The following is a 72,089-nucleotide window of genomic DNA, read 5'->3' on the forward strand; positions in this document are numbered from 1 at the left end:
ACTGTAAGAAGATGTGCAATGGGAATTGCCTGTCTGTTCTGAGGGCAGGGGTAAAGCATGGGATATGGAGAAAGGTCAGGTAGAAAATAAAGTCCAGAAATACAGGCTTGGCCTTTCCTCTTCCTAACCCTCAGCAGAGAAACCTGTGTGGAACACAGGCACAACACCTTCAGACATATTTGCACTATGCATCACACTAAAACCTTTGCTGGATTTGGAAATAAACCTGTTGCTGGATTGGGTGGGGAGTGGTCACTGGTCCTTGATTCAGGCTGCCTGGTACTGGATTTTTTCCCTCCACTCCTTGCCATGACCTGAACACATTTTGGAAAGATGTCTGCTTCAAAACAGTGACGATCATCATACTTGATGAGAGCCAATTGAAAGGTGGAGGCAGCTAACAGATGGGTGGAACACAAGGGAACCATGGAATGGTCAAGGTTAGCAAAAGGAGCATCAGCCTCAGCAGATCCCACCTGCCCAAGCAATTGCCAGGCAGGAGCAGGTTTATATTTTTCTATTAAATGCTACAGGGACTTCCCATGGGAGTGGGGTGACGAATATGCTGCTCATGGACTCAAACCAGTCAATTCACACCCCAGTGTTTTCGCACCTGCAATTATGCAGGAAGATGGAGATGACTCATGAGATGTTGCAGGACTCAATATAACAGATGTCCTGGCTGAGAGTGCTGCATGGAGATGCAACTATTAGCAAAAGCCGGGCAGGAGATTGCAGTATGACCTGGCTTTGAAAGGAGGAAGGTGTAGTTTCAGCTGGAGGGGCTGCGGATCTCACAGCTGGGCACAGGAGGAAAGGAAAAGCTTGATGTGGGCTTCAGGGTCTGCTGAAGGAGGATGTCTGGTCATGCCAGCTGCCTCCTGGGCTGCTACAGCTGTGGTGTCTGGTCAAATGTGAATGTGGGAATGTGCACAGGCCAGGGGAAGTGGCTCTGTCACCTCAGCATGGACCAGTCTCACACTAAAGGGCTGGGGGAGGCTGTGGATGGAAATGCAAGCTGTCACGTTGGACTCACAAATGTTTTACAGGTAGCCATGGGGCCCATCAGGAGACATGATGAGTTCACACCTTGCATAAAGAGACCAGCCTTGCAAAAAACATACCTGTAAACTGATGGCTAAACTCTGTGGAGAAAACCCATAAAAATGTTGTGGGTGGTCCTGAATTTCTTTAGAGAGAAACAGAAAACCAGAGCAGATGGGGCAGGATGGAGACCGGATGTGTTCAGGGCAGGTGGAGAGAAAATCAGTGACAGTGATGGTGGGGAGTGGAGCTGCCTGTTAAAAGCTGTTTTTACACAGACACTATCAGTCTTTCAAGCAAGTCCATTGCAGCACTGGGAGGAAAGCAGAACAGAGATGCTCACATCTATTTTAACAACCTCCTTTCCCTTTTGGTTGAAGACTGAAGCTCACAAGACACAACAAAGGTCTCTCTGCAACAGGATACCCACGCAAGCGACATGGAGAGATCTTGCTCCTCTTCTTCAACAGGCTATTCTCCTTCCTTGGTGTTTTATTCCCTCAGTGGCACGTGGGAAAAGGATTTCAGAAGGGCCAGAGATGCAGGAGTGCTGGTACATGTCACCATGGAAGGCTTCCACAGTCCTCTGCCATAAAAAGGTCCAGAACCTCTTTCCACGAGGAAGAAACGCTACACCAAGTCCTGTTCAATGACTCTCTGCTCAGGAGGTCTGTGGCCTTCAGGAGATCTGTGGACTTCAGGATGCCTGGAAACACAGGCTGCTATCTGCCTGAGGCTTCCTAGCTGGGAGGCAGCTTCAGTGGCTTCACACATTATCCGGTAGCATCTGTTTCCACAACCTTTCCTTCACAGATGGTGCTGCCACAGAAATCCCAGAGTTCAAACTTCCAGCCAGCTGCTGGATGTGCCTATGCAAGGCCAGGGCAGCCACAGCCAGGCAAAACAGAGTCAGACCTCCTTTATTACAGTATATAAAAGCAAGGGATGTGTTTATGGAGGTCAGCAAGGCCTGGCTCAGAGCTTGAGATATTCTTCAAGGGGAAAAGAGCCAGCTGCTACGCAAAGTGACCTCCATCTTGGTCCCAGTTGCATGTCAAATGTAAGAGCAACCACTAAACAACAGTTGATAATGCTCATAGCACTAATAGCCTTGAGACATCATACAAATGGTCATTCAAATAAGTATTTGCAGTAAAATCTGCCTGAGGAGCTTTTTTTTTTTTTGCCAAGCAGATGATATTTGGTCTATGTTGAAATTTTTCTTCGCTGTTTTAGGGGCTACTTCTTCCCTTTTTGGCAGGTCATCACAAGATTTCTAGGTGGGGGGGAGAGGGACACTTTACAGAGATATTCATTTTTAGGTCCAAAGTGATTATTGACATTGCCAAACACCTGAAACTCCCCATAGTTTCCATTTTTACCTGAGTCTAGGACAACCATAGCACAGCTTCAAGCTTCTGCCTGAAGTCAGGATTTAAAGGTCGAAAAGAACCTTTGCAATAATCGTGAGAGTAAGCCTATGCAACACTGGATTTCACATTAAAATTTCCCTTATTTGCTTCATACACAAATCATCTTTATATTCCTTGTAAGAGTGTAGCACATTCAGAAAGCCCTCCAAGATCCAGAGAACAAAGTGGAAGTACCGTTAGCAGTGAGCAAAGAGCAGAGCTCTATATGTAGACATCATGCTGAGCAGGAGGTTTTAAATAGTTTCCTCTGAAACAACTTCAGCTCCGTCTGTTACACAGTTTTATTCCAGTGTTCAACAAATTATCTCATGAAGGAAGAAAATATTGCAAGGACAATATACCTCGTATGTCTTGCAGGGGTTGAAAACCGCAGCATGGAAAGAGCAGCCTCAGCTCCCTAAACAAGTTAAACAGAAAGGAAAGGCACAGAGAGGGAAATCCTCTCTGACTTTGTTATGGAAATGTGATACAGTTTGACATTTTAATTGTGATTCTCCCCTTATTATCTGGCACACGTTCACAGTGCCCAAGACGTTGTTTAGTGAATCCAGCTGCCTCCTCCGCTCCGTTTGAAGTCCGGTGACTCCGCGTGATAGGGGAGTGTGAGAGTCAATGTGATTTGTGTATGAGGAAACATAAATATGTCACAGGAGTTTAGTCTTATAGGTCTGCAGAGTTTATACTCGCAAAATCTGTTGTGCCCTTGTTTACACACCCAGATCCAAAGGCCTGACACGCCCTCGCTCTAGCTCAAAACTTTCATCATTTCTCCCTTCTTTCTAATGAGGCCATTGCAAAGCATGTGGATGATGTTTGACCACAGTTTAATGCATCCAGGAAAATGTGCTCTCAAACGTTAAGAAGAGCTTTAATCAAAGTTGATTCTTTGTCATTAGCTGAGACAAGCACACACGAGGTTCTGCTGCCACATGTACAAACTCCTAGGCACGGGCCTCTCCATGTGCCAAAAGCTTATCCATTAAAACTGAACAAAACAAAAAAAAGATGACTTGCAGATATATGAATGTTTGCACATCCCTGAGCATAGACACCTGAGTACAGACACCTGAGTACAGAGATGCAGCTGTGCTTAAGTGCCAAACAACGTGCCTGCCCTTTGCATAGCTGACTTATGCCAGCCAGAATTGTTGAGATAGATAAACTCTTCTCTTTGGTGCTGTTCATCACCTGAACCTCACCACTGCTGCCAGCCACAGGGGAAGACTCAGCATAAAATGCTCATGTGCTTTTATGTAGCAGGGGAATGGAAAGTTTTACCTTGGGGCATATTTAAAAACAAACCATAGGAAGCACAGGGATCTAACTTAAGGGAAGACACTTATGGGAACATGGTATTAGAAGCAGGTGTCCTAGGCTCTGAGAGCCTCCTTCAAATCCCAGGTTGCAAAATCTGTGCACCTGAAAATGAGAGATGGTAATAGCCTCCCTTGGGGTAGGAGGTTCTTTGAGAGAAGCAACTGTGTAAATAAAAAGATTCAGCCTAACTCACTTTTGGAGTTCAACTGTCCCTCTAAGGCACTAAGCTTGCACAATGTCCCTCTTGGAGACAGAAAAAAAATTATTTTTAATTAATTTTACTTGAATAAATGACCCAGCTAAGGCTATCACAAAAAGGCTTGGTGGCCTTCCTAACCCCAGGTGCAGGCCTTTTTTCTCCAGCACTGGGATACCAGGGAAGAACGTTGGAAAATCACACTTCAAAAATCTGGCTAGAGTTGAGACCTCTCTTAGTGGAGCTTTACACAGAGGAATCAACCAGGGAACATCCGGTTCTGCATCATCTTACTCGAAATTGAGGGCTGAGCCTTTAAAGCTCTCATGCTTCTAACCTTTACTGCTATAGCCCTGATGAGTGAGATGGGGTGATAAGAATCCATAAGTGAGTCACAGTTTGAGGAACGTGAGTCAAAGTAACATTCTGTTCTGGATGCTCAGATAGAAACCTTTACAAGTAGCAAGACAATCACTACATGGATGTGTCAGCTGATTGTGGGATCAAATTACCAGACCTTTGCTTTCTCTGTGATACAAAAGATAGCTCTTGGCTACTTAACATGCCAAAATGACTTTTAAACTGTATCCAATTATTGAAGAGCAGATTTAGAAAAAGCACAAAAAGAGGACTTACATGCACAGCTCATGATTTCCAGGGGATCTGAACTCATGGTTTCATGTAGTGGTCTTTCCTGCTCCATTTCACAAGAAATTAGCATTTGTCTCAGGAGGAACCTAGGTATAATGAATCTTGGGTATAGTATCTAACAACAGCATATGATGATGTGGTTAGCATGGGGACTAGCTACAAGGGCAGATTGCTCTTCTTACTTCTTTAGCTTTCAATCACCATTTAACTGCAAACTGGCATGACCTCCAGTTACACAAATACAGGCTTACGATTGCACAATAATTGCAGATTAACGCAACAGAAACTGTGTGCTTTGTGCTAGCAGCCACCAAGTCCTAGTCACCAGTATATGGCATCGCACTTCCGCACCCAGCAACTAGCTGAGCTAGGGAAATGGCCATGGCAGGTCATGGAGAATAAGCAGGTGTGGGTAAACTAACCCTTAGGGAGCATTTCAGAGGGGCTCACAAGGTTTCATCCCATCTGTGGTGGCTTAGTGGGACATAGTAACCTCATTGCCTAGCTCTTAAACATTATTTCTCACTTAAGTCCAGCATCTTGGCACAGGTAGCCATTCAGTAGCCAATGCTAGGCTGAAGCTGGGGATTTAGTGATAAGGGAATATGGAACTTAAGCCAATACTTATTTTTGTCTCTCAAGCATGCACCTGACCCTGTAGCAGAGTTCTTACTTGTCCTCACACTGAATGCCCAAATCATGTGAAAGTGAGAGGCCATTCGGGAACTCTGCAGAGCAGAAGCTCTTCAGGAGGGCTTCCCTCTCCCCCCAACCTTTCCCCCTTTTGTTTGAAGAAAGCTGCTGCCTGACGTGCCCAGAGCATGAACGCAGTTGGCACTGCAGCCAGTTAGAAGCCAGGAGGCTTATGAACCTCTCCTTTCCCAGCAGATACTGCCAGGATATTGCTCTTGTCCCAGGAGCAGACTCAGGGAACTACATGCAAAGCTGTGAATTCGAAGCTGATCTGGGTGGGAAGACACTCCATGCCTTAGACGGCCTCATAGCCGTTTCCACCAACAGAAATATTGCCTCCCCAGCCACTGAATCAGTGAGCTTGGGATTAAAAATGGAGCAGTGTCCACCTGATTAAGACAATTTGCTTTTTCCATTCTGTCACTTGCTCTTTTGCATTAATTGTGAGGCTCAGAAGTACAACTGATTGTAATGGCTTCATGAGCTGCAAGAAACTGAGGGAGGTACAGGCCCTAGCCATGCCCAGGCTCCTCAAAGGCAGCAGCTGAGGAGTTAAATGCATTGGGTGACAGAGGTGAAACCTGCACCCTTCACCTCGTATTTGTGAGGTGCGCACGCACAGAATCCATTCCTCTGGCCCAGCTGACACATGGCAGTCTCCAATGACAGACCATTTGTCTGAGCCTCCAGAGCTTATTTAGGCTGTTTCAGTGACTGATTTGTTCAGGGCAGAAGCAAACATCCTTTTGCGGTCCTAAAATGGAGCCAGCAAAGATACTGTCCACCCCAGCTGCCAGTCACTGCCTGCTGGCTGATGGTTAGTCTGTGCAAGCTCTCCTTCATCTTTTTCAGTGCAAAGTTTTTAGTGCAAACTAGTTTTAGCAGCAGGTTAAGCTAAGCCAGATGACTTTGTCCTGCCTCAGTTGAGGAACACTGAACCAGCAGAGCTGTGGGGTGTCATGCAAACTCCAGCAGAAGCACAGTTGCAAGTAGGTGTTGAGTGCAAATATCCTAAAACTTTTCCCAGGCACTTGCAAAGTGAGTGTGTGTCTTTGCTCTCAGTGGCAGAGATAATTTAGTCCACGGCATTGGTTGGGTCATTTACCTAAACCGCAGGCTATTCAATATAAAAGGCAGACATACTCTGTATGCATTGGGAGCTGGCTTATGAAGCTGTGTTGGGAACGCTGCAAGAGAAGAGGGTTTCTGCAGCCAGCTTCTGAGGTTGAATAGCTCTGCTCCTTTTTGGAGCCCACTAGTGAGACCCTTTAACCATCCCTTCCCACTTATTCACTGCCTAACACTACTGGCTTTGCTGATTCTCCCTCTCCTCCTGCCCCCATCTCTCCTTATCTGATCACCTAACCTCTCTAAAATTAGCAGTGCTATGTTTATCCTGTTCTGGCACTCTGGGCACTCCTATGGATGCTGGGTCGGTCTCACAGAGAGCTTTCAAATTTCCACTGCTATTGGAGAGAGGAGTGTTTTCAAAACTGCTGACACCAGATCCCAGCGAGCAAACTAAACCAAGAGGCCGGTGCCTGTGAAATGTTCTTAATATAGCCAGGGCAAATAGCTCCCATCTTGTGTTACTGAAGCCCCGCAGTCATGTGTCCTGGCAGCTCCGTATGCCTGTCAAGCAAGAAGGCAAGAGCGTGAGGTCATTTCCAACAGCTCTGCTTCCTTGACGTCATCATGGGAAGGCCGAGCAACTACTTGTTTTAGGCATGGGAAGTCAGAGGAAAGGGCAGGCACAGGATTTAAGCTTTCCTTTCTGCTTCCATGTGAGCCAAACATAGTTTTGGGGGTTACAGGAGGGAGTCATTTTCCTCTCTTCTCCTCTTTCTTGGAAGCCACCGTAGACGTATCATTGGCAGCTTTTCAGGCATGCTGGACTGAGGCAGCTTGGCTCCAGCCTTACCAGAGTATGAAAGAGCCATCTACAGGTGATGGGAGATAAGGCGGCACAGCCCTACCTTCTTCCTCGATCAGCAGGAGGGCGAGATGCTAACCAGAGCTTGTGGCCTTCTCCCCTGCACTACACCTCCTTCCCGGGGTCACAGCCACCCCTCTTGCAGGGTACACCTGCATTATGTTAATGTCTCCAACCTCTTCCAGTCCACGATTGTAAACCTCAAGACAGGGAACCATCAGCAGAGGTACCTGGGGAGGCTGGCAGTGCCTGGGATGATAAACATCAGGAGGGCAAAAGGGAACATGCTGCTGGCAAGCCACCATGGCTGTGAGGTCCACTTGGAGGCACTTCTTCAGCAGCCTTTCATGTCCTTCCAGCGAGGCAACATGAAACCCAACCTCTGTGGCCAGGAGACTGGATTTGGCAGAGTGAGAAAGAGATCATCATGTCTCAGTCACTAGCCTTCAGCTCCAGCTGGACTTGAGCCATGCTCCAGAGAGCTTTGCTGGTTGCTTCCATGGGCCTGCCTACAGCAACCTGGGCGACCATCGTGCCAACACACCAGAGGGAGTTGGGGGGCCTCTGGAGAAAGCACGGTGGTCATGCACAGGCTGCTAAGGAGAGCCAACCTTGCATTGGAAAGAGGGGGCTCCAGATGGAGACCAGTGATTGGAAAATGTTTGAAAAAAAGATGGGAACTTGCCCTAGTCAGAAAAGCTGCTATGAGTCGCTGCATCAGGCAGGAGAAGATCTAGACTGCAAGGCCAGTTCCACTTAGTTGTCCTTGAGAGATTTCTCCATGAACAATAAACACGACACTTCTTTCTTTCTCCCACTTGGGCATACCTACATAGACCAATGCTCACAAGAGACAGAAGGAGAACTCTGCACTTACTCAGTGACTAAAATATACTGATCCCAAGAAAGGCATCAGCTGTTTCTTTACAACAGATATTTGCCTACATCATTTTTTTTTTTGCTTTCCTTTCATTCACTTGCCTCCAGGATCTCCTCTTTCTCTTTTTTTCCATCCAGAACCTTTCCCTGCTGCCCCCGCTGCTCCCACTGCCCCTTTGTCCTCTTCCATTTGTTTCCTGCACATTACTCTGACTGGACCCAGCTCTGGCTTGTGATTGCCATAGACCCCATGGGCTCTGTCTGACTGACACATGACATATCTTAAACAGTGTGGACTTAGCCCTGGTGAGGTGAAAGAGCAGTAGTCAGCATGTACGAGCTGTGCAGTATAATAGAAAATAGAGCTTTTAATTAAAACTGGTATTTCAGGACCTCTGCTGGTGGCAGCCCTGCTGAAATATGAGATCGCTGAAGCCCCGCAGATTGCAGTGTGACCCCCATCTCCAGGAGTGGCAGCTCTCAATGTCAGCACCAGCACTTGGAGTGATGGGAATCGCTCTGTGCAATGGCTAAATACCCAGCCTGGGCTGAGAGCACTCTCATAGAGGGACGGTGACTGCTTTGTACCCTGGACTGACGAACCTGTGTGGCAAAGTGCAGGTGACAGCCATGGGAATGCTTTGCACATTGTTTCCAAGAACATCCATTTAAAATTATGTGCAATTCAACTGCCATGGGATTGTGTCCCTGTTGTCACCTACATAAGTGGGACTAGACCCCAGGCAGCCGTGAGCAAGGACTTCTGACACCTACCCCATTTATTTGACATAGGGCAGCACCTGTTCTTACATCTTGCTCTGCCAATATTTCATCTCATTTATTCATTTCATTTATTGCACCTGCTGCTGCTGCCTTTCCAAAGTGCTATCCATGATGGCTACTCTGTGATTATCCCAGCAAGTCAGAGCACCCTTGTTGTCCATTCACTCTGCAGCCCCTTGAAGGTTCCACACAGCTGCAGAGAGGGAGGACTAGGGATTACAGCCCCTGCCCCAGGCACAGGAAAGCCTCTGTTATCACCTTGTTACCCTGCTGCCCCTCCACTATGCCTGGGGTGAGTCACTTGGGCCTTGATCTGCAAAGGCAACTTCCTTGGTCTTGGTGTCTGTAAACCCAGTTAGCAGCACTGCCTTATTTCACAAGGTGCCACAGTGGAAGCAGACATGCCCCATGGACAACTCTTAGGAGCAGAATGGCATCTCAGAAAGAGAAAGCTGCAGCAGACTGGGCTCATCATGAATAATTCTCTTAAAATGGAAGCAGTGCTGCCCACCTGTCCCTGGATACCTTACCTCCCTGGCACAAGCAGAAAGGGCACAGGCAACCTCAGCTAGCCCAATTTGGTTCCTGCACACTCAGTGCCCTCATGCAAGGAAATACTCAAGCTGTCAGAAAGCTGTACCAACTTGACACAGCACATCTCATTTGCCCCATCCCACTTCCATCAGACCATGACCTATGTCCAAGGCATGACTCAACTGGGTATCTCACAACCTGAAGACACAATGTTACCTTTTCCTAAATTTTCAAGTAAAATAGTATCTGCTCCATGGGTGAGCTATGAGGTCAAAGAAGGTATTTCCCAACAAATGAGAAGTGAATTGAAACTCCGCCTCCTAGGGTGCATCTGCCAGAGGCAAATAATTGCATTAGCATTCATAGGAATGCATAGACTTCATAGGAAATCAGAGGGAGAAGAAAAACTAGGGTTCAGGATAGAAGAAAAAATAGTTTATTTGGCACACCTTAGGGTTGGTCCCCAGAGCCATGGTTCATTTTATAAATAGTAATATTTTTGAAGTTTATAATATTAGGGTAGGTTATGGGGAACAGCCCCATAATTTGCATCCAGTAACACCTCTACCTACCAGCAGAGGAAACAAACAGCAGAGAAGAGCTGCCACCAATCCTCCTGACCCTCCCTGTGGCTCCTCGGTGCCAGGCCCTGGGGTGGGAGCATGGCCCTCCAGGTGGGAAGAGGAGACAGCAGTGAGCAAAGGCACCCATTCTCCCTCTCTAGGGTGCCTTGAAGGAGCACAAACAAGCCCTTAGGTTCCTGCTGGCTACTGACTCAACATGGGACTGAGGTTTCAAGGTAGGAACTGAAGGTCTTATTTGGATTTGCTGGGGAATGAAGTTTTCTACAGCTCTGGAGGTGGAGGAATTAATGAACCTTGTGGGCACACACTGGAGGGAAGACCAGGGGACTGTCATTTAGCCCCAGAAGACTTCTTGAGTGGAGATCCTTGAGAGCTTCCCTGGCCTGCATAAGGAGTAGAACTGCAGGTCATGGGGTAATGATCGTATTCTCACTCTTGCCCTTACTGAGGCCTATTTGAGGAGGACCATCCCCAGAGAAGGAAGAAGAGCTGTGCCTGATGTTGTCCCTCAACACCTGTCCTGCACAGGGGTACCTGGGCTCTCAGCACAGCTCAGCAAGAAAGCAGGGATGAACTCACCCAGAGGAATCCCTGTCCTTTTTATTTACAGGTCTAGGCCTTTTACACACCAGCAAGCGTGGAGTTAAGACTGCAGCTCAGGCGAAATCCAAACATTTGCAAGTGTGGGAATTCCCAAGGAGAGCAACCAAACTACCTTCAGTCTGCCCTGGCAGCAGTGCTTTTACACAGCTCACAGCCGAGGCTGCCTCAGCCAGCTGCAACAAAGAGTTTAATCTTATCAGTGACCATAAAAACTCAAATTCCTCTTAGCAGAATTGCTGATGGGGACGGTAGTGCCAAGCCTGGCTGCATCGCAGTCTTGCACAGTCAACAGGGGAGAAAAATGCTATATCACAAATTCCTGAATCACAAATTCCTATATCACCTCCCACTCCCGGCATGGGGAACAAGCCAGTTGGCAGCTTGGCACCTTGCAGGGTGGAGCAGGATTCAAAACCATTTTTCCCTCTACCACTTAGGGGTAGGATTTTTATGTTACTGAAGTTACTGAAGTATTGGACAGGTACAATGCTTCCTGTAGGCTCATCTAAAGTACTGAAGAGGCACTCTGCCCCTGCATGTAGGTCCCACATCTCCTCCACGGCTTCGCTGGAAGGGCAAGGAAGGACCGGATCCCTGCAGACAGGAGCTCCTAGAAAAGCTGTGCTTCTCCCTGCAAGGCGCATACAGCCCAATGAGGGTGGTGTACACCCATGGAAATAAGATTTTGGTGCTGAAAAAGCAATGCCTCAAGCACTCCTCTCCCATCTGGGCTGTCTTCCACACATGTGTGCAGGTGCTGGAGCTGAGGAGCAATGAGTGGGCTTAGCTCTCAGACATGGGGCTGGGACCTGGATTATGCCTCAGTGGCTCATTTTGGTGGTATTGTTGAGCAAAAAGGTGCAGGTAAGTTTTGTCTCCCACGATCTGTCACTTGGAGCAGTGAGGCCTGTCCTGCAGATGCCCAGACTTCACACAGCAGGTGGTGGGGACCACTACCTCCACTGGTACCATACTAACCATGACTGGTTCTTCTCCTGCCTCCCCATTCCTTCCTTTGGCCCTTTCTACCACCAAACCTCCCACATGCTGGACCTTGCAAAGGCAAGATCAGCTTTCCTGGGCTGCACTCAGCTGTCTCATACACCTGCCACCACCATCACCACCCTTTCTGCTGTCCCAGGTTCATCCCATCACTTCCCTATTTGTCCTCTCTTGAGGCATTTATCTACCTATCCCCTGCCATGACCCCATAAGCTATGCCCAGCCCTCCATGCTCTCAGAAGACACAACCATCTTTGTGTTTCCCTTGCCTCTCCCATGTAGTGCATCTATTTTCTCCTCTCAGCGCATTCACCCACACATTTCCCTCTCTATGCACACAGGTGGTCTTTACATGTACACTTCTTATGCAGGGCTGTAAGACAAAGTCTGAGCTCTACTCAGTCTGGTCTCTAGTAGAGAATCCTCATCCAAGAGTGGAGGCTTTCTCTCTGCTCTGGAGCAGACAGCTCCTCTTGCAGCCCCCAGACAAGAACTCCAGGACAGCCAAGGACAAAGCACCCACAAGTCAAAGACCTGTAGTGACTGTGTAATGCAGACACACTTGGATGCCCTCTGGGAACTGGTCTGCAAGCATTGCTCCCAGCTCTCCAAGGTCTCACTCCTGATGCTGATAGGAAGTCACCCTGCTTATACCGGGTAGGCTGGTGGAAATACTTGGCATGCACTTCAGCTGCTGATAAGGCTGGACAATCTGCCAATACACATTGTGCCTCTCCCTCTGTCTGACTTGGAGTGGTCTACAGTTCTCATCACCATCATATGTCAACACCTGTACCTTGTGGCTCCTTCCTCTTGCCTCACCCTTCATACGTCTTGGATTAGAGCTGCTCAGCACAGCGGTTGGTCAAGACCCCAGTGCCCAGGTCCCACTATATCTGGCTGATTCGGGACCTGAATGGTAGAGAATATCACAGAGACCCACAGTACTGCTGGCAACTGCATTCAGGCATGTGGCTTCACTTGCAGAAATATACAACTGACCCTTGTGCTGGGCAGAGGGAGATAATGGGTGTCCTTCCTCCCACAACTGCAGACTTGGTGGTGACAGAGAGACATCCTAATTAGGGGCTACAGAAATGACGCTTCTATGGAGAACAAGTTTTATTTATGAGCCAGATTAGGAGGCATTAATTGCTTTCTCTCCTGGTTTCTGCTCAGAAAGGTACAGTAATCACAGGAACATTTTTGACATTGTTGACATAGCTTCCCAGCCCTCCTGCTGAGAAACAGGGACTCTTGCATACTTCAAAAGGGCTTAAAGGCTCGGGTTGTGCCACCACAGTAGTAGTGCCGATCTAGGACTGGGGTGGGGGGAATTTGCATTAGAAGGATTAAATACCAGGGCTATTGTGGAATTTTAAACTGATGTTTTCCGGCTGACCACAGACCCAGAGCTTGTGTGTGGCATGTTTGAGCCTCAAAAGTGCTCTTGATCCTCTGATCTTTTATTTCATAACATTTCTCCCCACTCCCTCCCCTTCGATGTATTTTGCTTTTCTTTTGGCTGCTGAGCAGACACTCATTAGCAACAGGAACATGTTGGGCTGACAGTACTAAAAGCAGTCTGAAGCTCAGGAAAGCTTTCTTTGCGTGTATTTGAAACATTGAATATCTGGATTACTCTTGTAGTAGTGCTGGGCCCCAGAATAACAACAAAATTATAACATGCTCCATCCTGACCCAAGTGCCCTATGAAACTTTGCCAGAGTCCTGCACAAACACCATGGGATGTTCTTACACCACATTACCTTCTGAGATGTGTGTCTTGATTGTAGTTCATGTAAAACACTCCTGGCTTTCATAGCGTGATGCTAAATGAGACGTTTCTTGCAGCTACATCAACATAATGGGGTCTCCGCTGAGACAATCTCTTTCCAAAACATCAGTCCATGCTATTCCTGGCACTTCTCAAATACCTTGCTCTGCAGGAAGAGATTGATCCTGTGAGGATGCTCAGCCTCTCACAACTGGATCACTCGTGTCCCTGTGCTAACCTGCCATCCAGCTGCCATTATACACAGGCTCAGGCTACACATGGATGTCCTGCTGTGGTAGCAAATGGCTTCTTATTAGGTCCTGCTGGTGACTCTGGGTTAACTTTCAGAGTAGCCACCCCCCTACACGGCATCGTGTAAGAGAAACACGGTTCTTGGCAGAGAAAGATGTCTGGGGCTGGAGTTTTGTGGGTTGCTTTTTTGCTCTGCACAGAGGTGAACATCCAGCCGTACAACATCAGGCTTGCCACATGCAGCATCCCAAAGTCATATGAGACTTGCCTTGGCTTGTCTTTGAGGCAGACATTGGAAGCTGGAAAGGGCCAGTCATGGCATTTGGCATGCAGCATTGTGGTTCAGTGTCTGGGAGGGAGGCACATGGCCCTGCAGACTGGGAGCACTGGGAGAGTCCTACTGATGCTCCCCCCACATCACAATCATCAAGCACCCCCGTGACAGCTCCATGAAAACAGGGCCACACAGCTTACTCTCTCAAATGTGGCTGCCTCCCCAGAGCACAGCCCTGCGGTCTACAGGGCACAGGCACCCTCTGTAAGCAGAACCAGTCTCCATCCACTGTGACGTGGCCGTTTATAGCCAAAGACCATGATCGGTGCCAACTAAAATTGCTGAGGACCCAATACACAAATATATCTGTTCCTGTTCTTTCTAAAATCACTCTTGCTGGTGTTTCTAGTAGTTATTATAATTCAGCGAGGATCTGGCAACACATCAAAGCTAGCATTTTCCCTTAGTCTGATGCAGCAAAGTAATAAAGCAAAACCACTGAAGATCTTGGACCAGTTACACAGCGAGGCAGCAAGGGTAGTTCAGCCTTTTCCTCGCAACCGTGACTCAGCTTTACAGCCCATCCCCTGCAGGGCAGTTTCCCCAGAGCGATGGTGGTACCACAGCCAGCTATTCCTCTACCACACCTCCTCACACATCCCAGGATGACTCCTCCATGGGAAGCTGAGCGCTGTCATGGAAGCAGCAGTAGCTAGAGGCTTCAAGAGCAGGTGTGCTCTCATCTGCATTTGACAGATGCTTGTTAATTATTTATACAGTATGAGAGGTGTACCTGACACTAGACAAACAGCAAGCAAGATGGGCCTCTTTCCACAAGGAGGTTTCCATGAAGATTATGCAGATACCAACAGGCAAGACAGGATCAGGCATGACAGAGGGAGCCAGCCATGCCATGGAGGAGGATGGTGATGAAAGAAGAGACAAAAGGTGCAAGCCATTTAGAGGAATTGGAAGGACATTATTTGATGAAGGGAAGAGAAATTGTTTTCGATTCAGGGGAAAACAAAACAGAAAGAGGCAGCAGAGATGATAGAAACACCAGACTAATGAGTAGACATACCAGCTTGGGGCTTAAAACCAGCACAATTCCTGCCCTGGCCACCATATCTTGCTTGTGCAATAAGGCTGTATGAAGCCGGGAGTAAGCAGTCCTAGAGAGGGAGTTGAAGAGGTTGCCATGAATTGGCCTTTTGCAATATGCACTGATGTGCAATATGTTCTGGACGTGCAGCATGAAAGGATAAGCTGGAGCTGGGGACGTAGAGGTGTGGCAAGATCTATGCTGGGCTGCCTGTAGAGAGCTATACAGTCCTGTATACTTGGAACCACTTTGTCTCACAGTAATGTTCATCAGACCACTGTGTCATCCCTCCACCCAGGAAGGGGGGCAGGAAAGTACCATTGATACTGCAAGGGGGGCATAAAGTCACCACTATCTCCTGACAGGACACACAGTCCAGCCACTCTTGTGGCTGCAAATCATAAGGAGAAGAGCTGCTGACAAAAAGAGGTCCTTTAAATCAATAGGCAACCCAATGATTTTTGATTGACACTGCCCTGATTCAATACCCCGCTACAAGGATAAGCCTCCATTTGATGGTGTATTTAGTTGGACAACTTTTTAGAATCCTGCACTGACTACTCTAGACCATACAATTTCTCTCCCCTTTGCCAGGATGCACTTATGCGTTGGCTGTTTTAATAGTTGAGTTGGCATTTTTATACTATTTGAAGCATTTCTTTTCATTGGCTTCAGCAACTGTCTGAAACCATTTGGAGTTGTTGGTTTTTTTTTCCCCTGGGCTGAAATTTTTCACACTCATGCTCAGCCCCAGGTGATGAAAGTTTGACGATAATCTGCTGTTGCCAGTGTCTTGACTCAACAAAGTGGTGATTTTGGCCTGGAACAACTGAAACTCCCTGATACACTGATTGGAGGAGACATGGAACAAATTGTGCCTCCTCACTTACTCCACACACTCTAATTCGCAGATTCCTGGGTGTCACTTCACCGCCACCTCAGCTCCCAGGCAGTGCCAGGAGTCTAGAACAACCTCCCTGCTTCAGTCCATGCTACCCGCTGATCCCACCTCATGCTGTACAGCTTACCCATACAAGTCACTTCATTTAAGAGACATCAGCAAAGTGCTTGATATTATTAATCAAAAGCAAAATCAAACAAGAACCTGCGGGCTTAGCAAGCCAAATCACTGCAGGGTCACATTAACTTTTCATTAACTTTTTTTTCCTTTAGCACAAAACTTGCTAATGTGTAGCCCCTGATTTTGCAGAGTTCCCATCCCTTTCCCAGTGTTCCCCCAACCCCACAACTTCTAACACACAGTACACAGAGCTTTGCTCTCAAATCCCGTGGGACAAATGAGCCTGTTCACAGGACTAAGTGCTCCCCAGTGTTCTTTCCAGAGCTAGCTTCACTGCAGCCCAGGATTTGGGGCTCTTGTTCTCAGCTGACCTCTCCTGGGTGTGGGGAAGTGAGCCACCTCTGTGTATGTTCTTATGGCTCTCCTGCTCTCCTTCGTTCCCTTTTTTGTAGGATTCCTTTGCCTCACCTTTTCTAATCCCCTACACATGCTAGTGCCAGGAGACTCCTTCAACACCACTTTTGCCTCCCTGCAGCTAAGACCTTGGCAACATGATCCCAGCTGGGTACTTCATCTCTGTCCCCTGCTGGTAGCTCAAGATCAGCCAAGGGTGACATCTGAGCCCACATCCTACCTTACACGGCCCCTGTGTGCCCTGCAACTGTTGGAAAGGGCCTGGCCGGAGAGCTCCGTGAAAGGCAACACCGGGCAGCGGCAGAGGACTTCTCATCTTGTTTCACCCCGCGAAGAGCCCAGCTGAGCAGATACCTCAAGCTGAATATCTGTGAAGGGAGGCAGGGAGGAGGAGATTAAAAGCCTTGAACCCCTTGAAACTCATTAAATAGTCTGAAAGCAAAAGCATCTGATGTTGGATGAATGCTAAAGGGGGATGGCAGGCAAAAGTATCCAAAACCAGGCTAAAGTTAGAAGAAGGCCAGAACACATCTGCGTTCTCCTTACCCCATCTTGGCACCCTCCACTGCCTGGAGCACTCATTGTGTGGCCTGCTGGGAAGCCAGCAGGTTTTGCAAAGGGCAGGCTATTAACTTTGGATCAAAAGGAGCATTCAGGCGGCCAGCAGGTCTGTCGGGAGTGAGGGTTGGGGGCAGCACAGTGTCCCATCCTCCGTGATTGGAGGCCAGCTGGTTCAGCTGGGGAAGGGGGGAATAAAATGTCTCTTTCCCTTTATAAATATATATAAATATGAAATGTGGCTTTCCCTTTATAGCAGCCCCGACAACTGAGTGAGAGACCGTACAGGGAGAGCTGAGTTAGAGGGGTGAGGGGGGCCAAACACCAACCTACAAAGTCAATAGCAATTTAACATCCTGCTGACATTTTTGGTTGACAATGGGATAGATACTTAAATCATAGCCTTCTCTTTCCTATACCCTTCCTCGTCACCAAAAATAAATAAATAAACCCAGCAGCTCCTGTTTTGGCCTGCCAAGAACTCAGAGCATTTGCTGTGTGCCTCCTGAGCCTCACATTGGGCACCGTCAGCTGAGTCTTCCCTTGACATCACGGATGCTCGCCACTCTCCAGCTTTTGGAGAGGCACCGAGGACCAGGTGTTGGCAGGGCTGGCCCCGGCAGCTGGCTGGGACCCGAGCCTGTGTCCCTGGGTTGCTGTGCAACCAGAGGCACGAGAGACAGCGCAGGGGGGTGACTACGTGCTGTTTGGCCCATGCGAAAGGCAGCTCATACCAGCTTCTCTGACCCCTGGCACAGCACGCACGGGCCCCAGCTGGGCTGGTTGCCTGTCAGCGGGGAGCAGGAGGAGTTTGGGAAGAAAGTGGGGAAGACGGGGAGGGAGAGAAAAAAGAAAAAAATACGGCTTTGAGTCTCAAGCAGTGCTCTTAAAGAACAGACAGGATTGGAAAGCAAAGCCTTTTCCACTTGAAACTGATGCCTGAAAACAGGGACTAGTCCTACAGCCTGCCTGCTCTCTGCAGGTTATAGAGCCATTGCCCCTCAGACCCCTCAAGCCTGCGATCTTCTTTTAATTAACTTGTTCGGACTCTGGAAGAAATAGACCTAATTGCAGAGCCACTTCCTGCCCAATGGCAATTGCCCCAGATTCCCCAGATCTCACGTTCTGTACTCCTACCTCACTGCAGAGGACAGAGGATCAGTTCCAGCATCTCCCCTTCCCCTTTCTCTTGAAGGAATGCCTCCTCCTCACACATGGTAGTGCAAAACGGCGCTTTCCCCAAGGGGGCTCTCTGTCAGAATTTATAGCGCTGGTTTCTGTTTGCACCATCCATCTATAGTCCTAATCCATGAGGCAATGAATTCAGTGGAGAAACACCCCTCAGCTTCAAGGGCCATTGAATATGCCCAATATCAGTTAGGATCTAATTTGTCTAGTCTTATTATTCACACGAGTCCTGAGATTGGAGTCCTGGCAGTAAATGGGAAAAGTTTCTCCCTCCCTGCACCTGTTTTTCAGTGGTTTTGATCAAACTAAGCAGCCTAGCTTGCACTTCCATGGCTGCAGCCCCCACCTGCTGCCACTGGGCTGGATGTAGTAGCAAAAACCGCTATCTTTGGGAAGAGGAAAGCAAGAGGGGGAGCTAACTTGGAAGAGCACAGGAGAGTTATGAATTTTCAGTGGAGATTTAACCTTAGAGACTTTCCAGTGGGATAACCTTCAAGTGAGCAGCAGGAAAAGCGTGCCAACAGAGTCATCAGCAAGGAACCTTTGCTAATATCCGTGGAAAGGTCTGTGTGCTTTCACCGAGCTGGCAGGGACTGAGATGCCCCTGCTTTCCCCTGGAGTGTGCAGGCCATTTGTCTGAAAAGATGAGAAGATTAAAAAGGGAGGTGCATGCAAAGAACTAAGTAATATGTAATATAACTATGGGCTCAGCTCCCCTCAGTCTCTGTTGCATGTTGGCATGGCTGATGGGGAGCTCAGGGCAGGACTGCAAGCCCACGAACCTTTAAATTAAGGCCATAGTCCAAAAAATGCCTGAAGATCAACCTGCTGCCAAATGCAGGTGCTGACTATGAATACCAGGGCTAAAGCTGCTGCTTTTCAGTAGAGCTGGATTTTGTCCTATTCCCTCCCTTCTAGTGCAGCAGCAGTAAACTGTGCAGTGCAGCCTAGCCTTTCAAATGTTGGTGCTTGAATGTAGGTTCCAAAATACGTGTGGAGCAGCCCTTTTTGAGAAGCTCAGTGCATGTGGATGAATAGCATCAGATGTCCTCAGAGTTATTGAAAATGCATTCCAGTGTCTAACTCTGGGGTTTGGAGCAAATTTGAGGTGAGTAGGATGGAAAAGTTTGGTTTCACTTGCTAGCAAGTCCTCCAGTTCATGCCCAATGAAGAAAAGGGACTAGCAAAATTTAGGATGGCTCCAGTAGAAGACAACAGAGACAGGAATTTGGTTTGTTAATGGATTTCCAGCCATTCTTTTTGTAAGCCCATAAATAAATATTTCTCCAATGCTGCTGTTTGCTTTTATTCTTCCTGAAAATGCTCTTACTATTATTTTTACCTCATCTCTTGGCTCTCTTTGTAGTCCCTCCAGTATATTCTTTTCTTAAAGGAAGTCTAGTCTGAACTGTAGAAAGTTCATGCTCCATGGCCATGTGGGAAGACATTCAAGACACTTCTGTTACAGGCCTAAAGTAGGTTCTGGGTTATAGCATGAGGCTATGGGTTGTGTCACTGATTGAATGGAAAGAGGAATGGCTATAGGACTCTGCTGCTTCTTTTCCACAGACATGTCTTACTTTCAAAAATGACGGACATGGAAGGTCAAACGGTTCCTTTACATCTTAGGACATTGGGTCCTAGTAAATGCTTTTTTTTTTTTCCTCAGTCATCACTTAAAATTGAGAAGTCTTTTCTTCCTGTGTCACATTGGTATAACTCTTAGTTTATATTCACCTCCATTCAGGGTCAAGGGCATGTTTTAAGATGCTGGGCTTCATGTGCCATGGAGCTCCACCGTATGGTCTGAACAGACCCCAGGTGTTGCTGAGTTGACAAACCCATATGATGGAAGCAGTGGCTCTGAGAGGAGACAGACTATGGGTGTTCAGGGCCATACCCAGGTGAGTGCCACTCCCAGATCAGCTAACCATCCCAGCTGCTCACATCTGAGAGAGCCTCTCACTTTCTCTGTCTTACTGGGGCAAGCACCACACATCAGCATTTGATTTATGAACCAAAAGTAGATCAGGATCTTTGCCTGCAGACTCCAGAAACAGTCCTGTCCTTGCTTCATTCCATCCAGCTCTCTCCCTGTAAACAACAATTCCCCAGGACCAGTGGGATGGCAGAGCTCCCAAGGGAGTGATAGTGGCAGAGACATCCCAAACATCTGGAGATGACCTGCTCCAGGGGAGAGGTTTGAATGCTAGCCTTTCCATGGGAACCCAAGAGACATGAGCAGAGCCACACCCCAGCCTGTCTAGGGACCAGGCTACTTTAAGTCCCTTCTGCTTCCACAAACTAGGCTGAGTGAATGCTGTCCAAGGACTCCAGTGGTCTGGCTTTTATAAGACACCCTTATGATGTTCTCTAGGCATGTCTGCTGAACAAAAGTGTAAAATTTCACCTAAACAAGACGGAATGAGCTTGTACCTCCCAGGACTCTAACCCTCTCCATCCTGGCTAGTCAATATACCAGCAGATACCAGAATTTGAACTCTTTACAGAGAGTTTCACTGGCAGGGAGGAGAGGTCCTCATGGCAGAGGAACCTTCTGCGGGTCCACAGTGGCATTCTGAACTTGGTGGTTTCTGAGTTATTCTCATGTGGACACATTCCCAGAGGAGAAAGTGACGCAAATTCAACTGCAGAGATCGATACCTGTACTGATGTATTTCCCGGTGATAGGCCAGATGGCCAACTGACAGTAAACAAAGTCTGAACAAAGTCTGGGCACAGCAAGAGGCTCCAGATGGGAACCAGAAGTTCAGAGCTCATCAGAGCCATCTACATACACACATTGCAGTCATCAACCAAACACTAATAAATGATTAACAGGGCTGTTGTGCATTAGCCTCAAGCTTTTGGTTCCCTCCCATTATTTCTGGATAATTTAAAAAAAAAAAAAAAAAAAAAAGGCAGATGATAGGGAATTATTCTGCATTTGGAAAAAAATAATTGGATACTCAGCTCTCTGCGGACCTCGTACAATTCTGAGAATGCTGTTTCCCCCAGCGCCAAATGCCTCAGACCACAGATCCGTCCTTTCTGTTGAAGGCTGCTCAAAGGCTGTTCCCTTCAAGTTCAAAAGTCTTAAGCATCCAACTCTTCCCTGAGGCCCCATAGAGTAATGCAGAGACTCCTTTCTTCCTTCTGTGAATCAAATCATCATTATCTTCAGAGTCCTCAGATCTTCATACAATGGGAAAAAGACATGAGACCTGCAGATGAAAGCTTTTGCTTATAATGAAGAGCTGAAATAAGGAAATCACTTGGGCTTATCACCTCCTTCAAGCTCTCTTCCTGCATTTCCACTTTCCCTTCAACTTCTGTATCTTTCACCTGTGGATAATCTGGTCATCCACCTGCCACTTCCATTTTGCATGCCTGTGGTGCTACAGCACTGCAACATCAGAGATATTCCTTCTTTCTTGGGTGCTGCCCACTCTTTCCCATGGTGCAGTCACACTGCAAGGCCTGTAAGAGACTGAAAGGAAGGAAGGTTTGTCTCCTGAAGAGACTCCATCTATTTTGTCAGACACCAGCCTTAGCTTTCAATACCGGCCAGAAACTGATGGGACTGTGATACCCAACTGTGTCCAGATGTAGCACAAGCGGGTAGAAGCAACTGGTCTTGCCTCTTCTGTTCTAACTGGCATAGCTCTTCATGCCCTTAAACATGGACATCTAGATCTTGAGAAGAGCACTGGTCAGGCCCCCAGAAGCAAGAGTGAGGAGGTCACCAGAGGGGACTGTCCCCTGGGATCTCAGCAGAGCACAGCATCTCTGCTCCAGACAGCTTCATTCTCATTCTCTGACCTTTAGTTCCCCCATTCAATAATCTTATTCATTATACAACAGCAGGATTAGACAGTGCCTGCTGGTTGGCACGCTCTGATGGGCATTAATACCTGCTGGCACAGGAGCAGGCACATGCCAGTACTCCTGTGTGCTAATGAAAAGGCACCATTTCCACTTCCATTTCAGAACACACTGAGGTTTCCCGAGAGCCAGCATTGATCTTTGTGTCCAGGAGAACATGTGCTGCCGTCAGTCCTGCCTTGCAGCTCCAGGAGTCCTGCTGCTTAGGGCAATGGCTACCATCAGAGAGCTGGATGAGGCTAAACTGGACCCCTGCTGAATCATTGTGGGGCCAGGGCTTGTCAACACCATGTCACACAATGGAGACTTCCAGTGGCACATTGCCTACATGCATACAGGGGCTATCCTGGCATCCCTCAGAGAATGGAGTAAGGACCTGCTCCCAGACAGGCTGGATGGGGCAGCTGCTCACTATTTTTGGGTTCCCACTAGGAGGTTGGCTTTTAAATTCCTCCTTTTTCCTTCTTCCAAGTTCTTCAAGAGCTTCTTTGGAAGGAGAAGAGTATGGATTTCCCTGGCACACTCATTGTATATAGCCCTACTACAATACCCCTACCAAGAAGAACTGGTCTCTGGGACTAACTTCCCAGAACAGTGAATAATGTTTCACTTGGAAGGAAGACAGACAGAAAGAGCTATCATAGAAATGTTGAACTACAAAGAAGACATACTCTGAACTCCCAGTTCTACAACCCAACAGCAAGAAGACATCCCAGAACACTGCACCTGACCTTACTGTCATCAGATTAGCTTGAACTCACTGCCTCAGGGTGCTATGGGGCACAAGAGCTACACAAGATTTTTTTTTAAGAAGAATGGCATATTTATAATGGTCTCCAAATGTTCTGTTGGAATAGTAACTATTTAAAACATGTCAGACTTCCAAAAGAAAAAATGTGCCTTCTTGCTTCTGATAAACCTGTCTCAAGGCCATGGGGTTGAGAAAGAATTTGCCTCCAAGCTTGGTTAGTCCAGAACCAACCACTGCAGAGTATCTTGCAGGATTACTCTGGAGGAACTGATAACAATCACATTTGGACTCAGAATGGACAACAGAGCTGTGGAGACATAAGGCTGATTCAGATGTCTGCTATGACCAGAATGGAGAGCATCTCTCCACCTGATCCATGAATATTTATGTTTCTGACCTAGCTATGATATATGGGAATACAGAACCTTTGAAAGAATGGGGTACTAAGTGAAGAAATGGGCATGACAGGTACTAGCATGGAGGAATTAATATCCTGCAGGTGACAAATCTGATGTTGTATGGCAAACTGAATTTAAAGCAATGCCCCAAGACTATTAGCAGCATCTTGCTGCTACTGCAGTTCAGTGTGCCAGACAGAGTCTTGTTTGAAGCCTCTGTGAGTAGGACCATCCACACACACATGCTTGGTGACCACCTCCCACCCCCAGGAAGTTTGAGGGCACAAAGACTTACTGCCCGGTTCTTTGGATGTCGGAATTTTGTTTCAGTTCCACACATGCAGCTCTGCAATTCAGGCGCTGCAAACAACAGTTTGGTCACTCCAAGAGCAGCAAGCATGAAAGGGGTGTGACTGGACGGCTCTATTCCCAGAAGCCAGGCCAATTCTCTGATGGGAGCTCAACCAGCATCTCTGCTGAGTGTCCAGGAAAGTGGTTTTGGCAGTCTCTCTGTAGATGGTTCCAGTTCAGGAGAAACTGCTGGTAGATTTGGGATAGACAGTGCACAGCTCACAGCTGCATGCAGCCAACAGCACAACAAGCCCTCTTTGCCAGAGACACTCCTCCAGCATGCTTGATCTTGACTTTTTATTTGCCGTATTGCCTTGTTCTTGGATGTCAGCTGCTTTCAGTTCCCTCTGCCTTAACAGCCCTTCATTACCAAATCATGTCACACCTCCTCTCTGCCCAAACCTTTCTTTGCTTCCCTGCTCTGTCCCCCACAAAAGGATTCCTCTTTCTCCTCTGCTTCAGACGCATCCCTTAGAAAACACCTTAATCTGAGTGTTTCCTAACAGAAGCACGGTGAATACGGGAAGTTGCTTTGCTAAAAAAAAAGCCCTGCTACTAACCTGCATGAGACAAACATCCTCTCCTGTAAATTCTTTGGGACAGGCATCATTTCATCCTACATCTCAGAGAGATCCCCCAGCACAAAGCCTCTGTGCGCAGCTCAGTTGCAGTTAACAAACAGGAACTATGAACTGAGCTTGCAAGGGATGAAACAGTAAAACTGAAAACTGACCTTACTGGAATAAGTTCATTCCCCTTTGCAATTATCTGGTGACAGACTTCACCTCAGGCTGAATAAATATAGTAGTTCAGTTTCCAGATCTCTAGTTAGTATTTCATAAACCGTGCTCAGTTGTGACTTGGCCTGGCTTCAAACAGGGATGGGTCGGTTAGCTCCGATTGATTTGTTCTTTAAGTAAAAATTAAAGCTGGTACAATGCCAGGATTGCCATGTACAGCACGATGTCTCTGAGGCAGGGAACATGGCTTTGGACCTTGAGCTGATAGCTGGGCTCTGACACCACTTCAGCAGGTGATTTTCAGAAAACTACCCTTCTTCAGGTTTTGGTTTCCTGAAGGAAAAGGGGAGGCATCATAATGCAGTACCACAGGAGCCACAAGAGTTTCTTCCACTTTCTTTCAACCAGTATAGAATCACCCTCATTTAGGGTCAGCTTCAGGTGGGATTTCTTTCAGTGAAGCACGTCCTTCTTACATGCACTGTCATAAGTGCTCGTGAGCATTGCTTTGATGGGGGGCACTGCAGATACCTAGCTAATAAGCACTCCTCTGACAGAACAAAGCTTTCACAGAACCACAGCATGTTAGGGATTGGAAGGGTCCTCAAAAGATCATCTAGTCCAATCCTCCCGCCAGAGCAGGAACACCTAGATGAGGTTATACAGGAAGGCCCTGCATAGTAATAATACTGTTTGGACCAGACAGGACAATAAATATAAAACATGTCAGCAGAGGCCTAGAGATCATAGATATTATGTTTGAAACAAGTCAGGAATGAGCCTTCATACTTCAGTGAATACCTGTTCCTAAAACACGAGACAATACTGACACAAATGCATTTTTTTTTCAGCCTATCTCCACTGAGATTCCAGAAAACAGTGGCTAACAACACCTCTGCACAGCAGCTTAAGTCTAGAGTCAGGGGAGACTGAGGACAGTTGAAGCATGTACTGGTGGAACCAGGATCAGAAAAGCTCTGGACCAGCTGAGAGGTCCACTGAAGCTCAGGCAGGAGCCCAGATGACAGAGCTGTGAAAGGCATGGGGCTGGAAGAATGGTGGTGATGTTCTAGATCTGGGCGAGAGTGGCAGCAGCAGAGCTGCACGTGAGGCAGCGTGGACTGACACAGGAAGAGATGCTGTCAGGCAGAGCTGCAGGCACAAATGCTGCACACACTGCCCTGCAGCCAGGCAGCACTGCAATCAGCCTCTCACCACTGTCGGCAGCTGGCAAGGCCACAAATGGAAAGATAGGCAGTGCACGCAAGATTGTGAAACCCACCAGAGATACATGCAAGGAGCATGTACACCTTAAGTCTTTAAGGGAATAAGATATTAAGGTGGGGCTTCACACACCCAGGCTCCACGCAGTCCTCAGCATGTATAAAATTGTGCTCATGTCCTGTTCAGCCCTGCTGAATGTACCACCATGGCGCGGTGGGGGATTTCTGCAGGCCCTGGAGCCACTTGCAGTTCAGCAGTGGCTCTGGGGAGAGTGGCAGCTCTGCCATCTCTCCAGGAAAGTCTGCTTTGTGTAGGACTGGCTGCCTGAGACTCAGGTAATAGCACAGGAGGACAGGGCTGGTGTTTAGACCCCATGGTGGGGAAGTGCGTGCTCTGCCAGAGGAGTGGCCAGCCTTCTGCTTCGGCAGAGCAAAGAAACAAAACACATTGTGGGAAGGAGACACGAATGTTAAAAATGCTCTGTATAATCCTGTCTGGAGATGTTTACTGTAAATACATGTGACTGCTCCACACTGCTTTTGGCACAGATAGATTTTTTTTTTTAGCATGCTTATTGTTGATAAAAATCCAGAGACACTGACAAAACCTCAAAGTTATCCAGAGATACTCAAAATATCCCATGTCTGACAAGATGAAACAAAAGCTTTGATGTACCAAGGATGCCTCAACACCAGCAGAGTTGCAATTCCCTGGGTTATGGCATCCCACAGGCCAACCCGCCCACAATCGCCACTGAGCCTCTGCACAGTCCCAGCCAGCAGGGTCTGACGTAGCCCTGGAGGGAACAACCTCAACATGGAGACAACCAGTGTTTGCCCATGGCCCTGGGCACCAGCAGCGCCACCATCCCTGTGGGCTCTGAGGTCCCCTTGGGTGGCCAGGCTCGAGCAGCAGACCCTGCTGAGCAGCAGGACTCATGCCTGCAGGCCTGTCACCATGAGTGGCCACTGAGAGGCCTTGGAGGCCAACCTCAGAATCCTTCAGGACCGCATTTGTGTGTCCAGATGCCACTTACCAGATCTTTCCTTAGCCAGCTGGCTCGCAAGCCAACTTCTTCTGCAGTTTCAGTTTCTACACAAGGCTGTTCACAGCAGCCTCAGGGCAGACACTGGCCAGAGCTTGTATGGAGGGGAGGACAGGTAGGCAGAGCCTACCAGAGATCAAGAAAGCCAAAAGAAACTTAAAAGCTACCCATGTTGGCAAGCAGCAAGAGCTCAAGGTTCATTTTCTCCAGTTCATCGTGGTCAGCTCTTGCATTGCTTGCGTAGGCCTGTGTCCAGCATCAGACCTGGGACTCTATCAGGTATCTGATATCAAGCTAATCCCACCCTTGGGCTCTCAGTGTGGCAGAGAATGTTAGCTCCCAAGGAGAGGACCCTTGTTTCTTTCCATAGATTTTTTTTTGGCCATGTGGCTTGGGACCTCAATGTAAAACACTTTAAATAGGTTTGAATAGTTTTTTTTCCAGACAGTGTTGAAAGTCCAGTCTCCAGAAGGGTGGGCACTGAAAATCCCAAGTAAGTTTTGAAAATCCCAACCTAAATAAATAGCCAATTAATACTTACGATATTGAAGTGCTGCAATGAAGGAGGAGAACCCTGATGGCTGTTATAAACCCCTGCTCATTGCAATTGCATTGGGAACAAGGTCTGGGAAACCCCATTTCTCAGTGGGGGAGGATCTCTCTCACTCTCAAGCACACATGCGGTAATGGCAGTCATGTCCTCCCTGGCTGCAGCACCCCAACCTTGTCCTGGTGTCCTGCATGGAGGTGAACTCTACTCATTGCAAATGTCTCTCACAGACCACCTAACCCAAACACAAGTTTCCATGTTGCTGGAGGTCAAGGGAGGTAAAGGTTTCACATGAATATGCTGGAAATATAAAACAAACACACACAAACACAAATCCCCAGCAAGAAAGGACAAGCCAATCTTAACAAGCAATTCCGTTACCCGTAAATAAAAAGGCGGCAATCACAACATGCCTTAAGCTTGGGGGAGCCAAAAGCTGTCTCTCATCCTCTGGGTGACTGATGGCTCGCGGGCTTTCCAGCACAAACTTGCCTGGTGTCGTTTGTCACCTGCAAGGGGTAAGCCGCTACTGAAGGCTCCTCTGTGCTGCTGTGTGTGTGCGTGCGTGCGTGCAACTCACGGAATTCCAGCAAAGATGCATAAGAGGATTGTAGTCCTGGTTCAGCTAAAGACTTAGGATTCTGCATAATGTGTTAAGAGGAGCTTAATGCAATCCTACTACTCTGCCACAGAAACCCTGAACAGCAGCTTGTCTGTTCTCACCTTTCCCCATCTGCTAGCCAGCTGTGGAAGAGCTGGCTTGCCCCAGGACTGTTTAAAGGAGCAGGTGCATAAGCATAGGTTGGGATTCTGCGTCTTGTCTTCTCATGGCAGCAGATTTTTATGCTCACTACAATGAAAAGACACTATGCAGAACACCTGATGCCAAACCCTTACAGTGTGGGGAACTCACATTTTTGCATAATCTGAGGGCCTCTGGGAGTTGTCTCACAGGAAAGGAGGCTTCATAGCTCTTGAAAGGCCAGTAGAGATCTGGAAAAGGGCAGCTTCATGTCTCAGTGGCAGAAAATAATCTAAAAGTAAAGAACTGAGCCCTTGGCCAAAATTATATCATTCAGGAGGACAGGTGCTATTGTAAAATAACTTATCCTGGTTAAGGCAACATAGGTAAGTGTGCACTTGAGATGAGACCAGCTGGCTGAGAACTAGAGCAAGGATGGCAAACAGTAGGGAAAAGTGAACAGAAAGGCAACATACTTGTAAATCAAATCTGAATGTCAGGCAATAGTGAGGTCAAAAGGTTGGGTGATAGTGTTTCCTGCTACACAGTTGCTGGGAAAATCTGTTTTTTGAAAGCTAAGCCAGCGTCACAAACATCCTTTTTCTGAGCTTCTCCATGTCATTGCGCCTCATCTGCAAAATAAAGCTATTGTGAAATCCTTTTTCCTAACTTCTGCCTATCTTCTCCCTGGATTCTGCTCAGGTTATAATTGCTGAGTGCCATGGACATTCTGGTTTCACACTTAGGTACAATGCATAACTCCTCTGGACCCTCCAGTCGCTATTTTAATATAAATAAAGAAATAATAATGCAGATTAGAGTTTCCCAAAGTTGGCACACTGACCAGGATACTAGCACAATGCAGACTGGAAACAAAATAAAGGGGAAAAAATGTATTAAAACCTGGTTGGCTCACAGACAATGAAAAATAACAGTTTTACCTGAATGTGGATAAGGCAGGGGAAGGAAGTTCCCTATTCAGGAAGACAGCAGAATGCTAGGACAGCATTTCCATGCTCGATATTCTGGGGAGTATCTGGGTAGAGAATTGGAAAAGTAAAACAGCAGTAAGAGCAGATCAGTGATACTGCTTTCATAATCAGGCAACAATCAGGTGATGTGTGTTATAACATCTGTCCTAGATAAATATGGCAGAGACTAGCTCATACAGACAAGCTTTGAAGTTGTGATTTGGTAAGCAGTGGCTCGGGGGATCTCTGGTTCTTTACATAGAAAATCCACTGGAAGCTGGCTCCAGACAGAGCAAGAAAGCCTAACTTATTCCACTTAGTAGCTAATTAAGGAGATATGAAGTAGCAGAAATAACATTATTTTCTCACTGGCATGGCATTGACAAAACATTTACCAGATGATCACATTCAAGAGGGAAGTAGGATGACTGGAAAAGGTTTGGAAGTGAGCTACAGGAATGACATACAAACTTCAAGATACTATTTAGCTGGAGAAACTCTTCAGGATCCCAAATAGCTTACCAGAAGAAAGTTAGGGACATCATGATGTCTTAATGATCTACTAAGGAAAAATGCATGCGAGAGCAAGAAGGCCTATTACTCCACAAACAAAACCCTAATAAAGTCCACTCCAGAAGACGGAACCCATAAAATTCAAACTGGAAGTAAGATGCAAGAGGTTTTTTTAAGGTTCAAGGAAAGGAATAACTGAAAGCATTTCCTGAGGGAAGCAGTCAGTTTGTCATTGCTTGGACTCTTTACGTCCAGTCTGGGATGATTGCTAAAGTACGTGGTCTAGATTACCAGAATGTATTTGCTTTGGTAAGTAGTGGTGAAGAACAAAGCATCTGGACTGCCAGCTGGCCAGGCAGAGCTCTGCATGTTGGGTTTTGCAAGTGATGTGACGAGAGCAGCCACTGTGGTCCTTGAGGCTGTAACAGTAAGATCTCGTAATGCATTTTCCATCCATGATTCTGAAAATTACTTTCATAAATGGGCAGTGAGGTAGGCTGTCCTGCTGTGACTGTGACCAGAGAGTCTCCTTCCTCAGTGCCTGATCAAAGCTAAAACCTCTGTTGGCAGTGCCTAATGACCACACTTCTTCTGAGGAGACAGATAATGAGCAATGGTCTTGATGAGATTTCTCCACAAGGTCCAAGCTGCATAAAAATTGGCATGTGGGCAACGCTGGAGCCACAACTGGAGTCTCAGTGGAGTTTCCCTTACATCTGCTGGCACTGATTTCATCATCCATGTGCTGTCTTCTCTAGAAATCTGTGCAGATGGAGAGATGGAAGCAGTGATCTTTTGTATCCCTCGAGACCGTGACTCAGCTCTTACACTGCATTTTACCGGGGACAACATTAGGTATAGAAAATTAAATGTATAAACAACAGCCATCATCACTTTCAGGGTGTGTCTATTGAAGAGTCAGGTCCAATCAGGAAACTTCAAGGAGACAAGCAGATCTTACGGTTAAGCAACAGTAATGCAGAGCATCATACTTGGCTAAAACTCTGAGCTTTGCCATTAATGTTCTTTGATTGCATGTGTGTCCTCCTCCATGCCTGGACTTTGGTAGCAATAAGAAGAACTGTAATTCCTGTCTCCCACCCACTGGTTTACAGATTCCCAAGTCTAGGGACTGTCTCTCTTCATGTATGCTTGTGCAGTGCCTGGCAAAGAAAAGTACATTTAGAGCTTCTGTACTTTCTTCCTAAAAAAACGCCTAATTATAGCTCCCATGTCTGCTGAGTATAGTCACAATTTAGGAAGTAAAATGTTACCTTAGGCAAGATTTTGGTGGAACAAGAAAGTCTGTATTGATGATTGCTAAACTGTTGTAGTTCCCTCTATCATCCCTTTCCAATAAGGCCAAAGATTAGATAGTTCTGTGGTCTGTTAGCCCATATGGTTTTAAGTGAGCCCAGTTCTCAGACTGTTGTCCACTAAAGACAACTTTTTTTCTCATCTTTGTACCCACTTCTCTCCCAGCATACTCTGTTCTTCCCTGCTTGTGTCATTTCCATATAGTATGTGAGTCCCTCCTGCTCCAGAGTAATTTCATTTGATTTTGTTCTGTGTTCAAGGCTGTGGAAATCATTGGGAGCTTCCCATTCATTTCCATGAGCTCTTGGACCAGGTTCACCCAAATTTTCAGTTTACTTGTCTTATTTTCAGTGCTGAGAGCTGGTTTACTGTTGCTGGCAGCTATGGAGACCAGACAGTCACTCCATAACACAATTACCTACAAAATACGCATTTTTAAATGTTTGCTTGGAAGCCAGTGGGAGGTAGAAATAGAAGTGGGATGAGATTGGGGAAGGAGAGTAATACCGATGTTCAACACTCTCTCTAATTCTAATGAAAAAAACAGTTCCCTAGAACATTTATAGGAGCAAGAAACATTACATATCTCACATGCTGGGAAGAGAATTGCACAAACTGCTTCTGGTGAAGGCGCTGAGATTCAGTGAAAGATTTTGTGTAGTGAGTCACTACTTGTTAGGGAATTCTTTCATGTATCAGAGAGGACGGATATATTTCACTTTAAATCACTGGAAAGCCACCAAAATATATACAAATGCTTAAAGGACCTTGAAGAAACCTAGTACTTGTCACTCCTCAAAGTTGTGCAGTCCTGCATGATGACATAGAGAAAGGAAATACTCTTGCCCCTAAAAGCAGAGGTACCATGGCATCCTCCTTGGGATGCTGATGGATAAAGAGAATTCAGAAGAGCAGAGGTGAAGTTTCAGGATGGGGAAGGGAATCCCAGTCAAGCTGAGCTTATCTTTGGACCCAAGTCAGAAAATTCAGCACAGGCCCCAAGGCACCATCTGAGTCCATGAGAGAGAAATCCAGGCTATGGAAAGCAGTCTGTCAGTGAGTGGACAATGGAGATCATTCTTCTACATCTCTTCATAGCCTTTAAACCAACTTTACAAATTAGGGAGTGCTCTAGAGCCTTTCAAACAGAGGGTGAGGAAAGCAAGTATGGCTCCCAGGATATCTAGGAAAAGCTCGTTTATGCCTTCTCATCCTGTCTTGGACATCTCAGTGAACTCCGGCATTTCTTAAACATCCAGTCCAGTTAAAGAGAACGAGAAATGTCTTGATTTTTCTTATCAGGAGAAAGCTCTTTCCTTATCTCTGTGCTGAAGCTCTTTGCTTGGGGTGGAGAGCAGTTTGTAGATGCACAACAAGGTTGCCTGTGGAGAGCTTGTCCCTCAGCACTCCTGCTCATAGGGTCTTGGGAAGCCAGGCTCTGCAGCACACAGGTTTCACTCTGGGTTTTACCATCATATTCCAACACAGCCAGCTGATTCTGATTCAGCAGTGGTGGCTTCCAGAAACAGAGGGAGTACTCATCCATCTCCAGATGGGTGCTGAATAGAAAAATGAAAGTAACTGAATAAAAAGCCCTAGAAACGGAGATGGTGACAGCAAAGAAAAGGGAAAGTAACTTTGTTATTCATCAAGTTATTACCTTTGGAAAGGAAACTATGTAATTGAATATTTCTCTGGACCATACATCTTTATTCTCTTAACTTGATATCAATAGCTGCCAGGTGGTGCCTGCACAGGCCATTCAAATCAGATTATGTTATCATAGTTCTCTAGTCATTGCCAAGAGCAAAATCATGATCATGAGGAGGAAATCTAGTTATTCAGGTACATGTTACCTTATTAAAAGTTTGAGCAAAGTACATTGAGCCATTATAATGGGATTAGAGTTTGAATTGTGTTCTCAGGGTTGCCATGACTCTGTGATTTTGGTGCTTTGCTATGGGGCTTGGAGAGCACAGCTCCACTCTGGCCAACCACAAATAATCCAGACCATCATCACAGAGAAGTGGGCACCAGCATGGACTGTGGCCAAGAGTGAGAAGATTGTGGAGATAATTTTATCTAGGTACAAATGCCTGAGGCAGAGACTAAAGGAGTCCATACAAGAGGTGTGGAAGGATCCCGTTGTCTATGCTACGTAAAGCAGCGATCAGGCAGAGCTAGAAAAAATAGCTTTTTTAAACCTTCTAGAGTCTCAACGCCCAGTCCCAGCCTTTTGCTCCAGTACTAACAGATGTCCCTCCAGGAATCTGGTTTTTTTCTCTTTAGTCCAACCTGTTCCGATAGGGTATGAAAATATCTGAAAGGTTTCTTCTCCAGCTGACAGGAGCTCACAGGTGTTGATGTCCTCCTCCACATACTCAGTGAACAGGAATCCACAATAGGCACTAAAAGGTGTTTCTCAGATATAAACAGCGAAGGACAAAAGCTGAGACAAGCAGGTGGAGCAGACTGTAATGAACATCAGCTTCCTGAACCACTTTTACAGGCAAAGAAGTTTCTTGCTCCAGAGCCACCAAGAGTTATTTGAATAACACTACTATGAAGGTGATTTTCTCTGAGTTCTACTCTTCAGCAATACAATGGTTTATCCAGGAAATGTTATTAGTGATGATCCATGGACAAAAGGGCCAGATTCTCCAAAAAAATCTTGTCTCTGTGGGACTTGCAAGGTGCAGGACTCTCAGTGAGTTTGAAGCCATATGCCTTGTATTTTAAACTTTGCACTTCAGTATTTCAGGTCCCACTAGCCTTCAAATCATCATTCTTCACCTTTCAGTACTGTGACAGGTGCATGGCTAGCACAGGAGGCATCTCTAGCAACAGCGAAAGCAACAGTTCTTCTCCAGCTATTCCTGCACCTGGAATAACGCTGACATTTCAGGACCGCTTACTAGGTTCCTATTCTTAATCTCCTGACAAGGAGTCAAAAGTACCTTCTCAAAACTGGCAAGGGGTAATTGCTGCCCCGAAAGAGAATAGCCAAGGCTGACACGTCTCCACGCACACTTTCCCAGGAGGGTTTGTGACACGAGGTTCAGCCCTTCCCTGTCATTACTGCAATTCTAAACTGGGGTTTCCACACCAGCCCAGATGTGTGCCTTCTGGCCATTCCCAGCTTTTGGTGGTATATACCTCACTGAATGGGTAGGAGGGAAAAAATATCTAACCACCAGCCAAAATGCTCACAGTTCCATTGGGAGCTTTTCCATTCATTTCCATGAGCTCTTAGACCAGGTTCACCCAAATTTTCAGATTACTTGTCTTATTTTCAGTGCTGAGAGCTGGTTTCCATACATGACTGATAGGCAAGGAAATGCTGGCAGTACTGCAGTGCCCTGGCAAGGAACAGAACACATCCCTACCCATTGCCTGATTCACTAAATACACAGGACGTTTTCTCCTAACCTGCCACTCCACGGCAAACAGAAGTGCAACATGTGCTGCGGCAGGAGACTGCTCTCCTCCTGAATCAGCTCCTAAATGAAGCCAAACCCCTAACATGTGTCTGCAAAGTGCTCTTGTACTTGGGATTAACTCCTGGAGAGTAGTTACACACTTTAAACCTTCAGCTGTCAAAAAGTCTTTTTCACACACACCCTCCCTGCATTGTTCTAAAAACCTCTCATGTGCTCAGGCACAAATCCCTTGATGCATAGTTTTTAGTTTCCTCTCCTTTCCTTATTTTAATATATTTGGTAATCATTTTAATCAGCACATTTGCTTCGGAAATGTAGATTTTAGATCTGGTTGTGCTAAGAACATCCATGCATTCATGAAGTGCATTAATTTCCATTATGAGGTAAATGGGTACAAACACAGAATGCAGATTTGCCCTTGGGACAGGATCCCCCCCAGGGACCAAATGACTCTGGCAGACAGAAAGGAGGTGATGAGCCACCCTGCCCCAGGGTCTTGGCATCAGTCCAGGTTCTGCACATCCTCTCCCAAGGGATGCACTCCCCAGAGGTGTGTGGTGGAAGGAGCCAGGCAGCAGTTGAGTCCTGTGGAGATGGCTGGAGGGTGAAATTCATTCCCCATGGGGAAAGCCAGAGGTGTTAGGTCTGAAGCGACACGTGGGCCCCCTGCTAGCTCTCTGCATGGGGAGCCAGCCACAGCGAGCTGCTTTGTATGAAATCCTGGCCGCGCTCGCAGGCTGCCATGTGTCCAAGAAAATCCTCTTTTTTTCTCATCCTCTCTCTCTCCACAAAGAAATTCTTCCACAGAATTTCTTAGAATCTGAGGACGTTGGCCATTTAACTGAGATTTCTGGCTGCAGCACAATTATAATTGGTCTCTCATGGACAGGCTCAGTGCACAGGCCAAAAAACTGCAACGGTTATTAATGACTGAGTTCCCTTCCACTTCCTAACAGTCAGACAGGCAGGAAAGTTAGAGGGGAAGACTTGGGGCTGAGCCACCCCTCTTGTACATGCTGTCCCGGTGCTCAGTGCCTCCTTGCAGACTTGGAAACATCCACAGCCCAGACACCAGACGGCACGGAGAGCTGCAGGGGGCAAATTGAGGGTCCAGAAGCCCTTCTGGTGCTCAGGAGCCATCTTGAGGGCCTTCCCACAGACGAAGAGCACATCAGGGTGAAGTTAGCTGCAGCTTTTCCAGAGGCACCAGGCAGGACTGGAAGGATAAAGAAACCCAGCTGGAGTGGCAGACTGAGACACATAGAGAGTCATAGATCCTTCTCTCTCCTCCTCTCAAATCAAAAGATCACCTCAGGAGAGGTTTGAATTGAGCAAGAAACATATTATCACCATTATTACATCCCCATTTGATGACAATCACGTGGCATGGTGCCAGCTGGCACCAGGAAACCATTGCTGCTTCTCCTTCATTGCCCGGTAAACTCCGTGACAAGAATACAGTCCTTGTTAGGCTGAGAACTGAAGAATGGGAGAGGAGAGGCCAAAAACACCTCCTTGAATAATCACTATCAAGTAAACAGAGCTGCACTTGGGAAATACATATTTTAAACATATCTTCCTTGAGATTTTTGGGGAGGGGAGCTCGGTGTACAGGTTGGGAAGGTGAGCATGTTTGCACTTGGGCATATTTCTGTGGTGTCAAACAGGCTAGTGGCAGCTAAGAGGAGAGTCCATGATGCCCTTGTTCAACAGGGGAAGATAAAATTCTATGAAGCTGGGAATTTAGGGACGCATACCAACATAGCAGCCTGGGTAAATTTGGACTGGCACTCCATGCTGGTCATGGCTCTGCTCAGCCTTTGATAAGGGGTTGTCTCACAAGAGCTCCTAGCAATCTAGCATCATTCCAGAAAGCCACTCTCTTATCAAAGGTCATGTCAGAAATTTGGAGATGAAGGAGGGAAGCAGGCCCCAGAAATGTAGATGTCATAGGACATTGTTTATTCATGTTAATGTTCTTGAAATCATACCTCCCACTGACAGAACTACATGGAAGCATTGGGAAAAACTGCTGTTTGTTCATCAACAAAATCATGCATGTCAGCACGCTGCTGTGGTTGAGTAATTTTGCACTGAGGGTTGTACAGAAGAGATAGAACTGGAATAGGTTTGGAAGAAATGGATTTCAGAATGACGAGTGCCATATCCAGCTCTCTGAACACGAGCCACTTGTACCTACAAGTCAATCTAGAGTCACCACAGCAACACAGTTATTAGGTTTGTCCAAATGCGAATCCTTTTCCTGTCAGTCTATTAGGCCAAGATGTTCTCTTCTGGTAGCTGAAACACTAATTTTACTCAAGAACATTTGCATCAACCTAACTGAGTGAGTCAGGACAAGATTTGGTTTGATAAGTGAGACAGCTGTTATGTTCTTGTCCTACCTTGGCTTTCCAGTCCTGGCCAAAAGACTCTGCAAGGAGATGTCTCAAAAAGGCTCTTTAGGCATCAAAATTTGGCATCTCCTCACTAGAATTAATTGACCAACTATTGACATGGGTAGCCCTGCAATGGAGGTCCTACATTTATCTAGTCCTGTTTCTGCCACAGCTTTTCTGTGACCTTCGGCCAATCTCTTAACTTCTGCTACGTTTGACACCACTTTGGCTTCAATGCCTGAAACAGGCTGGGGCACAGCTGAAGCTCCACAAGTCTCTGTGGACAAAGTCCATCAGCTGCTGTCTCCCGAGCAGACTCGTCCTCCCTGCAGTGTGCTAGAAGTGCCAAGGCCCTTATGATACACGTGCAATCAAAAAGACAAGAGGCCAAGGATGAGTTCATACCTTTTTTCTAGTCTGAAATTTTCAGCTGGCAAGTGCAGCTTCCTGCACAGCCCTGCCTCTCCTCCTATCCTTCCTTCCACATGCCACTGATCCAGGAGGGAACAAAGGCCCCATGAAATAAAAAGTAAATGGAAGTAAAAGAGATCTCTGATGAATACTCAAAGGCATCTGTCAGCAAACCCTTTTAGTGGCCAGTTCTGCCTCCACCTTCCTCCCCAGGTCAAGCATCCTCCTAAAACAAGGCTGCAGGAGGGCCATACATATCAGACCTAAGATCACAGCATGGCTGCTATCCACAAAACAGAAAGGTGAAAGGAAAAGGGGAGGGGAGTGTAACAGCTAATATTGTCTATCAACCTGTCCTCCCAAGCTTTAGCAAAATTGCCACGGTGATCGTGCAAGGCAATAAGGGAGGCAACGTGATCTACTCTCATCTGTTCCATGCCTCGATGTTAAGGTTTAGATTAAGCTGTTAGTGGCCAAAGGCAGCTGGTGAGACAGCTGGAGCCCTCTGCCTCGATCTATTTTAGCTTTACTTGCTCCTCGTTTCCATACTTGCATTTTCCTTATGTAATTTTGAAATATTAAAATTAAATTTCCTTGGCGATGGGTTTGCATTGATCTTGGCATTTGATTGTGTTAATGTTATTCTTAATTTCTTCCTCAGAAAAAAGATGGTTTTCCACACAGATGGGGCATCATGTGTTTGAGCATGATGTTCAGCCCAGGTCCAGCTGAGCTAAATGTGTGACTTTTATCAGGATACATGTCATGGCTGGATCCTGACTGAAAGATGACATGGGAGTTGTGGAAGGTTGTCCAAAGCCAGCACATGCTGAAGCCGTCTCTCCAAGCAGCATGATAACCTGTGATGTGTTCTAGCCGGGTGGATTATACATGGAAAGAGAGGGGCTGGACAAAAGGCCAGCCTGCAAACATGCAATTGTGGCACTCTCCATTTGGAGCAGGAATGGCTGGTATGAACAGCTGGTTATCACAGGCAATGTCACAGCTTCCCTGTCTCCAGTCAAGTGTGCTACGTGCACTGGCAGTTTGGCCCCTGTGACCATGGGAGAGATGCACAGGCATTCTGAATGCTTACTGCTTTCTGGGTACATCAGAGATTTGGAGGGTGTGGCCGGAGGATGGAAGTGTAGGTCCTTGCTTCTTCAGCCTCAGATTTATCACCTCTGTTGAGCCCAGACCAAACCAGCCCTTTCCTGTCCTGCATATGCCTGTACCTCCCCTCCTGCTCTGCTAAGCTTCTGGCTCCTCCACAGAAAAACTCATCCTTGGGACCCCAGACCGTAATCCCCTCAACAAAGGCACATCATGCGACCCCCCATCCCCAGAAGTGCCCTCCACTTTGGCAAAAAAACTCATGCACTGAGAGTGCCTGTTTGGTATCTTTGTCTCAGAAGGACTTTAGACCCAAAGACCTCACCTCTTCTTGCACTACTGGTACCCAATAAATGCTCACCACACTTAATGGTTTGTCACGTGTTCTGCCTACTAACCTGAGGCCAGAAAATATTTGAACCTGAGTGATGTTTTCTTTCTCCCCAGCCACACTTTGTAGTATCAATCTACGTCCAACTCAAACCTGAGCTAAAGAATGTGTCGTTGCTAATGTATAACCAGGGAGTGTGAAGCTGCGTGTGAGAACAGCACACACTACCAGTGTGAGAACAAGCAGCAAGCACATAAGGCGGCCTCATTGTGCTGCTGCAGAGCATTGTTTAATATACTTTTGGCAGGACTGTATCTGGAGACCTCAAGTTGAAGCTAGCTCCATATGCAGCTGTCTGCCCATTCCACCCATTCCAGGGCCGAGCACATCACAGAGGAACTTCAGACTCGTCCCTTATAGGTGTTGGGTTTTAACTGGCACTGTTCAAAGTTGCCTAAGATCTGATTAATACCAAATATGTCTCTTATCCCACACCATGCTGTATGGAGTCTGTCTGGGAGGACATTTAACAGAGAGCTCCCTTCATCTATGCACCTGGCATCAGAACTTGCTTCTCCCTCAGTGGGCTGAAGCTTAATTTCCTAAGCCTGCTGTTGGCCCCATCCCACTCCTCTCACATCCAAAACTTTTGCTGTGTTATGAGCTGAGAGACACTGGAGCAAGGGGGAAGCAAGATGACTGTAATGGTATATTATCATGTACAAAAAAAGGCACATACTAAATTTATTGATTGCAAAGGCACATGTCTAAATATCTGGTGGGAAGCACTTCTGCAGCGTCACAGAGACCTTGCATGTGAACCTGCTGCACTCCCCAGTGCCAGTTAACGTCACCAAGGCTGACAAACTGGCACACATTTACAGTGAGCGAAGGCGGTTCAATTAAAATTCCCTTGGACGATCAGAGGGACTCTAGTCTGGCAGCTGGCTTGGTGGTGTGAGGCCAGCGTGGGTGAGCAGCATTCCCAGCAGCGCTTCTGCAAACAGTACAGGGTATCACTTGGGCACGAGACACCACATGGGCCAGGCCACCGCTGTCCCTCACACCCACAGCAACCACCTCAGATGCACTACGTGCTTCCACCCACCACAGGAACATTTCCTAATACCCTTCGACAAACCCGGCATGTCACTGAAGGAGAACAGATTTTGCCTGCAGCTAGAGTGCCCAAATCCAAAATATGTGCCACAGACAGCATGCACGAGGCCAAGCAGAGGTAGGGAGGTTTTGCACGGTGTATCCAGAACAACCAGATGGAACAGTTTCCATGTGGAGCAGCCGAAGTCTGATGGCAGGCCAAGGTGGCTGATGGGTGAGCCAGGCACTCGCACAAGAGGAATGCAGCACGAGAAGCCAACTTGGGCCACTGTGTGTGGGTCTCGGAGGAAAGAAGAATGAATTTTGTGGAGGAAATGAGAATGAATTTTATGGAGCAAATGGTCCCAGGAGGTGTCTCGGGAAGCATGAAGGCTGGGAGCACTCTCTGCATCCCATCTGCTGCCAGTAAAGAAAGGTGTGACCTTTCTTTACACACACCTTCATCAGTGTGACCACAGTGAGCTAGGGTAGTGCTGCTGTCTGCCAGATTTGCTCTGGTTATGTACTGTCCAGGGCTAGCTCTGCACGGACTAGGGTCTGTGATATGACCCAACCTTTGACAAACTACCCAGGATGGGAGTTCAGCCAGCCCCTCATCTCACCTGTTGCAGTTTTTGGAGCTCTTCCGCAGGTCAAGCCAAGGCAGATGTACCCTGCAATGCCCAAGGGTCCAGGCAGGAGCCAACCTCATGACTGTCATGTCTGCACGGGACACTGGATTGCTTGGAAGAACTCATGTATGTCATGAAACCAGCTGTGCTACTGTGGAAGGATAGCACTGGGACTCTTGAGGCCTGGCTTCTGCCCCCAGCTCTGCCATGGCCTTCACAGAGTGATGCAGGGCAAGTTACATCCCTTATCTGTTCATCCACCTGGGGAAATGTTTCTCCCTTGAATTAGAAAGAGGATAATGAGGACAAATCTTTGGGCTTCAGGGCTGGAGGGTCCCTGCAAGCTCAGGCAGACAGTGGATGAACACACCACAGTGGATGAACACGCCACAACACCAGTGTGTGGTGTCAAGACATGACATCATGGGATATGAATGAGCATTTATCTTCTGAAAGAGAAAAATAGCAGAAGCATGTGTAACCATTTGCCTTTCGTGCCAACATATTTTCCTTATGTACAGGAGCGGTCCTATCAGCCCTAAAGAGGCTGAGAGATGCCTGCGCTCCTCTGGGAAGGAGGAACTATCAGGCAAGGATGCCAGTGTACCTGCCTGGGCAAATTTGCGCATACACTTCACATTATAATAGGCTTTACTATCTGATAACAGAGACCTGCTGGAGTCTGGCGTGAGGACAGAAGGAATCAAAGGTCATGCCATGAATTCCAGTTATGCTGATAGGCATCTACAGCCAGAGGAAGGAGCTCAAGAACATGAACTGTAAACTGATGGGGAGGGCTGGAAAACATAAACTGATTCAAAGATGACAAGAATGGGTCATTCTGGAGCCCAACCAGTCAATTGTGTGGGCATATTTGCCATGGGATATAGGAAGATGTTTTTCCTGATTGAGTGGCCCATGAGCTCTGTCATTTCTAGTTAAACAAACACAGTCAATACGCTGCAATAAATTTATTAAATGGCTGGCACATGCATCTCCAGAGGCCTCTCCCTGATGGAGAAGTTGATTTGTGACACAGATGGGCTGATCATCAGACAGATGCAAATATGCAGTGTGTACTTTGCACTAAAGGAACTGTCTACATACAGAAACAGCTGAGAATGTACATGATATAGCACAAAGTTTCTCTGCCTGCTGCCTGCTTTTGCCTCACCATCCCATCACACACTTCAAGTCAGTTTGGCCCACTGCTTGCCTCATGCCTTATGCTTATCAGATGCTCGAGTGGCTCAGTGCTCTGTGGTGCACCCCAAGGTCTGAATGGTTCACATAAGGAGTGAGAGTCCACAGCTGTGCACAGAGCTGGCTCGACAACCTCTGCACAGGACAGCTCTGTGCCAGGCTGGCTGCATGCTTCTGGAGGCAGGAAGAGGTTAATTCATCTGGTCTTCCCATAGACCCTGACATAAATGGGGTCTTAAGGTCCTACGGTATCCAGATGAATAGGATGGGGTGGAATGAGATGGGTTGGGATAAAGGAGGGTAGGGTAGGGTAGGGTAGGGTAGGGTAGGGTAGGGTAGGGTAGGGTAGGGTAGGGTAGGGAAAGGTGGAGTAGAGTAGAGTAGAGTAGAGTAGAGTAGAGTAGAGTAGAGTAGAGTAGAGTAGAGTAGAAAGGAAGGAGGGGAGGGGAGGGGAGGGGAGGGGAGGAGAGGGGAGGGGAGGGGAGGGGAGGGAAGGGAAGGGAAGGGAAGGGAAGGGAAGGGAAGGGAAGGGAAGGGAAGGGAAGGGAAGGGAAGGGAAGGGAAGGGAAGGGAAGGGAAGGGAAGGGAAGGGAAGGGAAGGGAAGGGAAGGGAAGGGAAGGGAAGGGAAGGGAAGGGAAGGGAAGGGGAAGCAGAGGAATAACTCCTAGAAAGTGACTGACACTTCCAGTTGTATTGCAATTTATTTTTACCTCATTTATTCCTACTTCTTCTTCAAGAAGCTGATTCCACTGTTTCCATGACATTCTCCTCCAGCCTCAGACCAGATGTGCTCACTCTGCCTTTAGTTTCCAAATCATTACTTCTATTTGAGTTCACCTGCTTCATGGTTGTTGCTTTTTGCCTCTGCACAGGTACTGACAAGGGCTTTGCTGACATTGTCTAAAGTGAACTTCGAGCTAGGAAAGATCTGGCAAACAGGCAGGAGATTGAAAGAGAGGTACAGCGTAGGCAGGGACACTACAAACTGCTAGCACGTGTTATCATCAGAGCATCTTGTTTCTTCGCTCCTCTGCTGAGAATGCTACAAGCACACTTGCTAGTGACACACATCAGGCAGCGACAGAAGCTACCTGCGAGGAATTGCACTAGGTGCTGGTTTTTAGTGACTGAACAGCCCCCAGTATGGACCACTGAAAGGTTGCTCCAGACTCCTGGCAAACTGCTGGGGAAAATCTCATTGCGTTCAGGGAGGTTTGGCTTCAGCTTCACAGAGAACAGCCTGAAACTGAAACTTCAGATGCACAAAAAACCCACCCCTGTTGCAGCTACAGGGAAGATGGACTAAAATGAACAGATTTGAGCCTCAGCGAACAGATTAAATCCCCCATTTAATCTAGAAAGCAGGAGAGCTTAATTTTAAATACTAAATCTAAACTTCTTTTCCTTTTATCCTTTTGAATTATTTTCCTTAAAGAAAGGTTGATACTCATCAGGCTGTAACCAGGAAGACCCTGTTGACTTGAAACCATATACCTGTCTACTAACTTGGGCACTTACTGTAACCAGCAGTTTTATCTACACATATTTACTTACAGCTTTACATGCTTTTGTTAGGTCTTAATTATTAATTTTTTTCTATGCTGGAAAATGGTAAATTACATGTTTTTGTTATAGGATGATTGTTTTTCTTTATAATTGATTCACATCAGGCTGCATTTAAAATGAAATTTGAATCCACTAAAAATAAAACCACTGGTTTATTAAACTCTTAGTTTATTACTTAAAAAACAACCTTAGTTGCAAAACAGAAAATAAAAAGTAATGTTGAAAAAAGGAAGTTTTATCAGTGGCTAGTGGGTTAAACAGGTTGTTCCAGGACATCATATACCCCAGCATTATAGATCTGCTGGATCTTGTCCTCTCATCCTCATTTTCCTCATAGACCAGAGGAGAAAAACAAGCTTGTCTGCTTTTTCCAAACCTCATTCAGTTTCTCAACTTCGAATGAGCAAGTCATTGAATCTAAGTTGTTGAATAAACTGAAATGGAAAACATAGCTGTCTTCTACTCATGGAAGAGCAATTCTCCCAGAAGTGGATTTAGCACTTACCAAGCTTTGGTTCCAGGTACTTAGGCAGTGGTTTGGTTCAGCTTTCTGAAATGTTTTGGCAGGAAGCATGTGTAACTTGATATTTAAAACAAAACAAGACAAAAAGAAGCTTTTTATCAAATATACTGAGCTTCATTCCTAATGCAGATGGGCATTGTTCCACATTTAATTTTAAATAGCTCTATTTCAAATGAGAGAAAATGTATTTAACGTTGTTTTGTTTTGTTTTTTTTAAATTACTAAATGTCTGTCATTGCAACTCTATGTTGTCTGCAATGGATTTTGAGAATAGCATGGGCCTTACGCTCCCTGCCCAGTGACCAGACTACATTATGCTGCCATTAGGAGATCATGGGTGGCTTCAGCATCACAAATCACTGCCCCAGAGACAAAGTTTCCATCTGGGAATTACGAGCTTCCCCCAGGACAGACAGAGCAGACAGAACAAGCACATCCCCCCATTCCTTTTATCCTCCTCCACCCTCCCCATTTTTCCCATTATAATGACCATGGAAGTCTTTCCATACTGTTGCATGACTGGAGAAGGAACCTGGAAAATATGAGCAAGGCATAAATCAATGCTGAGATGCCTGCTTGGATTGGCAAGGCACCCAAAAAAATAGCTCTAAGACCTTCCACACCTGGCCCCTCTGCCCACCCCTGGCAGGAGGTCTAATCCTGTGGGAAAGGGGCAGCCTCTCCCTGTGGGTCACTGTGGAAAAGGTTGACACACACTGTCCTTAAAGGTTGTAATACTGTTCTGGTTTATTGCTAGTTGGCATTAATTAGCTCACTACTGTCCTCCTTCTGAATTGTTTTGACCAAGGAGTCTCTGGGAGTGATTTATACTTGGCACTTCCCTGATTAAAGTTTTTCCACTCTAACTCAGCTTGAGCAAAACTCCTCTCTTCTCCATGCCCGCTTCAATGAAGTGTCTCACCTTCCTGCTTCTGCCTCTCTGTAGAGAAAATACCACGAGAAGGCAAATGGAGGATCTCCGTGCCAGCAGCCTGTTTGCTAGTCTTCCATCACAAGTGCCCAGTCTGTTGTCTTGACTGGTGGCAACAAACATGTCACCATTAAGAGGAATTGGCTTGGGGTCAGATCCTCCTAACCTCCAGCTTCACTGGCTTCAGTGAGATGAATCTGTGTTATGCCAGCTGAGGATCTGTTCCTTAAGGAAAACAAGGATCATCAGAAAGACTGCACAGGAAGGAAAACAAGGTTTCTTTAAAGGTTAGCTAACACTGATTTAGCTAAAGCCCACCATAGCCCAATTTCTGGAGGCTTACAACACGTAAATCTTGGATTAACTCAGTATTCAGTAGAGCTTTGCAGTCCACTTGCAAGACTTTCCAGTTCAGGGTGAGGAATTGGGCCTCTCGTGAGCCTCTTTTCAGCGTTTCTCCAAAGCTCTGGATATCCTTCTCCAGTGTGGGATTTGCAGGAGACACATTATGAGCAGGACACTAATCTGCTCCTCCACTGCAGCTTGTGGGGAAGGGAATCTCAGACAGCTTCCTAGGGTATTTGATCGCTATTACCTCCCTAGGATAACCTGGTGGAGACATGAATGTGCAGCCATTTCAGCCCAATATTTAACCACTAAAAACATCCTGATGTCAAGTTTTCAGGGATGTTTTTCAGTGGAAGAATATATCCTAGCTCCTAAATTAACTCAAGGAGACGAGGCAGTATGGAAAACCACTGCTGTCAGTCATTGCTCTCCAGAAGTTTATATCCATCTCAGGAACCATGACAGAGGGAAAGCCAGAAGCTCAGTCTGTCAAGGAACCATGGTGCCCACATTTTTAGTTTCCACATTCACTCTCTTAATTTATTTTACTGCCTGAGAGGTCTTTTGTTTGCAACTCAGTGTAGGCTTCTGGCTAGAAGAAAACCATTAACCATGTCTGACTGCCTCCAAGCAGGATAGAAACAGAAAGGTACGGAGGGAAGATTAAGATCAAATCCCCAAACATAAAAAGAAATTTAAAGAAAAAAAATTGAAAAGTGGAACGGCATGCTTCATCTCTATAATTGATAAAATATTTTGCAATCCTGGAAAACTTAATAGCTTCTTTGGCATAATCTTTATGACCTTAAAGCGGTGATAAGGCAGGTAATAAAAAACTGTTTCTGAAAGGTTATACGTCTTCCTAGTCAACTCAGTTTTTCCTTCTCACCTCCAAGGCTAACATTCAAAAGGAAGCTTGGCACGTATGGGCTGTGTCGGAACTTGGAAGCTGTTTATTTAACTTCTCCCAAGATACTACCTATGCAACCTTGCAGAGCAGGGCAAGAAAGGGAGCCCTGTGGAGTGGCAACGGCGTCTGAAAAACTGGAGGGTGCATAACTCAAACTGCTCAAGTTTATTAAAACAAAATAGGTCAGTGGAGTTGCCCAGAGGGTTACGTAAGGCGGAAAGTAGCACTCCACAGGAGAGGAGAAGGGAGCCTGTTAAAAGGCAAAGACACTCCAGTTTGTTTATGGGCCAGAGATAACTGCCCTGTGGTGTGTCTGTTCTCCATAGCTGACAGAGTAAATCACACTCTTTATCTCCGCAGCAGACGAGAATTTGGACTGGGCTGTTGTTTTGCGAGCTACGGATTAAAGCGATGGGGTTGTTATTTATTATGACTAGCATTATTATTTTGTTCCTGCGATCCCTGCATTTCGGTCTCTACCTAAGGAATTCCATCACTCAACAACAGTTTGCTTGTAGGGAATGTTAGGGATCATAATAACAGTAAGGATAAAAGCTTGATGCACCTGAAAATGGTATATAAGAAAGTTGGGTTGGCAGCTGTCTACAGGCAAAGGAAATGGGCGAGTGTGCTGTGGGATCCTATAGAGCAAAGCTGGGAGCTGACACTCTCACCCCGACCCAGCGGTCAGTGCAAAGAACCTACAAAACATCTGGGAATGTGGAAGTGCCCGGTGGCCTGCAGATGCACCTGTCCCAGCAGCACAACCTTCTGTTCATCCTGCTCCTCCTGCATCAGAAATCCAGCTTCACATCTTCAACACCACCCACTCTGTCCCAGCTCCATGGCCCTTGGGGTAGACGGGGCGGGGAAAGCCTCTCTTGCAGAGGTGCCAGGCACCCTACAGCCCTCACATGTCAGTGAGGGCATCCCCAGTTTCGGGTACCCAAATTCCAAGCCCCTAGTGGCAGTATTCATTCTTCAGAACTGGAAGGCGGTTGTCTCTTTCCATGCCTCCTCCTTGGCTCCTGTGACACACTGCTCCCTCCTTTCTGCAGCCTCGGCTCAGTGACAGGGCAGAGCCGCTCGTATTGAGAGCTCTCCCCAAAATCAAGCAGAATATAGGTCACGCTAAAGATCATACAGTCAGAGAACATCTGATACCACAGAAAACACCAACACTATTTTTGATGTTTTCAGGCCTGTAACAAAAAATGAGAGCTCCTTGCTTGTATTCAGACTGTCTAGTCCAACAACACTTGCCACATACTGAATGGGCCATGGCCTGGGAAGCTTGTCAGCAGCTCCAGAAACAGATCCCTGGGAGGAAAGATGGACCACATGGCATAGAGCCATTTTCTGAGAGCTGGACAGAGAAACAAAGGAGCTTTTTCTTCCATGGAAAGATGCTGAATCATCAAAACCCCACACTTTTCATAGGGGCACATCAGTTTTCATGACATTTCTGGGAAGAAGTTTCTCTGATGCAGGATTGAAAGGTGAAGGCTATTTTGGGGAGGGGGAGGGAGAAGGGCAGAGAGCTGAAGGAGGTAGATAGGGAAAAGGCGCTAGAACCGTAACTGTACTCAGTCCACTGGCCAGGCAATGTGAGACACAGTCCAAGTTTTGCTATGCCTGATCCAGAACGAGGGCTGGGTCTGCTCAGCTGTGTGCTGTGAGCAAACACCTGTATGCTAAAGAACAGCTGGAGGAGACCGAGGGAAGATGTCTCTCCCTGTATAATTTTCGGAAGACGTGCTGGTCTGGGTTTGTCCCATGTCAGAATAGCAGTTCTGACACCCTGCAAATGCCTGTATGTGAGGACTCAGCTCTCCTAGCCAGATAGATGGTTTGAATTCTCCTACACCTCATCTACATCCTTCCAGCTCACCAAGCAGCAGGAGTGTCTGTGCCATGCGTCAGGGTCACATCCCTGCAAGGACAAAATACCCTGGGATAAGAAGTGAGACTTCTCCTCCAGTCAGAGAACCGCTTCCTCTCTTTTTCACACACCAACTTTATCAGTCAAACTCTGTCACACCAGCATGGAGCAGGTTTTTGGGCACAAGAACACTAGCTTCCTGTGTGCTATGCTGATTTACCCCAGTGGGGGACCTGGGCCTCTGCAGCACAGCAAAGATGCTCCCACGCCAGCATTCAGCCCTTTCTGGAACAAGCCCACAGAAGCACTCCAAGTTCCTATCCCAACCTGTCAGAAATGTGTCAAGCTGCTGCTGCAATATCCACCTGGCACACAAACACTGCTCTTTAGGGTCACTCTCTTCCCCCAACAGGTCCGGCCCTGTCTTGTAGGCCCTTGCTGCTGGCTGAAATGCATTTTCTTTTGGCAGACAGATGCCTTTGTTCAGCTGGCTCTGCTCTTTTTCAGGGATCATCCACAGTCCCTGCAGCTCTCACTCTGAGCTCTCTTCCTTTTTGGTGCCCCTGGAAGTGCAGCCTTTTCCAGGTCATTTACACCAAAGCTGAATTCAAAAGGGACCTGATGTGTATTTTTTTTGATGGGCCAGGCTTTTGCAATGCAGAAATCCTCCTCTGGTGTAGCAGCTCTGTTCTCCCAACAGGTAGCCATTTCCATGACTAGTACAGATATTCATTCTTCCTCGTGTGTGACTGGGAGCCTTAATTCCTGGGAAGGAAGAGCACAGCATGACTTGTATGGTCCACAGTGTTACAGGCCTTTGAAACCCTGCGTTTTCTAGTCCTTCAGCTTCTCACTGACTCCAAGAGGCCGAAATTTAAAGCAGGTCTGTGCTCTAGCGAGTAACTGATGTAATTACGCTCACTTGTTACAAGGGGAAGCTTTCACAGGAGGGGGAGGCGGTGGCCCCACGCCAGGAGGTGTGTCCCCGATGACAAGCCGTGGAGCCAATCACAGCCCTGAAAGATCATCACATTCATACCAAAAAGAAAAGAAACCGCCCCTGGGTATTTATATTGAGAGGAGAAAAAAAAAAAAAAAAAAAAAAAGTTGGCAAAGAAAGAGAAAAAGAGACTGAGAACCTGCAACTTTGTTAACTAACTCTGAAGCTGAATTCAAAAAGGCCAGGCTGGTCCCTCTACAAATCTTGCTTCCCATCCCCTCCCCTCACTCAAAGCATCTCTGGAAATCTGTCTGTTAGGCTGGAGTGAAAACTTCAGCTGCTTGAAGTGGTCCCTCTCTTCTCCTGGCAGACAACCCCATAAGCTGCTGCCTGCCACAGCCTGAGCAGAGCTGGCCCTGGGACCGCCCGAGTGGCTTCTTGGTACCGGCAGGGTAGGGAGCAGGACGGGCCAGGAGCCCTGATGATTAATAATTACCTTTGCAGCGCTCAGCACGCCAGCGTGGGCTCCCAGCTCCCTGTATCTATGTTGAGCAGCTGGGAAAAGAGAAGGCAGGTTTAGCTTTAACCAAAGGGTAAACGGTCAGCATTTACAAATGCTGTACCACCAAAAACCAGCCAGCCACAGGTTATTTATGCCGCTTACACAAGAGGACTGTGCAGTCCAAAGGATGAGGGGACCTGTAGCGGCCTAGAAAGCCTGTTCTCTGCCACTGGCCTGCTGGGCGAACCAGGGGGAACAACACGCTTCCTCCCCCTGAGCTGCGTTTCTGTCCTGCGTGCCCTTTCTGCTGCCTCTTTCTGCCTGGACTGCGTGTTCCCCCGAGTACAGACTGTCTCTGACCGCGTTTGTGTGGAGCCTCGCACAATGGGGCTGTAATCTAACCTCAGCGCGAACATACTGCCATTAATAATAATAAAAATGCCCATCACAGCCTGCAGCGGCTGCGGACGGGGGCCCGAGCGGCTCCAGCGCCGCGGCCGCCAGGGGCCCGTTGGCCGGGGGAGGCCGGTGTCCCCTGGCAGCCCGCAGACCCCTCCGCGGCTCTGGCTGCGGGGAGAAGGCGGCAGCACCTCTGTGCTTTTCCGGGGGCGGGGGGTGGTCACTCCCCGCCCGGAGAAACTCCCAGCCGAGCTACGAGGCTCCGGGTAGAGCCGCCGCCCCGCACGGGCAGGCCGGGCCGGGGCCTGGGTCGGGCCGGGCCGGGCCGGGGCGAGACGCAGGGCTGCCCTGCCACCTGCCGGCAGCAGGGGCTCCGTGCGAGGCCGGCTGGGGGCGAGGAGCGGCGGGAGAGCCCACGGACATGCGTGGGAATCACCCCCACCGCGGCCGTCAACCCGCCATCCGCGGGCGCTGCCAGGGCCGGGAGCCGGCGGGCAGGGTGGGCCCGCTCCGCCGTGCCCCTGGGGCGGGGACCTGCTCGCCGGGCTCCCAGCTCAGACAGCACATCCTCGTCCGTGCCGGCCTGTGTCAGCGGCCGAGGCCCCCAGGGCTCTCCCGAACCCGAAGCCGCAGGGGTTGCCCGTGGGTGTCCCACCCGTGGGCTGCGGAGCTGCCCGCCGAGGGCCAAGGCATTGGGCCAAGCGGTGTGCGGGAAGGGGCATCGCCCACCCCCCGCTGCAGCGGAGGGGACAAGCCAGATTTCTCCTCTGCCATGGCTGGTAGTGCTGTGCTGTCAGCCCTGGCTCTTTGTTCCCTCTCCTCCCCACCTACCGTACAATCGTCTGACTGTTTCAGGCACACACAGCTCTGGCCACCCACCCACCCCCCCGCTTGCGAAAAACACGAGACCAAAGAAACTCCTCTCCCATCCACATTTGATGGAAGATGGGGAGGAGACCTTTCCCATGCAGGACAGGGCTTTCAGTGGTATTTCTCTATGGGGCTGGAGTGTCTCTCTGGCTCCAACCCAGGCGACGGGTTCGTGTTGCCAGCTGACCGCTCTCTGGTAGCCACACTCTGGCTTCTGCTGAAACATCCAACAACTTGGGGATGGGGACAGGGGAAAGCAGAATGAGCGCTTCCAGGAGGGGGCTTTCAGTCCAGCCAGAGGTCTCAGGGGCTAATTGCAGTGCTCTCTGTCAGGGGTGTTTGCCTCAGTGGAAATATGTGGGATCGGTCTAGAGGTGCCCCTCTTGCAGCAGCTCAAGAGAGAGCCCATGTTGTGGGGCAGCCATGCTAGATGTCAGGTTTGCTGTCACAGCCACCTGTTCTTCACCAAAGGTGGTTCTTTGGCCATCACCTCTCCCCCCTACTCTGCAGTCACTTCTCTCCCTTCCCACTAGACTTTCAAGCCGCCTGCCTTTAGCATCGCTCCCCCCTTCTCCTCAACCTAAGACTATAGCTCACTCCCCTTCTCACTAAAGACCACCCATTGCCATGGTAACATTGCCTCTTACAAAGTTGTCAAGCAGACACAAAGATATGTTACTCCCTTGCTTTACAGCCCCCCCTCCCCTCCATCCCAGTTAATAGGCCAGGACTTTGGTTGTAGGGAGGAGGTGGAGGGCTTTTGCATTTCATTTTCATTGTGGAGGGAGAGGTTATTCCAAGCCCTTTGCTCTGCAAGTGCTGAAGCCTGTGGCCACCAGTGGGAACGAGCCATCATTCATGGACCCCCTGAAAGCAATAGAAAGCAATGGTTCCACAGGCAGATACTGGCAATGCTGGCCCTGCACGGGGGAGCAGCGTCTGCTGGTTAGAGGGGACAGGCCCATGGAAGTCTTAAAAGAGGGGAATTAAGACCTGCATTTGATCCACTTTGAGCAGAAAATACCTCTGCTATGATTTTGTTCTGCTGCTGCCTCCCTGAGCAACTCTGGGTCTCTTCCCAAAATTATTTCTTCAGGTCATGGAGATGTATTAATTGCTAACTGGCCTGTTTCCAGAAGTGCTGAAACCCCTTGCTGCCACAGCTACACCATGAATAGTGTTGGTACTACCTGCACAGCAGTATGGGCATTGTCTAATTCAATACCATCCCGGATACACCATGGTTCACTGCAGGTGTGGCTATGACTGCACCATAGACAACAGCTTCTACTCATCAATGTCTTGTTGCCTTTTCTTTCCCTTCTCTTCTCTCTTATATACATCTCCCTCTCCTCTCTTGATGGATCTGCTCCAGGCCTTTGCAACGCTGAATAAAACCTTTCCTTCATTCACCTCCTCATGCCTTTTCTGCTCTTTCACTTAGACCATGATGTTCTTTCTACTTGAAACCAGTGAAGGATATCCCATATCTGCTCATCCGTTTGACAGTCTGGTCCCTCCCAATGTATCGTTTTCATTGTATAGTTGCCACACCAGTCTGTCATATCTTCTCTTACATTTCTTTATTCCCTAAGTCTTCACCTCTTCCACAGGCTCCCCTCACCTGAGTTACATTGCTGGCATCACCACTGAACTTTCTGCCCTGACCAGTCTCTTCTTCACCCCTTCAAGATGTTTGTCTAGAGGTGGGTTTGTAGTCACAGTGCAAAACCTCGGGCCACTCTGCTGGTGTCAAGTGCTGTGACTTGCCACATGCTACCATAGTGCATCTGCACTGGGCTTGTGCACCACGGCTGTGCCACAGAGCACCATGTGGACATCAGGAGCTGTTTGCAGATGTGCTGCTGAAACTGCTGACTGCCCCAAAGCAGGAGTACATTTACAGCGCCTGAGAATAGCCTTTGAACATTCATATGCAAAGCAACGGTGTTAAAATACAATCAAATTAAAAAAAAAAAATAGCTGGCCTAAGGAGAAAGAAGAATGGATATCAATAATGCTTATGCTTTGGCAACCCCGAGAGACAAAATGGCATATAATGGAAGGGAATTTTATTTTCTAACTATCTTTTGCAGCAAATGGGAGAATGTGAGAGGGAACTAGAACTGGTGCTTCTACAATGAAAAAAAGCAATCGAAACTGCTCCTGATATACACACCTGGACGCATCCCAATATAAGCAACATATTTCAATAAAATAAAAATAAATACATACGTGATTCCAGGCTTTAATTATGTTTGACAAATTCCACTGTCAAAGTCACTCTGCCTGCAAGTTTTGCATCCTCCTGAGCATGAATGAGAATTAGGAGGAAAGTTGCGGTAAATTAGGCTGTTGCAACAATGGACTTTCCCAGAGGCTGAGAAAAGTCTACAGAGAGGAAAATCTGCCAAGCTAGAAGTGCAAAGGCACCCCTGACCCCACTGCTCTCGTCCCTACGTGTTCCTTCCCCAGTAAAGAAAACTGTAAACTCAGCAACACCCATGACAACCAGCAGGGTCAAATCCAAACATGAATTTTGTTTGCAAGTCAGAGCTTGGCCTAAATCCTTCTATGGTCCACCCATGTTCCAGCCATTGTTCTAGTCCAAACGTTTACCAGCGCTCTGCTCTAGTCTTCTGCTTATTCTCTTGGTCCTTTTCTCTAGATTGTATTTCCGTTCCAGTTTTTCCTGGAGAACTTGCCAACATTCCACCACAGTATGTCAGGAGCATCTACCCCATGCTAATTTTACAGTCACGATCCTTTCATTACTCTCTGATCTCCTTCACTCTGTTATGATGGATGGAGCCCTGACCTTCCTGCAAAATTCAGGCATTACCATGTCAGTTTGCCTCTACCAAGGAGAGCTTCTCCTGTTGGATGTTATTGCAATACCATGCCCTAGGTGCACAGTTCTGGCAAGCACAAAGACAAACACGCGCCTATACAAAAGGCAAGACAGACCTTAGGTGGCCTGGATGTTTCTCTCGATGTTCATCTCTTTCCACCAACTATAAAGGAAAGTCAAGGCCTTATGAACCCCACATCTTGTGTGAAGTGGGATGAATTCAAGTCTTGCTTATCCCATTGTAGCTTTTACTCCTCCTGTTATTGTCCCATTGTAGCTTTCCTTCCTCTCTAACAACAGGTAGGGCACCATCCCATGAGAAAAGTCTCCCAAGAAACAGGACACGTTTTCTCCCCATCCATATTCCACTGTTTGGCTCTCTGGCCTAGCTAGAGTTCAGATAGCTGCTCTTCTCCCAGGGCAGTGGTTTGCTGTGTCCAGCTATATAGCTACTGATTTTTAGGCAAGACATTCAGGTCCTGTATTTAATCCAAGTGGGTTCTGTTCCTCCACTTCCCAGCAGTAGATTCCTTGGAATAATCCATATTTCCCTAAACTCCTAGAATACCTCTCTCATGCACATGGGACAGGCCTCTTCATCAGCTGGGGGGAGCCAGCACAGTTCCAGTGCCTCCAAGAGTCTGTGCTAATTTACACCAGTTAAGGAGTCAGCCCCCTTGAGGCACTGCCAGCCCTTTACTATATAGCACAGATCTCCTGGGCTGCTTGGAAGGACTGTAGTCCTTCTTGGGCTGCCTTCTTTACCTCTTATTCCTTGTGAAATTGTTACGGCTGGAGGAAAGACACTGTTATAAAAAGGCACATGATACCCGTAATATTCTTTCTAGATTTGAGAAGCTGACCCCATCCTATATTGCTCCTCCAAGCTCCCAGCTGTGACAAGACACTTTGGCCCCTCTCTCAGCCTGTTCAGTTACCCTGGGAATCTGCAAAGCTGCTGAGTAAGCAGCAGCATAAAACATTCAGCCATCACTAGGCAAAAAAAGTCTGTCATGCTCTGCAGGAGGGAAACCATTCGGCTCATGTATGGTGGCACCCCCAAGCATGGAGAGGCTGCACATCCAGCACAGGAAAACCTGTTCAGAGGAGCAGTGTTTAAAGGCCAGTGATTTCTGATCCTTTTCCCTGTCACCTCCTCCTATCCCATGTCACTGACTTTCCCAGAGCTGCCTCTCCTCTTTGCCTTTCTTTGTCCTCTTATGCACAGACCAGCAAAAGGCAGTGTACTGTCCAAGAGTTAATTCAGTAAATTGATCCTCCAGGCTAGGTCAGATCATACTTGTTTCCTGAGTACAATTTTTATTGGCTTGTAAAATAATCATTCGACTTGTTCTGATCCCTGTGGCAGGTGCATCTCTGAGCAGAGTGAAAAGATTTCAAGGTCAGGATGTAATACTGCTTCTTCTATTCTCTTCTTCACACTGAAAGAGGCCAAAAGATCTTGTCTGTTCCCAGGCATAATCTCTTCAAATACCTAATTAGAAATTATATAGAAAATAAGAGACTTTTCTGGAGGTACACAGCAGAAGAGCAAAGAGCGACAGAACATGTTGTAGCAAGAGAAAATGTAATTAGATATTAGGAAATATTTTTTTCACAATGAGGGTGGGCAAACACTGGAACATGCTGTCCAGAGATTGTGTAACATCCAGTCCTGGAGATCTTCAAGGCTCAACTAGACAAAGCCCTGAGCAACATGACCTAGCTCTGAAGGTGGATCTGACATAAAGATTGGCCATGCTTTGAGCAAAGGCTTGAACCAGATGACCTCCAGAGGTATCCTCAAAAGTATCGCCGTACTATCCGTGGCTCCATGGTTCTCATTCCCCTGGGCTGACCATGCTCCCCTTCTGCAGGAGGAGGTCTGCTAGAAAGCAGAGTGCAGTTGCTCAATATATAAATTACTGTCCCACTCCTATGACAGGACACTTAGAACTGTTCAGGTAGCATCTTCTCCTGGTGAGCAGTGTGGTGTTGTAGATATAAATAGAGGATCCTCCTCACAGAATTGAACCTGTAACACACAGGACACCAGGTCCCAGAGCCACCTCAACAATCTCAGAATTATTTTAGAGGGACACTCCCTTGACGATCAGAAAGAAAAGGCAAAAGACAAAGGTTTAGAGCCTGTAAGTGTCTGCTGGCCATGTAGAAAATCCCTCTAGGGTTGCTCTTTGCTGTTGCTTAAATCTACTCCTCTTCTTACTCTTTCTGCTCTTCCAAAAGGAGGTAGATGACCCCAGTGAATGATGATGGCCTACATCCCAATGTGTCCAGGTTTTGGAATCCCTTAGGATCACTTTTTGCTTAGGTTGCGACACTGCAGAAATAAATTGCTGCCCAGTGTCCCCAGAGCACACACCTCTGAGAACAGTGGCAGAAGAGCCAGGAGAGGCAGGGAGTAGTAGAATCTTGAGAGGTGCCTTTGGTGTGGGAAGCAGCTACCACTTGAGGTTTGGACATGGACCATTCCATGCAGAGGAATACACATATATGTGTTTATGTGCACATCCCATGTCCCAGACATCGGTTTGTTTCCCCACCACGCCCAACATCCTCCTGGAAACTGTGTGTGCCGCTGCACAAGCGGTACAGCCCCAAATGAACTCACGTTGGCAACTGGTAGAAGGACAGAAACACCTAGCTGGAATTGTCCAGAGAAATTGCCATTCAACCACTGGCTTCACCTTATCCCTAGGGTGATTTATAAAATACCTTCAAAGGATGAGCTGGGAGCTAGAATTCACAGTCCCTCTGCATGGTAAAACTCGTGGACGCAGTAAACACACTGTTTAATGAGACAGTGCTGCTCCTGCCTCGCTACTTCTCATCCCTCACCCTTTCACAGGTGCTAACCACCTTTTTCTCACACTGCCCAGCTGATTATCAAAACCAAACTAAAATCAAAACATTTGTTCTCAGGCAGAGCTTAGCAGGAGCTTGCTGTTTGTGGTTCAAAATTGAAAAGGAGGGGTTTGTACCTGAAAGATTTCCCAGTTTTTTCCATTTCTGTTATTTGATCAGAAGTTGTCCCTCCCTACAAACCTTATCCGCATCATAGCTCTTAGGGCTTGGTGGTTGCAGCAGTGTTATTGCTAGCACCATGAAGAAGCTGTGCTCGCCAGAGGATCCAACGTAACTCATCTGCTCAAGAAGGCAGAAGAGTGAAGAAAACCCTAAATTCATTATGAAGGCCAAAACTGTAACACAGGCAGAGATGCAGAGACACTGTGAGAAGAGAGCAGGTGTCTAGGGCAAAGGATCTGTGTGCATATCATATAACTTGGGAAAACACGTACCGAGTGGTGAAAAGTGTTTCAGAAACAAGGGCCCTTAGCCTTTTCCATGGAGCCTTCTCCCAGCTAAACTGATTGTGATGGGAAAAGAAGGTGACACAAATGACCAGAAAATGATCCCTTGGATCCTGTGAGGATGGAGAACAAAAAAGAGTGGCTGAAGTGGTGCCACAAGACATCTGAAGTAGCATTACAGGGCCTGGGTGGGATAAATGAGCTAACAGGATTTTAGTGCTGTGGGGTGCAATCTATTTAGATGTGACAGAATGCTCCTGGAATACCAGCAGATACTAATGGGAAGTTTAACGGCTAAAGTGAGATGAGCACACACACACATATAATAAAGCAGGAGAAAAATCAGAGTTGGTGTCTACTGTGAGCATGTACAGCTCAAGAAAGAAATCAATAAATTCCTGCCTAGTCATACAACACTAATGGCAGGGTCCCAGTACTTGGGAGTCATGGAGGATTTTAATTACAGTTCCCACATGTCTGCTGGGAAATGTACAGTGCTAAACAGCAGCTAGCAGGGACATTCTCAAAGAGCTTCAATACCATTTTCTGATTCAAAGCACTGGAGAGACATGTTAGGCTGATAGCTCAGTAAACCAGTAATGCGATGTAGAGCCTTTCACCTCGAGGTCACCTTCTAGTGACCCATGGTTATTACCATCTGATTGCTGTTGCCTGTGTGAAATGAGGTGAGGAGCTTGGACCAGTTCCTCATGGCCAAGTGCCTCTATTGCACAAAACCCACTGCTGCAATTGGTGCTAATTGGCCCCCCTGGTTGCCAGCCTCTGCACAGGGACAGGACACCCAGACTCCCTGCTCTGTCTTGGGGAGCATCTCTGATGAGGCATCAGCCCAGTGCCCCCAGGGCTGGAGCTCCGATAGTTGGGTAGGCTGAAGCTCTGTGAGGGTCCTTTCCTGTTCGGGAAGGCTGTCTGGGTGCAGGGAAAGATTAGGAAGGGCTGTCTCCTTTAAGGCAGGGAGAAGCCCCCCTTTCAGGAGCTCTCCCAGCTGATGCACAATGGCTGCCACCTCGACTGCACAGAAATGATAATCAGAGGTTCAGCAAACAGGAGAGAAAGAGAACTGCTCCCTGCCCTCCGCCCCCCCATCGCATGACTCCTGTCACACGAGATGAGGTGGCAGATGGGTCGTCAGGGATGCATTGGCTTTTTTAACCCCTTCCTCCCCCTCCCAGCCCGCTCCCAGAAGGGTGTGTGGGGGGACAGGCAAAGGTAGGAAGCCCTGGTCCAGAGGCTGGTTTTGCCATGGTGAGGAGTCCAAGCTGTTTGCACAGAGGGCCATGCTATATGATGTCAGTATCACAGAGTTAAACCAGTTGCTTGTTTAAGAGATCATATCTGTGCTGAGGTATTTGGATCCATCCCATTTCAGTCAGCAGCCCTTCCAGGCTTCCATGTCCAGACAGGGGAGATGTATCCGAAAGGGATGTGGAGAGTCGGCACATCACAGAGGGATGTAAAAAAACAGGATGAGAGCACCTTCCTGTCCAGGGGCTCCATCTGCTTTACTTTATGGGCATTATTCACACAGGTTGGCAGGGAAAAGCTCCCTCTTTCCCCCTTCACCTCAGCACTGGCTGCCAGCATTTGCTTAGCCAAGGGAACTTCACTGGCCCAGCCCCTATGAGGTCGTGCTGTCCCTGGTGCAGTGGAAAAGCCTCTGTGACTCCTCAGGGTCTTTTACCACCCATTTTCTTCCAGGATGCTCTGAACTCCAGCAAATTGAGGAATGACTGGAGGAGGATGCACGTACCCAGTATCTGCTTGTCTTTTGGGGCTTCCTTTTTTTCCAGCTGTGATATGTGCTGCCAAAAAGAAAGAGCCTGGAAATCCAAGCTGAGCTCTGCTACTGATTACGTTGCTTCAGTCCAAACCCCTTACCCCTGGTCTACAGGGACATGGAGTTATGCCACTGTTTATTACCAGGCATTATTAATATTATAAATAACAGCTCCTGGCACAAAGGTTAAGGAGGAGTTGAGGCATCCTCAATGACTTCTGCAGCATTTTCAGCATTCTTTGGGAGTACAGTATTGTTGTTCTGTTGTGTCACATTCATTATGTGCGTGCTGCTTGTACTCGATCTCTTTGGCACATTTTAAAAGGCCACACCATGCAAAGGGACACTGCTCAGAAGGACGCCATGTGTGCTCTGTTAACACAACTAGTGCTTTACTTCTGGAGATGTGTTCAGTCTATCACCGTGAGCCATGGTTTCATAATGCCAGTGCTATCCAGAGCTGCACAGCTTTACAGGCACCTTTGCTCCTGCCTTGCAGCCTCCCCAGCAGCCCAGCTCTGGCCCCCACTTCTGCCCTGCACCTTTCTCCTGCCCCGCAGCCCCTGCCATGCCCTTCCTCCAGCTCTGCCAAAGCCCTTTTCCCTCAATTGTTATTATTTTATTTAATTGCAAATTCTTAATCTTTTACTAAATACACTGCAGTAGCCCTGTCTCTTGTGTCATTTTGCCCAAGAAACACCCAGCTGATACTGAAAAAAATACCCCTGATGAGTGTATGCTTAGAAGCAGAAACTCAGTAGCCTTTGCAGGGCAGCACATCGCGTTGTACTTTTCTATCCTAAGTTACCATGAGTATGCAGTTAATCAGTGGCATCTTGCCCTCTGTGGGAAGCAATGGGTGCCCAGCTCCAGCTAAATGTTGATATGAGGAGAAGCTGGGAGCCCTGATCTCTTGTGGAGACAAGTTCAGAGTGCAGCAGGCAAAGGCTGCTGCTGGCTGTGTTTGACAGCCTGCAGGCGGGCTGCCCCTGCTGCCTCCCATGGGTAAAGGGCTCTCTTGCTCACCCTCCCCTCACTGTTCCTTTCCACACCTGATACTGTCAGGAGATGCTGTAGACTGAAAAACTGCTTCAGTCTGAGCAGGACAGACCAACAAGATTTTGCTCTGGTCCAAGACTCTAAGCCAGTGTCTGCATGTACAAGATGTATAACTTGCTTTCCTTCTCCATGTCTAGGTTCTCAGAGGTCAACACGAAGAATTTAGGAAGGCAGAGACTCTTCTTTATCCTTAAAAAGTTCCTGGATCTAGGCCAGTACAATCCTGATGCAGTGAGCAATGCTGTTAACAGCCGTGAGTTTTCCAAAACCCCATCCAACCATCCATTTAACGTGGAAGTGGCGTTCCTTCCCTCGTAAAAACAGACACTGACGGTGTTCCTGTTCCAGAAAAGACCTATGGACTCAGGGGTCCCACCAGAGCCACCTGACCTCTGCAGAACTTTCCACAGATCTCTGTGGCCATTGAACTGTGCTCTGAATAAGCCAGAGTCCTGTACTTTAATGAAAATATGGTGCTTTATCTGCTCTTCCACCTTTATATTTGGGAAAGAGCCCATCTGGTTTGACAAAACCTGCAGACAGTAGCTCCAGCTGCATGTAGGGTTTTCAATCCATTTTTTGCTCAATGCAGTTCCTCCGTGAGAACTGCAAGTCCCTGTCAGACCGTGCCGTGCCTCGAATCAGAGCTGTAGTCCAGCATGGCTGCTTCAAGCCACCAGCACTACTGCAGTGCACGAGGCCAGGCTGGAAGGCAGCTGGGGCAGCACAGAGTTGGGGGGTTCAGGAGCAGAGCCAGGAGATCAGAAGCAGACCTGGGGGCTCGGCGGAGGAGCAGGGTGTGCTGGGCACAGCCCACGACAGTGCCAGGCTCGCAGGAGAGGGGAAGGCACAGAGGCTTTACGCTGAGCTCAGGTTTGGTTGGTGGCGGTGTTGGAGCAGTTGGAGCCACGCAGCAGCACGGGAAAGCCTTGCTATTGTTCTCTGGTGACAAAAAGAGCCCGTGAAACAGATGTGCCAAGACCCGGGCTCTTCAGGACACAGATCACTCTGCAGATTTGAGCTGATCAGCGACACTCACTGCCTCCTGGCCTCCTCCCCATCCTGCTGTACATGTGTTTCAAAGGACAATTACATTTGTATTTTACAAAATACACTGCTCATAAGAGCAAGCCACCACGCTCCCTGCCCCCACTCCTCCAGGCCCCTATTAAGTCTGTTTGCTTGTGATTTCTTCCAACTGACAGAGCCAGTCTGTTAGCAGTTAAGTTAAACAGAGCTTGTCCTGTAATAACCCCGTTCAGGCTGCTAATTGGTACCAGCACCTAGTCCCTGCCTCCTCCTCACTCCTGGTAGGGCTTGGCTCTGCCGCTCTCCTGCAGCAGCCCTGCTGTGGTCAGCGAGAGAATGGACGTCACCTGCTGGCCTTTGCTCTGGGACGGGAACTTTCCCATCAAGGCAGAGGTGATGGTGGCGGGGGGAGGCGAGCAAGGACAGAGAGGAGCTTTGCCAGAGAAAGCGATGACCATGTCCCTGGATGCGCTCTGTTCCCCGCTGCTGTAATTGAAGACAGTGGTTGCTCTGCCTGATCTGGCCACAAAGTCATCCTAATCCTCTCTTGATGACATCACAGTGCGTTGCTGTGGAAACAGTGATGACATCCCAGTATCGCCACAGCAACATATGGCTTCACAGTGGGGAAAACAGAAAAGGTAGCACACGAGCTAGGCACAGCTATATGGTGTTGTTTGAACATGAGGCCCTCACAAGGGTCGCAGCTACCCTGGAGATGCAGCTATCGCTGTTGCCAAAATTCCTCAGGGTTATCTAATAACACACAGCTTTCACACAGCACCATGCACTAGGAACAATTCAAGTTAAGCAAGAGGTGAAAATGAAGATCCTGGGAAGGACTGCATTTGCAGTGCTGCCCTGTCCTCTGGAGAACCCAGATGACACGGCAATTCCCATAGTCAAAGTCAAAGAATGTTTATTGTTTGGTGCTCATAGTGCCTAGGTTCTAGTCCTTTGGATGACCTGTGAGAGTATGATACTACTTCTCTTCCATGAGAATCCCTATTATACTGCTCAAGATACTTTTAGGTATCACATTTCAGGCCCCTGTACAAATTAGGCAGAATGATTTTTGCAGTTATTTGCCTCTCAAAGAACACACTTGCTCATCTGCCCACGGATCAGCAACACCCACTATTCGTGAGGAGCCACCCCACTAACACACACTGAATTTCAAATATTTGCCATCAAGTCATGGGACAAACCGAAACACACGCATACAAAAAAAATGCTGATGGGATTTTTTCATTAATTAAATTAACAAACAAATGCAAGGAGAGTGCAACTTAATGGAGAGTGCAACTTCATAGTGAGCGCAGTTCAAGGAAAAGAATGAGAAGGCTGAATCTGACAGGCTGCTCATTGTGAAATATTTGTGCCACTCCTATTATTATTATTAGTCACTTGCACATTTCCGAAGCAGTTAACTCATTAAACCTCATAGGGGCTGTGGGAGGTCAGCCAGTCATTACCCATTAAGCGAAAGCCTGGGTTGTCAATGGTTCCAAATGCTTTGGCTGTAGGGAGGCTGCTAGAGAAGAGGATGCTCTGAACTGCTGAGAGTTGTGCTCTGCTGGGGTGACACAAGATCTAAGAAGGTCATCTCATTTGGCTCTATCCAGGGTCAGACTGGTCCACCTGCTGCCCAGAGAGATATGTCCGCAGTATGGAAGTGCTTCCACACACTGAAGGAACAATCTGTGCCTGAATCCTTCTCTGAAGGCCTTTGGTGTGATCCTGAGGGAATGGTCTCAGGCCTCAGACACAAACAGGAGTATCTGTCAGGCTTGATGCTGATCCCTGTAACTCCTGGGAATGACAGGAGCACAGGGTCTTTATCCTGAATCCTGCCACGTCTTTGTGTTGTCTCCCCAGGGGAGCAACTGGAAGAGCATCTTCCTGCAAAGCAGCCCTGCATCCAGGGGACGCTGCACATCCCTTGGCCCCGCAGAGCAGAGGAGAAAAGTGGCACGCCTTTCCCCACCAGTGTTATTCAAAGGCTGGGCTCCAAGATTCCACCCTGCATGTGTTCTTGGGAGGAAAAAGAAATTTCTCTGTTCACTGCCCAAGTGCCACGGAGTGTGTTTGTGCAGCCCCCCCTGTGAGAACAGTGTTCGGTGCTGCTCACCAAGCTGCTCTCGTCAAAGCTCCAAGCTTCCCGGAGTCCCAGCTCCTTGGTCCTGGAGCTCTCCATGGTTTGTGCAACATGCCCAGTTCTCATGCTCTTGGTCACTGCAAACATCGGATCTCACGCACGGTTCCCACTCCAGCACTACAGCATTTGAATCACCTCGTACACATCACACAGTTGTTCAGCTCAGACCAAGTGGCCTGAGCTTTCTCCCAGCTCCGAAAGGATGCTAATGATCCCTCTGTGATGCTCATTGGTGTGGGGAGACAGCCTGGGCTCTCTGAAGGACACAGCATGCTTGTGGGCATTGCTAGACATTAGGTGGGTCCCACCTGGGAGACACTGCTCTGGAGATGGCTGCATTTTTGTATCACAGTGCATTTGAGATGTGTGCTAGGATCCTTAGGAATGACAGACACCACAACTACAGAGGAGGTAAATTATTTGTTGCAATTACTTAAGCGACTTGTTAATTTAAGGAATTTTAGGAATCTCTGCTCAGGGGAGAAAGCTCAGAAATGGGAGTTGCACCCTGGAGTTCCAGAGAGTGGAAGAGAAACTTGATTAATTTAGGAGCTGGCAAAGCCCTGCTAGTGTGAGAAACTGTTCAGGGGAGTCCCAGCCAGCCACAGCATCTCCACACAGAAGTGTCCAGCAGCCTCAGTGGTTGGACCAGAGGGAAAGCAGAAGTCTGCGCTGGCTGTGAAGACCCAAACGTTTGGATCTGAGGAGCAGAAGCTATACAAACAGCACTTTCCATGTCTCTGAGCTAGTGGAGTAGTTTTACGCAGCCTTGATAGGAAAGAGCAGTGAGAACTTGCAAGACAAATGGTTTTCATTAGTGGTTAATTTTCTTGGTGTGAGGGATAAAAGCACAAAAGAGCTAAAGCAGCTCCCAGCGTTTGGGTGGAGGGCTGGGGAATGACTACAGAGGATCACCCTTTCCCTGGGCAGTGACTTTAGAGCTTGGCAGGACCCTGCAGCAGGGAAAAGGGGAACTGCCAGCCCTATGCTGAGCCTGGCAGTAAGTCTAAGAGTCTTCTCCCAACCAAAAAAAGGAGCTTAGAAATGGAAGGAGTGAGAGAGAGACCTGGGAAACTGAGAAGAGGGGCTGGGGGAAGAGGACTACCCCAGCAACATGTAGAGATGCAGCAGGTTGGGTACACAACAGTGTGAGTGCATCAACGTGGGCTACAGGGAGGGGATTTGAAACCAGAGCAAATAAATATGCCAGAGCATCGCTGGTGAGCAAGTCCCTGTCAGCTGGGGAGAAGAGGCTCCAAAGACAAAAGCAGCACATTGTGGCTCTATGGGGTGATGGCGATATGGAGTCCTTGGGCTGTGCTGCCTCCCTGCACTGCTCTCCTGGGCTGAGTGCCTGGAACCACATCTCACGTCCATCGGGAGCTAAACAAGGAGGGACCTGGGTGACAAGGGCATGAATGCACTGGCCATGCTTTGAAAAGCTGCATGAGCAGGGCATTTCTGGAGCTTGTGGACTCATAGGGGTCTTGTGGTTTTCCAAGGATCCCTCAGAGAAGCTGATACACCTAGGCTTAGAACTGAAATAGCAGCAGCTGATGTCCCAGTGCTGTTTCCAGACCCCTTCCTTTAGGTGTCTGGCTCAGGATTGCATATAACCAACCTGGAAGTGTAAAAATATATATACGTAACAACACTTGCACCCATTTTCTGGCATTTTAAGAGCCATCAGCCTGCCATCAAGTCAGTGGTGCACTACTGCAGATCTCAGATCAGTCCCATAAACTGGCAGCCATTGACAGGCAATAGTCTGATCTTTCAGCGTTGCAGAACCAGCATTAAAAAACGGTACTCTGGAGAATGGTCCCAGTGCTGAGGAGTGAGTTGATGAAGGGTTGTGTCCCCCTCCCAGTAGCCAAATGGTGATGATCTTCACTGCACCCCTCTTCTCGTATGTTTGGAGCAGCTGCAAAACAACTGGCTGCGCTGACCTTCCAAATAACAGCTGAGCGTCCTCAGAAATATCTAAGAAGCGAGTCTGTGTTTCTTGGTGCCCTTGCATCCAGCTGTTTGCATGCTTGGGCAGATCCACTGTTTTGGGACCCATCTGCTTGAGGACTCCACTGTGTGGTTTTGTTTGCTTTTCTGAACACTCAGATTTTTTGGAAAGCAAGGTGGCAGCCCCCAGAAATGAGGGCTAGTCCTTCCAACCACAGCAGGCCAGCCCTGTTCAAATCCTGCTCGCAGCTGTGAGCTGTGACAGACTGTAAATCTGAGGGCTGGAGTGGGAGAGCAGCTGGGTGGCCATCAGGGGTGGCTGGGAGGGGAACAATGATGGGGGAAGCCTTTAAGGGCACTGCCTGGCTTTTGATCAGTGCTAGGAGCTGACAATGATAAGCAAACACTAATCTGCTTTTTTGACAATCAGCTTCCTTTGACAGCTGAAGGAGGAAAAAATCACTTTATCATAAACCTGATGTGAAATGTACCTTTAGTTTATTTCTGAATTGCTTTAAAGTATAAAACAGGAAGGTAGGACACACCAATAAATACACACCAAACATTCACTCTACCCAGTCAAAACTCACCATTAACTCATGTCCCATTTTCAAACAGATTATTTGCTTTTGGGTTTTCTGTGTTCTTAAGTTTGTGATTTCACATGATTTGGAGAAGAGATTTTAGTCTTCTGAGATCACAGAGGCAATCGTTAAGATAGCCAGGCATGTGGTCTCATCACATGCTTGTGCCTCCTTCTGCTGGAGACTCCACTGGCCTGTTACATACATTGGCATTTGTTTGCAACCTTCCCGTAAAAATGGGATGGAGTGTTGTTCCCTTTCTACAGATGAGGAACCTGAGAACCTCAGCTCATTCTGCAAAGCTGTGTCTGGGAGCTGGATCTAGATCCAACGATCCCAAATGCTTTAGCTGTAAATGTATCATTGTGAAATCCTTTGTTCAAGCTGTATTTTCAGTTGCATGGTTCTTTTTCTGGGTTTGATGGACCACCCTAGAGCACATGTTCTCAACCCAAAATTGAATCTATAATTTAATTACCATCAGGACATGAACCCTATTCACTTACTGGGCTCACAAAACTTCCTACAGCTCACCAGCTGCAGAGAAAATGATGCCCAGTTAAAATTTAATTCACAGTTGGAAAAAAAAAATACTCCGATGATTGACCATTTGTATCACAGTTGTCTTAAGGGTGAGGGAGTCTAGGGACTCACCATGCTGCCTACTTGCAACAGGAGCCAGTCCCTGACTCAAAGATTTATGGGGCAGGCAGGGTCCCACTGAAGGATGTGCTTTGCGCCCCTTGACCTGTATGATATAAATAGAAGTACAAGTAAGGTGGCTTTCCCAACATCACCCTTCAAATCCAGCTGATTCAAGTGGAAAAACTGAAAACCCCTGTGCCCTGTTCCAGCACCTGGCCTGAGGGACAGTCCTGCCTCTCTGATGTTTCTAGCTTTTGAATTGGAGCAAGTGTGCAGCATAAGCTAAAAGAGTCCAGGGGAAACCTCTCAGTCACAGGTAGCCACAACTGTAGATCCAGACACTAGCATCACAAGAACATGAAGAAATGTTCTCTACTACCAGAGTACGCATCCCAGTCCTTGATCCTGAATGCACAAGCTGACTTTTAATTAGCAACGTATGTCCCAGAAGACTGGCAAGACATCTCTGAATTTACCTCTATCTTAATTGCATCAGGAAGCTGCCTCCCGGGCTGATCAGCTCTGAGCCTCTTGGCACATCTCATGCTAGTGGAGCACGGCTGCAGCCAGCGGTTCCTCCCAGGCACTCACTGGGCTCCTAATCACCATCCTTTGAGTATTAAGTGCTGCAAGTGGCACCTCGCGGGAGTACCAAACATGCCTGGTGTTCCCCTGTGGGAGAACGGGATGATGCACTGAGCCACTTCAGTGCCGGTGAGCAGAGGTGTTACCAGATGGGTTTGGCTGCAGGGGGACCGGGGCGCAGCGGGAAAGGGTGATGGAAATGCTGGGAAGTAGCATCCACAGGGTGAAGCTCAGATTGGATTTGTCATCAGGAAATCCCACTCTGTTATTTCAAATTATCCTCATTCCAGTTCTGTTTCTGTGTGGATCCAGATGTACGTAAATGTGAATGTGAGCACATGTATTCACAGAGCGAAGCCAGTCACCTCTACCACCGTCTGGCTTCCACTGCACTGGCTCCTGGCTCACTGTGCTGGTGACTGGTGTGACCCCATTGATAAGTGGCCACAATTTATCAGTGCAGCCCATTTTGCCATCCCTTGTGTCAGCTGGCAATGTGAAACGGGGAGCTGCAGGGGCAGAGGCTAGAGCACATCCCTTCCCTATCCACCCCCTTGCTTCAGGAGGGAAATGGGGTCTACCGAAGTCCTGACTCACACCAGCCCCGCTCTCCTCTCCATTTTCAGTGCCTACCGTGTTTCTTCTCCATGTCTAATTTTGCTGGCGTCTCTCTGGGAGGGAGAGTGGCCAGGCTTGCTTCCTCTCATAAAGCAGACATGAGATTTGGGACTGCAGCTCCCAGAGAGCTGGGCTGTTGTCCTGTGCCAGAGCCCTGCTTTGTGGTGGCCTTGATGTTGCACAACAGAGTGAGTTCAACATGGCAGGGAGGTACTGCTGAAGAGTACATCTCCCTTGCTATGCTGGGTGGCCCAAACCTGCTGACAGTTTTAATTTAGGAAGCTGACAGTGGCTCTTTACATGCAACAGTCTGCCTCTTGGGTTGGCTGAGCTACAGGCACATCCCTTTCACTCTACCCTCCCATTCCATAGCCCATTCGGGGTCACAGAGTGCCTCTGCCACCATGGGAATCATGCATGCCCAAGCTGCCCTCCTCCACTTGTCCTTTTGCTCTCCTTTTGCAGCCTGGAGAGCATCCCAGGGAAGCTCCCGAGGGCTGGCAGCCTGGCAGCAGCAGGCCAACAGCACCCCTGCCTGCGGGAGCCTCAGAGACAGAGGGTAATGTCTAGAGGCCTTCATCTGTGCACATCCCAAGTAGGTGGGACCAAGCAGGTCTGCAGCTTTCCAGCTGGTCCTTAGCACACGCAAGCAGCCCTATTTCCCTTTCTCTAGCCTGGTTCCTCGAACACAAATGTGCAATAGGAGCAGAATAGAGTCCATGTATGGGAGAGGCTGAGCTAGAACAGGCAATGGGGCTGAGACAGTCTCAGGCTTTACCTTCTTGGTGATTGCTTTTCTTTAGTTAGTACCTTCTCCTGGAGGGCAGTTTAATCCTAGGACCTGCCTTTCTTCCCATTGATTGCCAACTACTCAGACTCTACACATCTAGGTGCCAACAAACCAAGATGAAGGACTGGGGGTTTATAATTGTAATAGTAATGTATGTCACAGCTTACACAACAGGTAACTGCTGCTTGGCAAAAAGGGGCTGGCAAACAGCTCCCGCAGGAGATTTCTCTCTACAAGAGCAGCATTTCACTCCACCAGCCGCTGTGGTGAGGGCAAAAGCCCACCTCTTGACCACCTCCTGACTCCCGGTGGTCGTACCACACAGTTTGGATGACACATTTTGCCTTCCTGCGGCAACCCTGGAGCACAGCAATTTGCCTCACTTAGGGGAAGGGATACTCCTCAGGCTTCCTCAGCTTGTTTTGATGCTCTTCTGCAGCCAGATCATGTGTAAAGAAAAGAAACATGCTAGTTCTGCCAAAACAAAGGGTTCAACATTTGATTGCTAGTTTTGGGAAGAGAGATAACTTTTTATTTTCTCTGCCATGGCCAGCTAGAGTTTGTTTCAGACATTTCCCACCGCAGCAGTGCAGCCTTTCAAAACAGACTGCTTTCTTAAGTCATCTTTTTAGTTTAGTTTGTGTGGGTTTTGGGGTGGGTGTCAGGTTTCCTTGTTAGATTTGGGAGCTGTGTGGTTGCTCTCGAAACTACCAAGAGTATCTCACAGGCCCGTTCTGTTCACACCTAAGTTAGGAGTAGTTTTTTAGGTACTTTTGTTTTCAGTTGCTGGGGGGCTGAGAGAATGCCACTGAAATAGGACAGAACTTGATCGAGAATTATTTTTTATTGGAGGGAAAAGGGAACCGCAGACACCCGCCCTTCTATTCCTGTTTACCTTTGCTTTCAGGAGGTCAATTGAATTGTGGGCATAGACTTACACTGCGGTTTGCAAACTGATATTCACCAGAAGGGTGTTCTGGCGTCACAGAGCATTTTGTGTTTCAGTTTCTTCTTTCCTAGCTCTGTTATGGCTTGGTAATAACTTGCAACTTATGTATCACAGAAACATTATTTACACAACATTTTCACAGCATCACAATTAAAATTACTCAGCAGAATTCCTGTGAAGATGTCCCTTACGTGGCAGTGACCAACAACCCATTTCGGACTTGGATTTTCTCAGTTTCTTCTGTATGTTGTAGCTGCAGGATTTCCTCATAAGCACTGATTGAAAGATTCGTAGTCTTCAATTCTGTGTATGTTGAGAAGTGGGGGGGGACATTTTGTGCAGTGTGCATTCACTTGGCCTCTCTATCCACGTGGTGGTGGTCCCCCCTTTCACATGGTACATGACTACCCTGTGGAACTCATTGCTGCAAGACACCATGGAAAACAACTATCTCAGTGGCTCCAACGAGGCCCCAGACAATGAGAAGCCTCTATTGTCAAATGCAAAGGTCTAGCCAAAGCTCCGTCTCTGGACACATGCTAGCTGTCAGGTGATAGGAGGACCCACAAGGAAAAAGATCCCTCCGTCAAGGCCTAGTTTTTATGCTTTAGGCGCTGTCAAAGCCAGAAGGGTGAACTAGGTGGACTTTTGATCTGACCCAGAATAGCAGTTAGTTCAAATGTACACTGGCTGGGAGTCAAGACTTGTTTCTAGAGTAGAGTGTTGTGCAATTCTTGCTCTTATTCCTAGCACTGTCTCCCACAACCCACAGAGGCTAGGGAGTTTGTATCTCAAGGAAAAGAGAGAGTACTTTCTGACTGTAATCACGTTTGTACTGTCAGGCCTTGCCCAAGCCTGCTTCTGAGATCTTACTCAGAAAAATGCTTATGCTTACTTCCAAGAAATAAGGTGCTTAAATCCAGCTGACTTTAACAGATGTCTTGGAGTGAGGATGTACCAGCTCTCTATCCATGGAGTGTGATGGCTCTCTCCTCATTTTCTTATCTGTTTTCTGGATTTTCTTTTATCCACGGTTAACTGCGTACTGGGCTCTAACACAGGCTCTCTGAAGCTCTCCAATCCCACCAGTTCATTCCTGATGCAGAACCAAAGAGCTGCCAACTTAGGCCCACAAATCAGGAGAAGTTTTTCTCAGCTAAACTGGCATAGGAGAGAAGAGTCAGTGGACTCAAGAAGAGCTTTCCAGCAAGAAGTAGTGGGATATACCCTGTTTTTCAAATCCCCTTTGTAAAGTCCTGAAGTCAAAGGCAGTGGCTGGTGGACTCGATAAGGTGGGACTGTCTGGAGCTTTTGGGATTTCTGTCCACCAGTTGCCCAGGCTCTGCTGCAAATCTGTGCTGTTGCATTTGTTGGCAAGTGTGTCTTTTTAGCATCTTGAGATCCTTCGCGTTATACAACACTCCAAAATTTCCCTGATGTGGAGCTTGACACACTCTCACCTGGACACAGTGATACTTACCCTTTTATCCACTTTCCTCCCTGGTAAGGCTGTCTCAGTGGTCAGCAGCCCTTCTTTACTGCCACGTACTGGGTTTTTATAATCTAGAAAGGAAGATGTACAATTATATAAGAAGGATGTGCAATGAGATAAGGAAAATGTATAATGAGATAAAAGTGAAACAAATGCCTGCTGGACAAGAAGGCACTTGAGGAAGCTCACAGAGACACCCTGCAGTGGCTCAGTGAAGAGGGATCCACATTTCAGAAGAATGCCCAGGATGATGAAAACAAATTAAGGCAGTCTGGAGCCCTTCTCTGACTCGTGGGCTTTATGGAGCTCTAAGTGATCAGCAGTAATGCCTGAGGAGGAGGCTGGCACTAGGGCATCGTGTAAAAGGGTCTGGGAAAGCAAACTGCTGAGGTCCTAACACCTTCATATCAGCTGGCGTGCAGCCCCTGCCGCAGGTCTGCTCACCCATCACCTGGGAGATGACGCAGTGAGGATGGCTGTGGGCTCACCCTTGTCTGGCAAGACGCTGAAAGTTCCAGGGTGTGTTGTCTCAGGAAGGAGAAGAGCAAGGGGGTCATCAGTCCAAGTATGCCAGTGGTCTCACAGCGGACAGCTGGGAACACCTGCCCTTTCCCTCATAACCACAAAAGTGGTGGGGGACAAAAAGTTAAAGGGAGGGGAATTCCAGTGGAATAATGCTCATTTTAACTTTAGCCATGAACTTGGCATTACTCGGAAGGGGCCTGAGTAGCTAGAAGGCACAGTGCTGTTGCAAACAGCAGCAAGTTATGCAATTTTTTTTTCCCATTGTTATTGCTGGCTTCTGAGAGTTGACCTGGGGAGTTCAGTGAGTTTCTCTTTCAGGGGACAGGGGGGAGCACTGTCTGACTTAAGTTAGCTCTGCACCATCAGGCCAGCTTCCATAATTTTGAAGGCAATTAGCAAGGCTCAGGAACATTGTAAATAATGACCATGTGTCAGAAGGAGTATGACTTATCCTGCTCCAGGGCCTTTGGCTGCTTATTGATTGAGCTACTTAGCTGGAATGGATACTCATGACAGAGGCAGACATGTGCTTACTCCACACATGCCCAGTCTGATCCCTGACATCTTCCCTGAGAGCACTGGTGCTGGCCACTGCTGCACATGGGGTGGAAAGCGGTGGCTGATGGGATTCATCTCATGTGCACATTTCCAGTGATCCCCTTTCTTTTTCTTCTCTGCTGCCACAAGCACAGTTGAAGGCTTAGGCTAGTACAACTCCATGACCTTCCAAGCTTTACTGTCTGCAGCACCTGAAGGGAAACCCAGAGCATCCTGCATTTGACTGCCTGATTCCATCAGCTGCAAGCCTGGCAGTGACCTGGCTGTCATGGTGACAGTTTGGAGTAGCACCTGGACCTCCAGGGTGTAGGGTTTGGTAGTGGCAGAGCAATTTGAAAGAGAGGCAGATGACTGCCTGCTCCAGAATCACTAAGGATGGTGTGTTGGGCCTGGTGGGTGTCAGCCTTCAGGGACTGGTCAAGATTGTCATACCCCACCTCCGTGGGGACTCCACAAGCTGTCACTTTGCTTTATTGATCAAGTACTATTTTCTTCTGGCTTTCTCTTAGCTGTAGTTATTAGTAGCTTCAGGCTGTCACACAAGCAGAGGGAAGACCGCTCATAACTCATCAAATGCTGTGCTTATTTGCATGCTTTCAGTTTTTATGCAATTTTTTAAAGTGCAAACAGATGTCACAATATTTTTATCTTCATTGCCTTTATATGGTTTTTATCCTCATTAAACTTGCAAAAAAAACCCCACATGTAACTAAGTTTTTGGTCCAGCAACTGCAAGAAGCCCCACGAGGCAGAAGAGCCCAAATCCTGGTTACACAAAAAGCCTAAATACTCCAAGACTGAAATGTTGACCGGGAGTCTTAACAGTTCAGGCTGATCCAAGTTGCAGAAAACTCTTTTCCTTTTTCATACACTCTTCTTTCATTTAAAGCTCAGGCCATCTTTGTATGAAATTCCCTCCTTTTTCCTCTCTCCTCT

This window comes from Nesoenas mayeri (assembly GCF_963082525.1).
Source record: "Nesoenas mayeri genome assembly, chromosome: 3".
In the NCBI taxonomy this organism is placed as follows: Eukaryota; Metazoa; Chordata; class Aves; order Columbiformes; family Columbidae; genus Nesoenas; species Nesoenas mayeri.